This window comes from Borostomias antarcticus, assembly GCF_949987555.1.
Source record: "Borostomias antarcticus genome assembly, chromosome: 34".
Lineage (NCBI taxonomy): Eukaryota > Metazoa > Chordata > Actinopteri > Stomiiformes > Stomiidae > Borostomias > Borostomias antarcticus.
Window position 1 is genome coordinate 3,569,907 of NC_140267.1, and position 61,264 is coordinate 3,631,170.

The 61,264-nt window shown below is 45.6% G+C and overlaps 2 protein-coding genes across 2 annotated transcripts in view; one reads left to right on the top strand and one right to left on the bottom strand.

The window, feature by feature from the left end:
• The window catches only part of vax1 (ventral anterior homeobox 1), a gene marked incomplete at both ends in the record, with an annotated part of 5,964 nt that extends 1,605 nt beyond the window's left edge, over positions 1–4,359 (bottom strand). The window contains 2 exons of the mRNA XM_084460823.1: positions 1,955–2,142; positions 4,146–4,359. Coding sequence (XP_084316949.1) covers positions 1,955–2,142; positions 4,146–4,359 — 402 coding nt within the window. The remainder of the gene's footprint in view (positions 1–1,954; positions 2,143–4,145) is intronic.
• Positions 4,360–16,612: 12,253 nt separating this feature from the next.
• On the top strand, positions 16,613–57,046 carry hspa12a (heat shock protein 12A; the record flags this gene model as incomplete). The annotated part of the gene is made up of 13 exons (XM_084460839.1): positions 16,613–16,743; positions 16,856–16,922; positions 34,483–34,559; positions 34,785–34,915; positions 38,305–38,491; positions 40,007–40,111; positions 40,900–41,016; positions 44,725–44,896; positions 49,354–49,440; positions 50,435–50,539; positions 51,617–51,875; positions 54,566–54,669; positions 56,415–57,046. The coding sequence occupies exons 2-13, from the start codon at positions 16,883–16,885 to the stop codon at positions 57,044–57,046; spliced, it is 2,016 nt and encodes a 671-aa protein (XP_084316965.1). The 5' UTR covers positions 16,613–16,743; positions 16,856–16,882.
• Positions 57,047–61,264: the final 4,218 nt, after the last annotated feature.

Sequence of the window (61,264 nt, forward strand, 5' to 3'; positions counted from 1 at the left end):
TCACAATATGCAAATTTCAAATTGCCAATTTTCATTACGTATCAAATGGTAATAGGGCATTCGATTTGTCGCTGTTTATTTCACATATTTTTCATCTCTAACACGTCTTTGGCAATCATACCTGATTGGCTTCATACGACCCATGATTAGGGGGAATGTTGCCCAATCAGTAGTGGGCTTGTATTTCAGCACGGTAGCTACCTCAATCACACCTTAATATAGTTTCATCCTTGTTATTCGTGATACTACCCATAACATCTTCCTTTTAATCAGCAGCTCGATTCATTTATACGAGTCAGTCAATAGCAAAACTATTTGAAATTGAGGAAGCCGAAATCTCTTTGTTATACGTTTTTTTTTGCTGCTTTCAATGTGGAGAGAAATTAACAAGCAAGGAAATGTACATTAACCACAATTTTTAACATTGACTTATAAACATGTGTCGCCTTTAATAATATGAGCTGCTTTATATGTTGTGAAAAGATGTTCTGTAGCTAAAACCCCAAACAAGGCGATAAGCGGCGCACGCCTCCGCAAATGGCTGTCATTTCTTAATGTCACACCCCAGGAGTGTCCCCGAACAACATGATGCTGTCATTAGAAGCCACTTCATCAAGGCATGTAGGACACTTTCCAAGATTCAATGTAATTAAGGAGTACGGCTGCATGCAACATTCAATATTGCATGTGAAAGGACATTAAAAAAAATCCAAACTGCATTGTCCTCCATGAATGGGTACCCAAGACTGAAGGCTACACATCATTATATTCTTTAAAACCCGCAAATAATGTTCAACTTGTTTGTGAATATTGTAAACAAATAAAAGCCATATGTTTTGGGTTCCAGAGGGACGCAATCCTAATTAGAGTTTTCTAATAAATCATATTGTACGTAATAAACTAACTTTTGACTGATGTTTCATCGCTGTTTCCTGATCAAATGTGTGTGAGATACGTGGGTTCCTGATGTGTGAGGTATGTGGGCCCCTGTGCTGCGACCCCTGACCCCTGACTGCTGTCCAAAGACGAGCTTGTTTAATCTCACTGGAACATTAATGACACTACAAACGTGTACTGTACACAAGGCCAAAGTGCTTGACTGTGGCGGTAGCTACAGCAGCTTGCAAGACTAACTAAATAAATAAACAAATCCTGCTGCTAATCTATCTGCCCGGGCTTTGAGGCCGAGAGAAGGATTAACCCAAAGTGAAAATGAATACAGTGAAGTGTGACTAAGTTTCCAGACTGAGCAGACAAGTGCGTCGTTCACCCGCAGTGAGCGTAGCGTGACCTTTCACGGTGAGCGTAGCTTGACCTTTCACGGTGAGCGTAGCGTGACCTTTCGCTGAACCCACATTTCGGCGTGAGCTTTTCTTTATCGTCCACAAGGACTGCGGGACTATGATTTTTTTTTTTTCCATTGAGAAATTGAACTTCAGAATTTCACAATTATGGAATATATTAAGATGATTTTCAAATAATCTAAAGGAATCTTAGTTTGTAGCCTATATGATCCAAACCTACATGCTACTAAAATGCTACTGTATGCACTCATTGTTTTTTGTGAGTTGCGGTTCAATTCAATCTTCTTTCTAAATTACCGAAATGATACATTTCGACCCCAAAACCAATTAACATGGTCAATATAGAAAGCAAATAGTAACACAATGCAGCACCACATAATAAAATATATCGTAAGAAACTATTATATAACTAATTCTATGTGATCCAAGATATAACTAATTCCATGCCATCCTTGAATTAATTGTGCATTTTTTTTCCAGTCAAAATCAATTCCACATATCTTCCACATTTGTAATATGAAATTCACATATATTATCAGCCTACAAAAAAAACATCAAATTAAGTATGACACTGATCCTTTTGATCCACCTCGTTGGATCAAATAATACTGGATAATGACCCAGGCAGATGTATTGATAGGGGAGTTTACCTGGGTCTCCGACAGGTTGAGCTGGCGGGCCAGTTCTGTGCGTTCCCGCCCAACCACATACTGGCACCTCTGGAACTCCATCTCCAGCCGGTACAGCTGCTCGGCCGTGAACGAGGTCCGGGTCCGTTTGGGCCGGTCCAGATCCAGGCCCTTGGGTAGGATGATCTCCCGGATGGAGCCTTTAGCATCTGACACAAAGAACAAGAACACATTGTGTTAAAAGATTTACACAATACTAAGATTGGAAATATTTATCACTTCCATAACTGAAAAATATCAAAGTTATCCTCCATATTAAGTGCTCATTCAATCAAATAATAGCTATGATGGAAGGATGGTTGACTTGTCATCATGGTTTTACACAGAGACAGAGGCCCTGGTAACCTCTGGTTGTGTGGTTATAGAAACCAGCAACACGGCAACGCAACAAAATGGCATTGCGTGATCAAACGTTTTATCATAACCCCATTTGTGCAAATACCATCAATCAAATAATACTTTTAAATATGAGTCACCTACAATGATACTAAGAATTTAAACACGTTAACGGTTATATGCATTACTCTTTGTAATTAGAAATGAACCAAAGTATTTAGTTTTATGGTCAACATCAACCTCATCAAAGCAGATCAAAATAACGTTTAGGAATGACCTGAAACTCAGCAAGTTCACAAAGTTGTTCGAAACAGCAGTTCAAAACTAAATTTAAAATTAATTTAACTTATTTTAAAATAAGTTTATTTTAGATTATTTTTTATTTTATTTCCCCTTTACTTATATGCTTTTATCACTACTCATCATCATGCTCTATCAACATCACATGAAATCAAAAGCGTACATCTGGTAGAAATAGTCATAACACATTTGAGGTGTAATTAAAGTATTGTTCCTCATCTAATATGATGCCAAGAATGCTTTTCTTTTGCAATTATAATGAATCAGTATCTAGCTGTTCTTAAACATAAAACCATCTTTAAAATGTTTGAAATCAGTGTTCAGTTAGTGATGTTATACAGCCATGATTTCAGAAAATCTGCAAGTTAAATAATTAAAGTGTGCTCATTTGCTATAAATTTCCCTTGTGGCCAATTGTACTGAGTAATCAAATTAAATCCAATGTATTTCTAAATCACATTTAAAAACAACTCATGTTTACCAAAGTGCTGTACAAATACAATAAGAATACAATATAAATCACAATAAAAAGTCTAAAAACTAAAACCTCCAGCAGTAAGACAGCATTACAATTAACTATTTTCATAACTACACATCTTATATCAAATAATTGTGTCATATGTCATTTCAATCATATATAATATTGAATATTTGAGCACAACATTGCAATATTATACTGTACACCCATTGACATTTCTGATTCAAAGATTCTGTCTAAATGGGGTAAATTACTTATAGTCTAATGTAAAAGAATAATAATATTAACTATTACTAATATTAATAGTCCAGTAATGTGAATGTTGTTTTTTTAAACCATGTGTTTTCTTGTAGAAAATTAAATAGAACAAAACAAATCAAAAACAATTTCACATTTCATCAAATACTGTACACAGTACTGTTGCATGACAACAGATCACTGTATATAATTTCAATAAGGAAAAAAAAATCGGAGGGCAAGATTCATTTAAGAAAATACTATTTTTGTGGGTTGAATATCGAACAAAATGATCAACTATGCAATTAAAGTGTTAATGAGAATGTTTTCTTTTTTTTATTTATTTGGCATTTGTTGAACTCTCACCTTGGAAAGCCCCGGAAGCTTCCATGGAGACTAACGCACACAGACAACCTCGGACCAGAGACCCAACTAAACTGATTAATCAGGTCGTTCTGTGAGGATTTTACGTGAGGTTTCTCTCTAAGTCATTTAAACAAAAAATATAAAAGTAAGAATACAATACCAAAATGTGGATGGCCATCTTGATTGCTTAGATTTATAAAAATCTACATGATGTAAGACTGTAAAGTAGCTTTAATTCTAAATGTCAAATCACATAAAAATGCCTGTTTATATGCTTCTCTAAAAGTATTTACTTTTACAGAAGCGACTCCACCACCGCAAATTATTTACAAATTATTGATTATTCATATCGTATGTGTTCATACAGATATCCGGTCAAAAGTCATCGCACGAGCGGGGCCCCGGAAACGGACGCGAGCGCGATGCGCCCCTCACCTCGCACCAGTATCCTCCGGCAGTAGTCGGGGTCCCCGCCGCTCGCCCGCGTCTTCTCACAGCCGTCCCCCGGCCCGGCCGGGGACAGCGTCTCCTGCTGCCCCTTCAGGAACGCCTTGGACAGACTTCCTTGGGGGTCCTCTTTCCCCTCCTTAAGTCCGCTCTTCAGGAGCAACATCCCCGCGTCTGTCTCTTTGTTGTACCTGACTTCCATACTCACTTCTCCCTCTCCTTCTCTCTTTCTCCTTCTCTTTTTTTCTTGGTCAGGTGTTAAAAAAACGCAAGTATCGCACCTTGGGTTATCTCAACGGCGGCGTTTTGTTTCAAAACACCTTTTTAGACCCCAGTCAGCTACCTAATGTTCACTCGCCTCACCCGACCAAGACTTCCTATTATGGTTGTCGAGCCTCACTTGCCCAATGATCATGGACCTCTTGGCGAAGCGCAACAGTGGTCTAATGCCCCTCGTCTTCCTACACACGCATCCGCCTGATAGATGATCCCCGAATAATCGCGGGACGGACGCACGCTCGCCGTTTCAATTGATTACGGTGATTCGCGCAGCCTCCACGTTTGCGCCTCCTCATGAATACACTAAATAGTTTTGGGGGGGAAACCGATCAGGTCTTGAGGGATGGGTCCGCTCACGCCGTCCCCTCTGCCTGCTAGCTCTCAGCACGGGGAATCAAGACAAATGATTGGTCTCAAAAAAAGCCTCCCTGAACTGAACTCTCACACACACACACACACACACACACACACACACAAACACACACACAATCACAGTGATACAACACTTTCAGAGCAGAAAAACTTCTTTCTTTCTCATTCTTCCTTCCAAAGGACATGGTCAGCCATTTTCTCCCCCTACTTTTCACGCTAGACCCTGGTCCCCCCGGCCACGACGGATAACTTTAACCACGTTGACGTTTGGGTTTTCACCAATCACCAGTCCTCTACACTCTCACTGCTACAGTGCTAACATCAGCAAGTGGGGGGAGAGAGAGAGAGAGAGAGACAGAGGTAGAGAGAAAGAGAGTGTGAGAGAATATGGGACAGATGCAGAGAGAGAGAAGATATTTTTAAAAAGACAAAAATAATCCACCTGGTCGGAATTTGGAGTGCCAGCAATAACGCCCGATTCACTAAGAAAAAAACTCGCCTCTTCTCGACAGGAACTGCGTTAAAGTTTCCCGCGTCGTCCCAAGTCACCTGTTACCGCTAACGACGGCTACAACGAGCAACCCGGAGAGGCGCCGGCCATTAGAGGAGCATCCCCACTATTCACACACCCCCGGCACAGAGCCAGCCTGCGGCGCTCGCAATCTTAACCTGCACATCTGACAACCGCAAGAAAGGGGACAAAACTTGTCATTAGTCCCTGCACTTTCTCCGTCTCCCTCTCTCTCCCTCCCTCTCTCACACACACACACACACACACACCCCTCCCTCCTCCCGCGTACACCCCACCCACCAACTTGGCTATTTTCATTGTCGGCGCAACAATATCTCAAGCCCCAGCGGTGGCTAGTAATCCAATAAGACCATTGATCAGGCTACAATGATTCAATTCAAACCGGTGGCCTTGTGCGAAGAGCATTCCCCCCGGCCCTCCTGGTCACCTCGCCGGCCCAGAAGCCTCCTTGAGCCTGCCTCCCTCGCAAGGCCCCATTCACTCCTTTATGGGAAACAGAGAGGAAAAAGAGTGAAAGATGGCAATTATCTAATTGGACTATTAACAAACAATCCTGCGAGTGTGGCTGCCTGGCAGCGGTCTCGGGGTGGGTTTAAAAGCCCCACGTTGCACTAACTTTATTCACTAAGTGTGTGGGAAGGGGGGGGGGAGGGTAGTTGGTTCTCGAGGGAGGTAAAAAGACTGGTGAAGTGGACCCGAGCTTCTCAAGCTGTGTCGAGGAGCCCCCCAGCCTGGGAAACGGGCTGCGGATACGGCGTCGACGCCTCTCGGCGCTCAACAATGTCTTGGGTCTTGAGCAAACATCTTGAATCGCAACGTGTAGATCTGTGGTGATATTGCACACTGCGGTAAATGTTCTAAACGCATTCGTTATATTGACGATCGACAGAAATACACATTTTAAGGATTTGAAAAGAAATGTGTTGAATAGATTATTCAGAATGGTGCCTTTCTCCTAAGTATTTCCGTAGTAAACTACAAAAACGACATTGCATAGGCTACTATATACACATATGGTTTGTCAAAAGCTTCCTATAGCCTTGTTACAAATCAGTCCTCTGTTTAGTTCGATCTGCGATCTTCTTCCGACAAAACAAGTGTTTATATTGTTTATACCACTCAGCAAAGAGCAAGAGGAGCAACATCACAAGAGGAGCAGCTTGTGTGAACTAAATTCAAGCCTCACCAAAGTGTTTTCCTACTTGACTGTTGTTCTAACTTTGTAGTTCGTTCTCATAGATCAGTCTGTTAAAACTACAAACTCTTCCTGTGTGACATCACTTCCCTGTCCTCTTCGTCCTGAAACGACATAATTGTTACGATTGTTTTTTGCTACTAGACCCACGACTAGCGACAAGCACAAAGCTCCCAGAACAGCGACCTCCATGTTGTCGTCGCACAGAAGTGAGGTGTCGCGCGCAGATGTTCAAATGTCAGATGACGTCAGATGACGTTGGCGTAACGTTCCTATTGGCGGTGCGAAAGCAAACAGAAAAATTTAAAACTAAAACTAGAGTTCCGAGTTCCCCAGTCCCTAGAACTATTTGGTCCGAAAGCACCTAATAAGTTCACAGCTAGTACCCCAAAGGTTCCTAGTTCCTGGGTAATTGTACTGTGGTGTGAACAGGCCTAGTCTTGTCCCACTCATTCAGTTCACCTTAAAAGCACTTACCCATATCCACGTCCAAGGCAAGCAAGCACACACACACACACACACACACACACACAACCACGTACACAGACACAAACCAAATAACAGACAACTGAGTTTTAATCTCAGTCGTTTTCCCTCAGGGATTAATAAAGTACCTACTAACGAAGCAAGGAAGCAGAGACCAATAATATCATAAATATTCTGGTCACATGATCACCATCAGAGTCAACATGATTGTAGGGAACAGGACACGTCCACAACTACAACCCTCGTTCCGCAGTGTGATTGTGTTCTAGTGTTATTCTGCAGTGTGATAGCGGACATTTTATTGTGTCCACCAATCAAAGCAGGAAGAGTGGAGATCTCCTGTAAACACAATTGATGCATTCTTAGCAGCTATGTTTTGTGGACAGAGTTCAAAATGGCCATCTAACTAGCGAGCTAGATACTTCAATTTGAATACAACATATTCTACGCTCTCAAGATTATTTCAAGCACACACTGGTGGTTGTCATACAGTGGGCGGGGGTTCAAGGTATTTCAAAGATGGTCAAATTATAACCGTCACAAAAGAGATGACTATGAGCATGTGTCGCATATTTGCATGATGATTCCTTTACTGGTGAGGTAAAGGCAGGCCTGGTATTCATAAGGGCTTGCCACTCACAAGATATTGCGATATAAAAAATAATATACAATTTTGAAGAGAGAGTGAGGGAAAGAGAGGGAGTAAAAAAAGAGACAGGGAAGGAGAGAGATGGAGGGAAGAACAGAGAGGGAAAGAGAGAGAGACAGAGGGAATGAGAGAGAGACAGGGGGAAGGAGAGAGATGGAGGGAATGAGAGAGAGACAGGGGGAAGGAGAGAGATGGGGGGAAGGAGAGAGATGGAGGGAAGGAGAGAAAGATGGAGGGAAGGAGAGATGGAGGGAAAGAGAGATGGAGGGAAGGAGAGAGACAGAGGGAAGGAGAGAGATGGAGGGAAGGAGAGAGACAGAGGGAAGGAGAGAGATGGAGGGAAGGAGAGAGATGGAGGGAGAGAGATGGAGGGAAGGAGAGAGATGGAAGGAAGGAGAGAGATGGAGGGAAGGAGAGAGACAGAGGGAAGGAGAGAGATGGAGGGAAGGAGAGAGACAGAGGGAAGGAGAGAGATGGAGGGAAGGAGAGAGACAGAGGGAAGGAGAGAGATGGAGGGAAGGAGAGAGACAGAGGGAAGGAGAGAGATGGAGGGAAGGAGAGAGACAGAGGGAAGGAGAGAGACAGGGAAGGAGAGAGACAGAGTGAAGGAGAGAGATGGAGGGAAGGAGAGAGATGGAAGGAAGGAGAGAGATGGAGGGAAGGAGAGAGATGGAGGGAAGGAGAGAGACAGAGGGAAGGAAAGAGAGACAGAGGGAAGGAGAGAGACAGAGTGAAGGAGAGAGACAGAGTGAAGGAGAGAGATGGAGGGAAGGAGAGAGAGAGGGGGAAGGAGAGAGATGGAAGGAAGGAGAGAGATGGAGGGAAGGAGAGAGAGAGGGGGAAGGAGAGAGATGGAGGAAAGGAGAGTGAGGGAACGAGAGAGACAGAGGGAAGGAGAGAGACAGAGTGAAGGAGAGAGATGGAGGGAAGGAGAGATGGAAGGAAGGAGAGAGACAGTGGGAAGAAGAGAGATGGAAGGAAGGAGAGAGACAGAGGGAAGGAGAAAGAGAGAGACAGAGGGAGGGAGAGAGATGGAGGGAAGGAGAGAGATGGAGGGAAGGAGAGAGACAGAGGGAAGGAGAAAGAGAGAGACAGAGGGAGGGAGAGAGATGGAGGGAAGGAGAGAGATGGAGGGAAGGAGAGAGATGGAGGGAAGGAGAGAGATGGAGGGAAGGAGAGAGATGGAAGGAAGGAGAGAGACAGAGTGAAGGAGAGAGAGAGGGAAGGAGAGAGATGGAGGGAAGGAGAGAGACAGAGGGAAGGAGAGAGATGGAGGGAAGGAAAGAGAGACAGAGGGAAGAGAGATGGAGGGAAGGAGAGAGATGGAGGGAAGGAGAGAGAGACAGAGTGAAGGAGAGAGACAGAGGGAAGGAGAGAGATGGAGGGAAGGAGAGAGACAGAGGGAAGGAGAGAGAGAGGGAAGGAGAGAGATGGAAGGAAGGAGAGAGACAGAGTGAAGGAGAGAGACAGAGGGAGGAGAGAGAGAGTGAAGGAGAGAGATGGAGTGGACTATCTCCAGCAGGTAACCCTCCCATCACACACACTCTAGGGCCAGTCCCTCTGTAGTGATTGTTCAACTACTGTGATGGGAAAATCCCAGCCGGCGCAATCCTCCGTAATTCTCCATCACGCAATACAGTTAAGATGAGGTTAAACACAGACCACCAGTCTTCCAAAGCCAGGCCTCCCATTGGTCCAAACACTCAGCACAAAATCTATCGCTGCTCCAACAAACGACATGTTGCTCGGCGGCAGCAGACAAAATAAGATGATCTATTTCTAAAACCAGTATGCTGCTTTTCATCACTACCGTTGTGCTTTATAGGCATACATTATGATTGACAATGGCACAGCTGATTCACAGATGGACATATGCTGCTCAAATTACATCTGTGGCAATTACTGTGTTGCAGGGTTATAATAGTTTTGCTTTTTTCATTAGTTTTTATTTTTATATCGTTTTAACTTTTTGTGTTCAATTTCAGTTTAGTTTGAATTCGTTTTTAAAGCAGATTTGCTAGTTTATTTTTTATTTTTTGATAATGCTTTGTTTTAGTTTAGTTTTTATTAGTTTCAGTATTAGTTTTAGTTTTTTTTTTCTGCGCTAGCCTCATGAGACCATCCTGATCTTGTGAGCTCACGTTGTTTCACTCTGTGTGAAACAAACCATCTGGTGAACGTCAGGTTACTCCTGCGCAGGGACACAGCTAAAGAACATGGAGGATAGATTTAATATCCACCCAAAATACTAGGCGTATGTATGAAATGAAAAAGACTAAAACTAAGGACATTTTCTCTACAATTTTAGTTTATTTTAGTTAGTTTTGTAAACACACAATACAGTTTTAGTTAGTTATCGTTTTTTTGTAAACCCTAGTTTTTATTTTTATTTCAGTTAACTAAAAATGTTTTTTCACACCTAGTTTTCGTTTTTTAGTTAGTTTTCGTTAACTATAATAACCTTGGTGTGTTGTAAACAGAACAAACAAGTGTCATCTCAAACTATTCAGGAATACAGTCAGGAATGTGTGTTCTTCCTCCAGAGGTATAGTTTGCCTCGCAGTAGCTTTTAGGCTGGTTTATACTGTACAAACGTCACACAATCCGTGTATTGTACAGCACTCTCAAAATCAGAATACAATAACTTTGTTTTCTTAATTTTCAACGCCAACATCTAAGTTGGAATGCAAACATCGAGTGTTCAGTCATTCATGTTCTGTGAGCCGCTTGGTGACTCTGGAATATGTAGAGAGTGGGTCGTATGCCCACCTCCCTTGTTCTCTGTAAACCTCCCTTGTTCTCTGTAAAGCGCATTGTGTTGCCTCTGGGTATGAAATGCGCTATACAAATAAATCTTTGATTGATTGATTGATTGATTGATTGATTGATTGATTGATTGATTGATTGATTGACTTCACCAACACATTCTCTTCTGTACATTTCATGGTGATGAGACAACCTTCGGCATCAAATAGTCGTACCATCCAGAACTGATGTGACGCCCGACAATAGTCTCTGTGAATGGTCCCTGAAAACAAGGGCTTGTGTTCCCCAAACCATTCTACTGTGTGATCCATCACTATAGACACGTTTGATATGAGGTCGTTTGAAGAGCCTCCACCTGAACAAGCCAGGAAATGGTACTGTAACTATCATAAACAATTAGATATCAGATCATAAACACTGATCATTCACTGTAACCATCATAAACAATTAGATATCAGATCATAAACACTGATCATTCACTGTAACCATCATAAACAATTAGAGACATTTGATCATGAACACTGAGGAGATCAACGGTGGTCCATAATGGAGCACAGCCACACTCTTTCCTTCCCTCCATTTCTCTCTCCTTCCCTCTATCTCTCTCTTCTTCTCTCTATCTCTCTTCTTCCCTCGGTCTCTCTCCTTCCCTCTATCTCTCTCTCCTTCCCTCTGTCTCTCTCTCCTTCCCTCTGTCTCTCTCTCCTTCCCTCGGTCTCTCTCTCCTTCCCTCTATCTCTCTCTCCTTCCCTCTGTCTCTCTCTTCTTCTCTCTGTCTCTCTCTCCTTCCCTCGGTCTCTCTCTCCTTCCCTCTGTCTCTCTCTCCTTCCCTCTATCTCTCTCCTTCCCTCGGTCTCTCTCCTTCCCTCTATCTCTCTCTCCTTCCTTCTGTCTCTCTCTCCTTCCCTCTATCTCTCTCTCCTTCCCTGGGTCTCTCTCTCCTTCCCTCTATCTCTCTCTCCTTCCCTCTGTCTCTCTCTCCTTCCCTCTATCTCTCTCTCCTTCCCTGGGTCTCTCTCTCCTTCCCTCTGTCTCTCTCTCCTTCCCTCGGTCTCTCTCTCCTTCTCTCGGTCTCTCTCCTTCCCTCTGTCTCTCTCTCCTTCCCTCTGTCTCTCCTTCCCTCGGTCTCTCTCCTTCCCTCTGTCTCTCTCTCCTTCCCTCTGCCTCTCTCCTTCCCTCTGTCTCTCTCTCCTTCCCTCTGTCTCTCTCTCCTTCCCTCTATCTCTCTCCTTCCCTCCTCTCTCCTACCCTGTCTCTCTCCTTCCCTCCTCTCTCCTACCCTGTCTCTCTCCTTCCCTCCTCTCTCCTACCCTGCCTCTCTCCTTCCCTCCTCTCTCCTACCCTGCCTCTCTCCTTCCCTCCTCTCTCCTACCCTGCCTCCTTCCCTCTGCCTCTCTCTCCCTTCCTACTCTCTCTCCCTTCCTACTCTCTCCTTCCCTACTCTCTCTCCTTCCCTCTCTTTCTCCTTCTGTCTGGTCTGAGGTAAGGACGCCGTTTGAATAGTAATATTAGACTTTCATTCTGCCAGAAACTGTCAAGGGCATTTGACCTTAAAATGAGCTGCTGTATCCTCAGCAGGAACAGGCTTGGATATAAGGGTAAGAAGAACGAATCAATTCATTACCAGATTCAGACAGCTGGAGATGGACCATGAGCCTTAATGCTTCAGCGTATACAACCATCCAGCAGCTTTTGAGCACAATGACACACTAATACCGTCTCTACAACTATGACTTAACATCATGTTCTATTGCCGAAATGTAAAACGACACATGCATATTCGATTCGCTGTAGGCGTTATAATGACACAGAAATCTATAGATGAGTACACTATCCACGCCTCCCACCACACACACACACACACACACACACACACACACACACACACACACACACACACACACACACACGGTTTAACTTGGGGGATGATGGTTTGTTATTTTTATTTTAATCAGACTAATTTGGGGAATTAAAAAGGTCTTGATGAGGGCTTTTTTGAGATTAACATTTTGACAAACATGCCTATTTTTGGAAAGGGACCCATTAGTTTAAACGTGTGAGGTTAATGTGACTCCATGTAGCCTACAGCGTATAGGCTACGTAGCTGCAGCTGATCAGTAGAGAATTTGTAGGACAGGCATTACCACTGCGCATGCGCCAGGTGGCTGATGATGGCTGGGCCTCTGGCGCCCCCCTGTGGCCACATCAGGCATCACCCTGGGCCACAGCTTGTGCTGCCCATCGAGATAATGGTAAGGTTGCCTTTTAATTAATGTTGATGTGTGCACTTCTATAGATAGTAGGCCTAGGCTAGCACATTTCACGGTAAGCTACAGCTTACACAAGACCAAACCTGAATGGAAGGAGCAGGGGTGTTGTGCCAATGTTGATTGATTGATTGATTGATTGGGTGTTGTGCCATAAAATCGTTGCCGTGTAAACTGCATGGTTCACAGCATGGGAAGTCGTGGCCCCCAGGTCCCGGGCTCTGGAAGATAGAGCCAACCTGAAACCATGTCAAATGCATCATTAGGTTGTTTTCATTAGCATTAGGCTAGACTACTAGGTTGAAAATGTTCCATATTATTCGACCTCACATGATGTAGGCTACCCAGCAAACACGTAACGTCCCTCTGTCCTGAACCCCGTTTGTACATCTGCTGGACCCCTCAATATTCAAACGTCTGGCTTGGACCCCTCTAAGACGTCTGTGGACGTGCAGAACAGGTTAAATATCTGAACTTTAAAAAAACACATTCATTCTGGCCCCTAATTGGATGTCTTTGGACGTCCGAAAAAGACAAAAGAGACGTCTAAAAGACGTATTTTAGACGTGTCTTTGCTCAGTGGGTACTACTAAACCTAGAAGACAGTTTGACTGTAGTAGGCTCGTTTTTACAAAGTAGCCAACACTTGGGTGACAATACATAATTTTAATAGTAGCCCTATATACTAGGGGGGGGGAGTTAACTTGTCCTTTTGATTGCCAATTAATCAAACAATTTGATTGCCAATTAACAACGGATTTTTGCTGTAGGAACAGATAGTTACCATGGTGCTTTGGAAGTGCCACAGATTTCATTCACAGGTTGAATTAAAGTGCATTTAGCATCTCCGCCATTTGGTTCCGAGTTATAAATCTCTACGGTAAATTAATGGAATTCGTGAAAAATGCCGAAAATAAGGTTTAACCGAGACTCCCAGACTGGAATTATGTTTTGTTGTAAAAGTGTAATTATACAACGGTTAGTTCTGGTTCTTGATTCTGATTGGCTGGAAGCCGTGTTAAAATACTTAGTAACACACACCTGGGACCGCATATCATTCCATTTTCAGTATTAATGCGCCTCCCATTTGATCCAATGCATTCCATTTGTTAGGGGAACTATTTTGTTCGGCGGAATTGAGGGAATGATGCTTCGTTTTGAATAAATGTTAATATTTTACATTGCTGTGTGTCTATTTTACACTAATAGCTGTAGTAACCGTTGTATAAAAGCAATAAACCACTCGAGGCCGTGTGTTATAGTGATTTTATAACAGCTAGGGGGGTTTTAGGCAATTCGCGTCGTGCCTAACAACGCCCCCTAGCTGTTATAAAATCACTATAACACACGGCCTCTGGTTTATTGCTTAAATACATAATTAGGGCCCGAGCACTGTGAGGCCCTATTGAAATTGGAAGGATTACTAGGGCTGCGAGCAGCAGTGAGCGGGCCCTCGCACACCACGTGTCAAAAAAGGGTGTGTTTTGTGTCCAGTACTGAGAAAAACTTCCTGTCACCAATAGGTGGCGCTCTAAGCGTGACTCAATACCGACGCATAGACGTGTTCAGGACGGTACCTTGATGAAGCGTGAGAAATGTTGTGTAAATCGGACAATGTATGTAGGAGTTATGATGACTTCCTGCTTGACCTGTAGGTGGCGCTGTAGGTATGACTCAATACTGACTTACAGATGTGTTCAGGGTGCGAGCAATTTGGGGTAAATTGGATAATGTATGTAGGAGTTATGAGGACTTCCTGTAAGCAGTAGGTGGTGCTATAGTATGACTCAATGCTGACGCACAGATGTGTTCAGGATGCGACCTTTATCAACCCTGAGCAATTTGGAGTAAATCGGATAACGTATGTAGGAGTTATGAGGACTTCCTGTAAGCAGTAGGTGGCGCTATAAGTATGACTCAATGCTGATGCACAGATGTGTTCAGGATGCGACCTTCATCAACCCTGAGCAATTTGGAGTAAATCGGATAACGTATGTTGGAGTTATGAGGACTTCCTGTTTCACCAGTAGGTGGCGCTGTAAGTGTGACTCAATACCAACGCATAGACCAACGCATTAGCATTTGTCACAGTTTACACAACTATATTCTTATACCAGCAACAGCTAGGCTACAAGCTGTGTACAACCTGCTTTTGCTTGACTGCAAACTGTGATCAATGAAACGTTAGGCTATGCTCTGCAGTCATATGATTCTTTGTGCTTTAAAGGTATAACATGGTCATTTTCACTTTTTTTGAGTCTGTAAGTGCTATTTGCACAAGAGGACATTGAAGGAACACAATAAAAACATATATCCGTTTTGTAGTTTTGAAGAAACTCGAAGCTTAACATTTTCAGTCCAATTTGACCCGGCTTGAAAATGCTGACGTGACGTTTTTCCCATTGTTGACGTCACCCTAAAGTTTAGCACCATCTATCCAACATGGTAAGGCAGCTCTGAACCCTTTCTCATCTTGAGAATAATTGAATAGTTGCAGTCTCTTATTTTAATATAATTTGTATGTTTTATAGGCCTAATTGTATTTGTGGTTGTCATACATATTGGGAAGTTTTTACCATGATCTCCGTGTCTGATTAGCCAACCTAGATAATGTTAGATAAACGAACCATAACGTTAGCTGTAATTGGCAACCGTTTTTAAAAAGCTGTCTGATCCAGCTAGCTATGTCTTTATCCAGCATGTTGACGTTAGCTAGCCTAATGTTTGGAATGTCAGCTAGCTGTGTTAGTTATCCTAGCATGCTAACGTTAGCTCTCAATGCATTTGCTTTTGGTAACGTTAGCCCTCCAATGCAATGGCGCACCATACTGTACTCTTCCCTGGCATTAAACAGAATTAATCATGTGCAAACTGTGCTGTAAGGTTTCCGAAGCGATAGCCTACCAGAACTGTTGTGAGCGTGCTTTGTTATAGGCCAATACAATAGGCAACGTTACGAAGTCAAAGTTGGTTATAAGTCAGTTTGTCTCCCCAAGAATCTTCTGATTATCTCTCACTCAAACTTAATTCGATATAATGTAGACTTACTGATAAATAGCCTATTGTTGTAATTTATGCTGTTTTGCATATGCAAAATAACGATGCGATTACTAATCGCTTTTATAATTTTCCCCCTTTCTTGTTGCCCAATCACAAACTACATTCCCAATCGAGTGTGTAACATGTTTTTGAAAGATTTTTCACGGTGCCCACCCACATCCATTGTATGACCAAAACGGTGGTAGAGCAATTATCAGACTTTCTCAAAAGTGCTAGTTTTGTCAACGTTTTGATCTGAACCATTGTATATGATCACAAGTAACCTTAAAACAGGGCTAAACATGCATTTTCCCTTTACTACTCCTTTAACTGGCACAACACAGTAACCGATGGGGTGGGGTAAGGTCACTGTTGGCCACCCTTGACAACATCTCATGTTCCTAGATCATTAGAGCCCAGTCATACAGAACGTTCTAAATGAATCTGATCCAATATGGAACCAATTAATACAGAGTGGAACCCTCTGAAAAAAGATTGCACTGCTCTTAAAATCATCATAGGGCATAATTTGTTTTCTAATAGCGTATTTCAAAGAGCGTATAGTATAAAATGTACGTATACAATATTGTAACATAAATATTATAATGTACAGTTCATTATCACACAAAAAAAAGCAAAACCACTCAAAGTAGGCTGATTTATCACAGAAATATCTGGTGTTACATGGTGATTTATGTATTAAAAACATGCCTAAAAGCAGCCAGCATCCCTAGAGAACATACTGGGGACTCCAGTCGAGGAATGGGTCACATTCCTCCCCAGTTTGTGTGAGCTGAGAGGGGCGGGGCAGAGAGGGGCTACCCGACGACCAGAGAGTAACAGGCTGGGGTGCAGACTTCCTTTCCTCTGGAGGTGTGGAACCACAGCCCCAACTCGAACCCGAGCGGACGGTCGCGTCCTGAGCTGTTTAGCTGACCATCCGCAGACAGCAGAAAGGAAGTGAAGATAAAGGAGAGGATATTTAAGAGGATTCATCCCGAGTAAGTAGGGGCCTACGGGAGTGGGCTTTTGTTTTTATTTTACTGAATGGTAAATAAACAGGGGGAATTGCTGCTAAATGACTGTAATGTAATGTAAAATTGCATGTTTTAGCTGTGTCAGAGAGGGCCGTGGGAAGATATGACTGAAACAGAGCCGGCAACAGACAACATAATAGCAGGTAAAATGACTTCTTCTAATCCTCCCTTTACTTTGACTGGCCATCATCGTCGTGTCGATAATGAAACAGCGGTTATGTGAATGCGCTCAGTGCGCAAAACGTTATTTCATCCGCGGGATGCGATGCAGACCTGCAGGAACTTGGGCGCTAACCTTTAAGTTGGGTATAAATATTATATTCAGAGTAATTGCACACTTGATATTACATATTGAAGGGCTCTGTCGCAATGTGGAGGCATCGCCTAATTCCGAGAACCCACATCGACACCCAACACAACAGAAAACGCACAATCACCCTTCTAGCTCGGTTTATACTTCGTATCAAACGTTTGCTTGTGTGTTTAAGAAGTGATCGCAGGATAGTTTGGGGTTTTCCATCACGGTGCATGGTTTGGTCACATGGCCAGGCTCAATGCAGCAAAAGTCGAGTTGCCTACATCACCACCCCAGGTACCGCTGCAATGTGGCTGAGCCAACTGGTTCATACTGTGTGCTACAGGGTATGTGCACGTTGATAAACCCGGGTTATGTGGCCTCTATCACGGTCATGGGCTTTTTTATTACCCGTGTTTATTCTAGTGGTTGTTTTACGCGACATTTCCATCTAATACCGTTACGCAGAGTGGCTTTTTCAAAGAGGCGTCTCCTCTCTTCTGCGGCGCAGCGCATTATCCAGCTGTCAGACTGTGATGTAATCTAGTGTTCTCAAACCCGTGCACATTTTGTGCTTTTTTCGACCAGGAGTGATTGAATATCACCAGAATAAAACAGCCTATAACCTAACACGTCCATTCACATAGGATGCGGTTAGATTGCGCCATTGTCCCCTGATGTCCCGTTAGAAGTGTGATAATTAGATTGAACCCAAGACTGACGGTGTCAAAAGTAACACCTCGCCAGGCGGTGTTGCGACAAACCTGTTGGGTGTATTTGTCACATTTGATGACACCCTGTGGCCATTATGTTAAAAAAAAACACAAAAAAAAACAATTATCATACTCACTATTTGTCTAAGTGGACATCTGAATAGCTAGGCTATTCTGACTTGTCCACATAAGCTATAGGCCTATTATCATAAGGGTTGCTTGTTGTATATCTTGCCCATTCCCACGGTGACACCGTGAGGACCTTGATGAAGCAGCCATTGTGGGTTCTGTGGGCAGGACGCTCTCACTTGAGTGACCCTTGTCTCGGGAGACGCAATGCGGGGACGAAAATACTTGTGGCACCTTTCAACATCACCAGGGGTGAATGTAGCCTATAACCTATTGATATCAACATGGATATGCATGGGAAAAAGAAACGTTTTGGTGGCTTCTTGTGTTCCTGTAAGTTCCAACTGCAACTTGGAACAGTTGAGGCGTAATAGCTTTGTACCAAGTAGCCTAGGTCCATATGAACTCTTTGAGAAGGCCTAGCCCTACTTTAGTGCACTACCTAGCTATGTACTCTAAAGTATTCAACATTGACCTATATGCCTTAAGCAAAAGTTGAGTTTTGGGGCTGTGCCCAAGGAGATTTTAAAGGACAGATTCGGAATTTAGAAATATAAGCTGTTGTAAGGTTATTTACGATCATATACAACAGCCGATATCAAAATTTGGTCAAACGGTGCACTCTCTAGATATAGCCCATCGCCGCTAACACACTCAATGGATCCATAGGTGCATAGACAAAATCCCCTCAAAAACACTATAAACTCTCGTTTTCAAAAACTGCAAACTCACAAAGCGGTCCGTTGATGTTCTGACAAAAAAATCGCCACATATTACTACCTACTTTCGTCGGACTTCATACTTTGCGCGAATTTGATGTCAGAACACCAACGGACACCAATTACCCCCTAGGTGAGCTTCTTGTCTTTGTAATCGAGTGTGTAACATGTTTTTGAAAGATTTTTCAAGGTTCATTTGATCCATTGTCATCTTGCCATGCGCCAGCCTCCACTGTTGTTTTGTTTACCTACTATCCAGCCTTCCTTAACTGTTGTTTTGTTTACCTACTATCCAGCCTTCCTTAACCGTTGTTTTGTTTACCTACTATTCCGGTTTCCGAGCTAAACGACGACCCGCGCTCGCCGAGGCCGCCCTCTGGGGCGGGAATGTTGTTTGTTGTCGCGCGTGCTTGTAACAGGAAGTGCGAGGAGCCGGTGTACTTGGCCTTCCTCGGGCGAATCACTCTTCTGACTCTGAGCAACTTTTGTCAGGAGCACCGTGGGCTTGGCGTGTTCGTCTGGAGCAGTGGGCCAGCAGGGTGGGCCAGTCAAGTGTGTTCCAGGGTTATAGGGTGGGCCAGTCAAGTGTGTTCCAGGGTTATAGGGTGGGCCAGTCAAGTGTGTTCCAGGGTTATAGGGTGGGCCAGTCAAGTGTGTTCCAGGGTTATAGGGTGGGCCAGTCAAGTGTGTTCCAGGGTTATAGGGTGGGCCAGTCAAGTGTGTTCCAGGGTTATAGGGTGGGCCAGTCAAGTGTGTTCCAGGGTTATAGGGTGGGCCAGTCAAGTGTGTTCCAGGGTTATAGGGTGGGCCAGTCAAGTGTGTTCCAGGGTTATAGGGTGGGCCAGTCAAGTGTGTTCCAGGGTTATAGGGTGGGCCAGTCGAGTGTGTTCCAGGGTTATAGGGTGGGCCAGTCAAGTGTGTTCCAGGGTTATAGGGTGGGCCAGTCAAGTGTGTTCCAGGGTTATAGGGTGGGCCAGTCAAGTGTGTTCCAGGGTTATAGGGTGGGCCAGTCGAGTGTGTTCCAGGGTTATAGGGTGGGCCAGTCAAGTGTGTTCCAGGGTTATAGGGTGGGCCAGTCGAGTGTGTTCCAGGGTTATAGGGTGGGCCAGTCAAGTGTGTTCCAGGGTTATAGGGTGGGCCAGTCAAGTGTGTTCCAGGGTTATAGGGTGGGCCAGTCAAGTGTGTTCCAGGGTTATAGGGTGGGCCAGTCGAGTGTGTTCCAGGGTTATAGGGTGGGCCAGTCAAGTGTGTTCCAGGGTTATAGGGTGGGCCAGTCGAGTGTGTTCCAGGGTTATAGGGTGGGCCAGTCAAGTGTGTTCCAGGGTTATAGGGTGTTGCCCACCACGATCTGGGACTGGTTTTTGGTAGATGCTTCATGAGCAGTGAGAAGCATGAATATGACAGATGCAGTGTGACTGATTTATCATCCTGATCATCCTGATTTATCCATCCTGATTTATCCATCATCCTGATTTATCATCCTGATCTATCATCTATCATCCTGATCCATCATCCTGATCCATCATCCTGATCCATCATCCTGATTTATCATCCTGATTTATCATCCTGATCCATCATCCTTAAATATCATCCTGATCCATCATCCTGATCCATCATCCTTATCTATCATCCATCCTGATCTATTCATCCTGATCTATTAATCATGATCTATCATCCTGATCCATTATCCTCATCCATCATCCTGATCCATCATCCTGATCCATCATCCTTATCATCCTGATCTATCATCCTAATCTATTCATCCTGATCATCCTCATCCATCATCCTGATCCATCATCCTGATCTATCATCCTGATTTATCCATCCTGATTTATCATCCTGATTTATCCATCCTGATTTATCATCTATCATCCTGATCCATCATCCTGATCCATCATCCTGATCTATCCATCCTGATTTATCATCCTCATCCATCATCCTTAAATATCATCCTGATCCATCATCCTGATCCATCATCCTTATCTATCATCCATCCTGATCTATTCATCCTGATCTATTCATCCTGATCTATTAATCATGATCCATCATCCTTATCATCCTGATCCATCATCCTTATCATCCTGTTATCTGTGTCCACCCTTGAGGAGGGGGTGACCTAGCTGGTCATCACTACGGCCCTGTGAAGGAGGGACCCCCCCCTAGCTGTTCCAGTCACCGTGGGATCGATCCACATGTGAGCCGGTGCAGCGTATCTGGACCACACCCCCTGCAGCGTCCACCCAAGGCGTGGTCACCAGCTCCGAAGCACCCTGGCGTCTCTTAATACCACCCAGAGTCTCGGTTATCGACCGATTCGTTCGAGAGATCGAGCGCTATAATAGCGGGCGAGTGCGTGTACCCGACACGAGAAATCGACGTTAATTACGACGGCGCTCGGCTGATTACCTCGTCACGACAGGTCGTTAGTTCGCTGTGATTTAGACCTCGAGCGCCCGACAGGTTCTGTGTGGTTTAAACCCGGTCCAATCGGGATTGAGCTCATATACGTCAGACGCACGCGCGATGCTCGAATTATGACCACCTCTGATTGTTAAGGGCGGCTTCTGTTTATTGATTTCAAAGAGCAAAATGCAAAAGCCGATTTGCGTCCGTCCATCTTCATCCATCTTCATCCATCTTCATCCGCTTATCCGGGGGTCGGGTGGCGGAGGCAATAGTTCCAGCAGGGATTTGGGTGTGTGTTAAATTGTGTGTGTAAGCTTTGGGCCGAGGGGGGGCAGCCAGGGGCTCCAGAGACGGGGGGGGGGGAGGGGCAGCCAGGGGCCTCAGACGGAGGGGGGGACAGCCAGGGGCCTCAGACGGAGGGGAACAGCCAGGGGCCTCAGACGGAGGGGGGGACAGCCAGGGGCCTCAGAGACGGAGGGGGGACAGCCAGGGGCCTCAGAGACGGAGGGGGGGACAGCCAGGGGCTCCAGAGACGGGGGGGGGACAGCCAGGGGCTCCAGAGACGGGGGGGGGACAGCCAGGGGGCTCCAGGGACGGAGGGGGGACAGCCAGGGGGCTCCAGGGACGGAGGGGGGACAGCCAGGGGCTCCAGAGAGGGGGGGGGACAGCCAGGGGCTCCAGAGACGGGGGGGGGACAGCCAGGGGCCTCAGAGACGGAGGGGGGACAGCCAGGGGCCTCAGAGACGGGGGGGGGGACAGCCAGGGGCCTCAGAGACGGGGGGGGGGACAGCCAGGGGGTCCAGAGACGGGGGGGGGGACAGCCAGGGGCCTCAGAGACGGGGGGGGGGCAGCCAGGGGGTCCAGAGATGGGGGGGGGGGCAGCCAGGGGCTCCAGAGACGGGGGGGGGGGGGGGGGGGGCGTGTTCTCTCTTTTTCGGCCACATGTTCAGCCTGTCCCAGCCCCAGCTTAGGAGGAGAGACCAGCCGGGAGTCACGCCCTTAGGAGGAGAGACCAGTCGGGAGTCACGCCCTTAGGATGAGAGACCAGTCGGGAGTCACGCCCTTAGGATGAGAGACCAGCCGGGAGTCACGCCCTTAGGATGAGAGACCAGCCGGGGGTCACGCCCTTAGGAGGAGAGACCAGCCGGGGGTCACGCCCTTAGGAGGAGAGACCAGCCGGGAGTCACGCCCTTAGCAGGAGAGACCAGCCGGGAGTCACGCCCGGAGATTTACGTTGTTTTCACAAGAAAACATTCTTAGTTTGATACGCTGGTTCGTCAACCGCAAAACATCAAATCATCATCTCCACCATTTGCAAAGCTATTCAACCATATTCATAGTTTTTAAGGATATATATGTTTTAAAGAAATCAAATGTACAGTGCTGGTTGAGAGCTTAGCGTCTAGGCGTTCCCTGTAGAGCGCTGATCTGGACTGCGTGTACCTCACCGGCTGGCTATTCTCTGTCCAGCTGCGCTCAATCCAACTTATTCTTTCACTCCTACACGTGTGGCCGCGGTTAATTTGTGTGTGCGTGTGTGTGTGAGAGTGTGTGCGTGCGTGCGTATGTGAGTGTAGCTACACGTGTGGCTGCAGTTAATTTGTGTGTGTGTGCTAGTGTGTGTGTGTGTGTGTGTGTGTGTGTGTGTGTGAGAGTGTGTGTGTGCGTGCGTATGTGAGTGTAGCTACACGTGTGGCCGCAGTTAATTTGTGTGTGTGTGTGCTAGTGTGTGTGTGTGTGTGTGAGAGAGAGTGTGGGAGTGTGCGTGCGTGTGAGGGTGTGTGTGAGTGCATGCGTGTGTGTGAGCGTGGTGTGTGTGTGTGTGTGTGTGTGTAGAAGGAGTGTTAAGAGGAGAGAGATACAGGCCCAATGCTATGAGTCTATACATTAAAGCCCCTTCAACACCATTGAAATAAAGAGAACATTATTTTAAATACTTGCTGCACATTTCATACCAAAGAATCAATTAAGAAAGATCTTCCTCGTCAGGTTAGACTAGAAGACATTTCTGAGAGGTTTTTCGCGTTTCTGAGGTTGCATTTTTAATTGGACTAGCTTGAACAGTGAGTATGTGAGTCCGTTTGAAAATAAAAGTCCAGTTTAGCTCTGCGCGTCACAGAATGGGCTAGTTTGCCAGTGGAGACGGTCACAGCTGTGTGCTGTAATGCTCTGATTAGTACTGTAGTACACATATCTATATTCTCGGTCCCTACAGAACTGTCCCTACTGTCCTCTGTCCCTACAGAACTTACCACATTCTTACCCAGATAGCAAGCGGATCTGGGCCATATATGGGCCGGAACTAAACCACAAGGGCCAGATCTGGCGTGTATATGGCCCAGATCCGCTTGCTATCTGGGTATTGACTCCCTGACGAGAGGCAGTCTTGACAGCTCAGCACCCGTAGTGTTACAACGCAAGTGTAGAGAGCGATCGGCCTGCCGACAGTCCACAAGACAGCGAAGACACCAGTGCTTTATCACGCCACAGTTAGCTTTTTTCACTTAAGTGTATTCAAGCAAACTGCCCCCTGGTTGACGTCCATGTGTGAGGTGTGGGTGGTGGGCGTTGGGGCTGTAGACCGGTAGACGAAGGGTTTTGGGGTCTCATTCACAGTCGGAGGGGCTGATTTAAAGGACCATACCGGTGTAAATAGGATTTGATCTCCTAAAACTAGTCATCCAACTTATATCACATTACCGCAATCCATTTTCCACTCGGAGAGGTTCACTAGAGTGCCCAACCAAAACGCAGGTCTGTGCTGACTCAGCAGCATAATGCCACTGGCTGAATGAATGACATAGAGATCCCCTTTCTGTGTCATTGTCTTAGACAGAAATTACATTAGTAGAGCGGTGATCTAATATTCAAAAGTATTTTTAAGGGAGTCCAATCTAATGGAGCTGAACAGAATAGATGCTAAAAATGATATTTCAAACAGGCAGAAATTGAGTGAAGATAGACGAAAGACTTTCACACTGCCCGCCCTGCAGACGGATGGGTGGGGCTACTTACACGCCGTCACACCCCGAGACGTGAAGAGATTACCTCACACTCCGCGCGGCCAAAGAGCCGACTACAGCAGCTGTTGACCGTCAGCCATGTCCTAGATTACCCACGGAGCTCATCCTGGACATTCTGTAAACATGCCTGTCTTTTCACGCCCTGTCATAATAAACGTCTACAGTATGATATTTTCTCCTCGATGTTTTATTACGAGTGTAGAAAGGGATAAAGTAGGCCTATTCTCTTGATAAGTCTGCTGTATGAGTAGTAAGGTAGGACTATTCTCTTGATAAGGCTGCTGTATGAGTAGTAAGGTGGCCTATTCTCTTTATAAGCCTGTTGTATGAGTAATAAGGTAGGACTATTCTCTTGATAAGCCGGCTGTATGCCCCCTGTGATGAGAATTGGTTTCAGATGTTACCATGGTATTTGAGGCGTGGTAATGCTGTGTGTGTACACTCTGGTAATGCTATGTGTCTATATGTGTAGCCTACTCTGGTAATGCTATGTGTCTATGTGTGTAGCCTACTCTAGTAATGCTATGTGTATATATGTGTAGCCTACTTTGGTAATGCTATGTGTATACAGTATATGTGTAGCCTACTCTGGTAATGCTATGTATATATATGTGTAGCCTACTCTGGTAATGCTATGTGTATATATGTGTAGCCTACTCTGGTAATGCTATGTATATATATGTGTAGCCTACTCTGGTAATGCTATGTATATATATGTGTAGCCTACTCTGCTAATGCTATGTGTCTATGTGTGTGTATTCTGGTAATGCTATGTGTCTATGTGTGTGTATTCTGGTAATGCTATGTGTCTATATGTTGCTTTCAGTTTTAGTACCTCTCCTGCTGTAGACAGTAACCAGAGTCATAATGTTTACATCCTTGCATGTTAACGCCGGTGTGTTGTACAGACAGATTCACACGACAAGGATCATGAGGTGTTGTGGCAGTGCGATTCTTTAAACAGCCTAACGCAAGAGACCTGTCAAATATCAGAGCATGTATCAGTAGTTTTTGAACATTTTCAGTACATTTGAATAATAGTGTGATAATAGTGATAACCGTGATCATTTTGGTCACTATAATCGTGATATGAAATGTTCATACCGTTACATCTCTAATACACAAGGACTGATGCGACGGTTTGTGCATTTGATACGAGCTCGTCATGAATATAATTGATGTGCAAAGGATACTTTTGAGTAGACGTGTTGACAACGGGCTGCTATTTATATCTGTTTTGAGTCGAGGTGAATTGTTCTACTATCGGACAGTATTTCAGCGATATCTCTGTTGTTATTGGGGACTTTTGGCGCGTAGTCGCGCAGGAAGGAAGACCATTGTTCGTCTGAGAGGTTTGAGGAATTTCCTCAGAGTGACCAAAACATTCTGCCCACCCAGAGAACCTGCCTCACTCTTCCTTTCTTTCAAATGTCTTACTATTGTTCAGTCATAGTAGAAAGGCCACACACTATGAACTTTGCATTTCTCGTTTGTTTACCAAAGCTTGGTTCTTCATATTGACTCAGTCAGTTGCACTCACACGTTCGGGAAAGATGTACTCATATACGGGTGAACTTGACTCTAGATACTGTGGTTCAGTTTCAAAACCATTGTCACCTCAGACCACCACTTCAAAGATACCGTAGTCTCTCTCTCTCTTCAGGGTAACTGCAGGCGACAAAAGCAGCCATAGAAACATCCAAGGTTTCTTGCCCAATACTGACACCGATAGAAACCAGTTTTTTTTCATTGGCGGAGCATGTAAGGCTAAAAATAAGTTTATTTATATAGCACATTTCAGCCACAGGGCAATAGGCTCTGTGCACCAGCTCCACTACTTCCTGAAAGTCACTTGGCATCTTTATTTCCTGTCCAATATGATTGGATTAAGTGATTAATCAGGTGTGAGGCAGACCCAGCGCACACCTGATTAATCACTTAATCCAATTATATAGGACAGGAAATAAAGATGCCAAGTGACTTTCAGGAAGTAGTGGAGCTGGTGCACAGAGCCTATTCAAGGTGCTATACATGAGACATTAAAAGCATTAAAAAAAAAAGCAAGACGTTATAGACGTTTAAAACAAAAAGCAGGACAATGTACAGTACATAAAGAACAGCTAACGAGGGAGAGGAGGTGGGCTAAACACAACGAGGGACAGGTGAGGACAAGCATGTGGGGAAGAACCAGAAAACTGGTTAAAACTGGGTCTTGCTGAGCCTGAAGTGAGTATAGGGATGAGGGTATAGAGGGATGAGTGAAACTCTGCTATATAACTTTTTTGTATTCCTTCTATGTATGTAACTCTCCTACTGTATACTATTTGCCCCACTATTTTAAGACTGTATATTTATTTGCCCAGGGACTGCGGGTGGAAATGAGCTGTTTTAGCTATAACCTTGTACAGTGCATCTCTCCCTGTTCTATAGGGTAAATGTCTACTGTACCTTGTCCCTGTCTTAAAAATCAATAAAAATCAATCAATCAATCAAAAAGTGCCAGCTAGCGAGCCCATCCCTCTGGTACAGTGGCGGTACGCAGGCATCAAAAGCGAGTAGCAACTGTTGAAACAGTAGCGTTTTTTCTTTATAAACTAGCATAGTGTAGCGTAGCCTAGCTAGCCACCAACCAAATTCAAAAGCGGGTCGTCCATCGCCGCCGGAAAAAGGAGCGAGAGCCGGCATGTCTACGCGAGGGTCGTGTTCACGTCGCGGTCAATCTGCCCCTGCGGCCGATCGATACTGCCGAGTCAGCAGACACGGGGGCCGAATGCCGAGTCTACTCCTTCACACTGAAGACAAAAAGGCAGACGTTAGCGGGTGTTGGGGAGTTTGAAACGGGGGGTTTATAACAGCCCTGTCTTGAGCCCTGTCCAGGCGGGCAGCTGAGGCGGGGCTGTCAAAGTGTCACCCTGATTTATCTCCACGCCGACGTGAAACGAGGCCCCTCTCCTCTAAACAGCACAGCGGGGGTCCGGCTGCACTGGGGGGATGTTTATTTGACTTCACAACAGCTGAGCAGATGTCTGAACCACCCCCCTCCCCCCCGGTGTCTTCTTCTCTGTGCGGGACACTGATGTCCCAGCCCACGAGGACCGTCGCCGTCTCTGACAGGAGGACAGTCACAGGCTCACTCGGTCGCGGGAAACCAGATGGTTTTTTGCGTACCTTTGCATTCCCACGATCGGCAGAAGGTCGGCGACCTAAGTGGATTCGCCTCTCGCGTTCTTCACTCGCCGGTATTTATACATCTGTGTACCATAGATGGAGCTCTGTCAGGTCAAATGTCATCAAATCTGTCTTTGATACTGATGGAGAGCGCTAGCATCATTTCAAGACCGCTGATGTCTTGTAGAGGTTTGTGTTTGTATGTGTCAGACTCAGATCGGCCAGTAGGGGCAGCACCTCGCCACTTCAGACTCAGGCCTCGCTGGCTTCTAGGCCAATCAGGTTACTAAATGGTAAACGGACTGCACTTATATAGCGCTTTTCCACCTTAGCGGCACTCAAAGCGCTTTACAATGGCCTCTCATTCACCCATTCACACACACATTCACACACCAATGGCGGTAGCTGCCATGCAAGGTGCTAACCTGCTCACTGGGAGCAATTTGGGGTTAGGTGTCTTGCTCAAGGACACTTCGACATGTGGACAGTCGGAGCTGGGATTCGAACCGCTGACCGTTCGATCACTGAACGACCCACTCTACCAACTGAGCTACAGTCACCCCTACTACACTCAGTGCAGCAGAACGCGTGTTTCTGTCTGATCTGCACTTTCACCACAGGGAGGGGGGGGGGGGGGGGGGGGGACATCTGACCGCCAGCTGCAGGCATCGATCAATAGGTGAATGAATCGAGGAATGTGAGGTATCGCCGCGTCAGCGCCGGTCTCTCAACCCTGCGGTGTACTAACCCGACGCGCCAGACGGGCTCGTTACACAGAACCATCCGGAATGTCGTCTTTAGGAAACGTCTGGGGAAAGGGGCGGGCGCTTTCGAGAAATGCCTGTTGGGTGATTGTCTGAACCAGGTGTCCATCAACGTCTGTCACAGGCTATCGTCATAGGCTATCGTCACACCATAAGCTGCCAGTTTTATGTTTATTTAATGGTATTTTTACACACAAACTGCTCTCAGGATGACACGTGAGGGGAAGGGAAGAGGCACAATAGGAAGAGAGAGCGAACAGGAAATACGCCCCCCCCCCCTCACACACACACACCCTCGCTAATAGTTTTATCTGTCTGTTGAGCCTGGTCAGTGCCTGGTCAAACTGACCCAGAGTTTGGTCAAAATGACCCACAACCTGGTCAGACTGACCCAGAGTTTGGTCAAAATGACCCACAACCTGGTCAAACTGACCCAGAGTTTGGTCAAAATGACCCAGAACCTTCCCAGAATGACCCAGAATCCTGCTAGACTGACCCAGAGCCTGGTCAGAGTGACCCGTGTAGAGGAATAGTATGTGAACTCGCAAGATCAGGATGGCCAGTGGACAGATTTCATATTTTATCCGGGTATATGTTTCTTCACACATGCTTTGCATTCACTTTACTTACTGAGTGTGTACATTGAGGTTTTTGTGGATCTTATTGGCCCAAACTGACAAGTTGATATTGACAACTCTTCTGGAGTTTCATGCCAAATGTTTGTGCTGTCCCCAAATGTAAATCTCGTCAGGGACAATTATTACCCTCCTAGTCTGATTGAGAAGGTGTACTGGAGGTATTGGGAATAAGCCTCGTCATTTGCTTATTACTGCCCAATCAGTGGCGCCTGATTCATGTGGTCGGCCAATCGGATGACTGAAACAACAACCCAGCATGGCTCTGTAATAACAGCACAACTAGAGTTAATCATTTTCTGTCTTTGGCAGCATAGGTTTTTCATGGCATGCCAATACACTTAAATGTGAATTTGATTGGTTTAAAGAAATACAGCCCACCCCCGAATGGTAATGAGACCAGCCAGACCTTTCTCCAGCGCTGACACAGCGTTAGCGGAGTGTGGAGCTGGGTCTGAGTATTGCCCTCAAAGTCCAGTCAGATAGGAAGACTGTGCAGCCTGGATGGGGTAAGAAGGTGACATGCTCTTTGGGCTTTTTAGGTTTCATTCGGGGGGGCGACTGTAGCTCAGTTGGTAGAGCGGGTCGTTCAGTGATCGAAGGGTCAGCGGTTCGAATCCCAGCTCCGACTGTCCACATGTCGAAGTGTCCTCGAGCAAGACACCTAACCCCAAATTGCTCCCAATGAGCAGGTTAGCACCTTGCATGGCAGCTATCGCCATTGGTGTGTGAATGTGTGTGTGAATGGGTGAATGAGAGGCCATTGTAAAGCGCTTTGAGTGCCGCTAAGGTGGAAAAGCGCTATATAAGTGCAGTCCATTTCATTCCTGCTGACTAGGCAGTCCGTTCCACATTTTCAGCAGTCACATTGTGTCAAAAACCGTACCATACAGCACAAACTCATTCAGCGTAGCTTTTGTCCTCTTGTGTTTTTGTCAACCTCGTTCGCTTCTCTCATTCTTTTACATTTCAACCGCACGCTATTGAACTCAGGCCTAACCGCTTCACGCCGTCCTGTTTTGCGCTCGCCGACTTCGCCCTGCTATGCCGTGCCGCTCAAATTCACAGCTTTGAAGTCTTCTGCCGCATCGCGATGTCCTCATCCATCCAAGATGGCTGTTAGTCATCGTCAACGGACGATACTATCATCCTATCGCCCCAACCCCAGTGTGGGCATTACTATTACTATACAACACCACAGTGCTATAAGCCTGTATGTGCATATCTCTTCACCTGTGTGTGTGTGTGTGTGTTCGTGTGTGTCCCCACTCATGAGAGAATGTGTGTGTTTGTGCGCACACACACTGTGGAGGATGCTGTAAACTGGGCTGGCCTCATCTGCTGTCAGGCTGGTCTCTCTGGGCTGAGTGTCTGGGCTGAGGGCCAGCTGGACGCAGCTGAGATAGGGAGGAGAGAAAGAAAAGATGGCCCCTCTCACTCTCTGTCTGTCCGTTTGTCTCTCTCTCTCTCTCTCTCTCTCTTTCTCTCTCTCTCTTTCTCTCTCTCTGTCTCTCTCTGTCTCTTTCTCTCTCTGTCTCTCTCTCTCTCTCTTTCTCTCTTTCTCTCTCTCTCTCTCCCTCTCTCTCTCTCTCTGTCTCTCTCTCTCTCTTTCTCTCTCTCTCTGTCTCTTTCTCTCTCTCTCTCACTCTCTTTCTCTCTCTCTTTCTCTCTCTCTCTCTCTGTCTCTCTCTCTGTCTCTCTCTCTCTCTCTCTCTCTCTCTCTCTCTCTCTCTCTCTCCTCGGCCCCAGCTCCTCTCTATGCTGCAGCATGGCATGAATGGCACCTCAGATGGGGGTTGAAACGGGGCGTCCTCTCCTAACGAGAGCTGTCCAACTCATTCTGCCTTCATCTCATGAATGCAGCCCTTTGATTGGAGCATTTCTTTTCTTCTTTCTCGTGCCACCGAGTATTTTGTGTGGCAATGAATTCAGTGGAGCATCTCCTTCCCTTTGTAGGTGTCAATTGGTGCCATAAATGTGTGTGTGTGTGTGTGTGTGTGTGTGTGTGTGTGTGTGTGTGTGTGTGTGTGTGTGTGTGTGACTGTCCTCGCTCACACGGAGAAACTGGTGTTACCTCTGCCCTGGCGACAGCACAGTTTTTGGTGGCGTGTGTTTATTTATTTATCGGTTTATTTATTGGTTGGTTTTTTCGGTAGGTTACGCAAAAACGACCAGACCGATTTTCATGAAACTTGTTGGAGGGGTGTAGCGTGGGCCACCATAGAACCCATTAAGTTTTGGAGCGGATACGAATCATGGGACGGGTCCATGAGTGGTCCAAGCACGGTCGCCCATTCACTTCCATTCATTTTTTGGGGAAACGAAAATACCCCCCCTTCATTGTCAGTGGGGGGAACTGAAACGGCCATATCTCGACATAAGAAGGTCACAGAGACACAGGATCTGGCCTGGCATAAAGCTCTCGACCTAACCAATATCAAACATGTCCTGTGAGCCACGAAATGCATTCTGGGTGGAGGTCTGTGCATCCGAGGACCATTTCTAGTTCACTATCATCTGCTTCTTTATGTTGACATACTGTACGGCAACCTGGACTGATCATCTATTGTTCTGCCTCGTTGGTTGGACCTTACCCAGATAGCAAGCGGATCTGGGCCATATACAGGCCAGATCTGGCCCTTGTGGTTTAGTTCCGGCCCAAATATGGCCCAGATCCGCTTGCTATCTGGGTATCTAGTTGTGGTTCCGTAGTGTTAAGGCGTGCTTCTTGTTTGGGCTTCCTGTGCTCAAAGAAGAAGAATTGCCTTTTGCCTTGTTCCGGTTTGAACATATAAAGACTATAAAATGGGAGATCATTTGAAGGATATCATTTCATCCGTTTTCTTTCCATCGTCCTGCTCGTCAGTGCGTATGGGCGAGGTGATGCTGGCCAGCCCGTGTGGGAGGAGGCGATGGTGAGGTCATTTTTCCGCGGCGCATCACAGGGCTAGAGGTTAAAAGCTTGGATTAGATCAGCAGCTTTTCTCATCGTCCGCCAGGCTCTCCCACAGAGTGGAGCGACAGTGATTCGCTTCACAAGACTAAAATGTCATTTGGAGGAAGAATACCTAAAATGGCGCTACAGTCTCCATTCACGCACAGACTGCAACGATTCCACGCTTTACCACAAGGGCGTCGCTATAGAGTAATATACAGGGGATTGGAAATCAGAATATGCGCCTTAGATATGCTCTCATTAACATTTACTCCCACCTCAGGGTAATAAGAATATAGAGGGGATGTCATCTCCTCATGCCAAAGTAACTTCTGCACTTTGGGCCTGCTACAAGCTAGCTTCGAGCTAGCAGCCATGTCAGGGTAAATTCAGTCTGCTACAGGCTAGCTACGAGCTAGCAGTCATGTCAGGGTAAACCTGCTTCACCGTCATGGTTTGAGTACAGCCACACTCCCATGAGGCCCCAGCAGAATGCCTCACTGCTGATTTGAACCGAGCGTGACCACGCCTTTATCTGGCTTCCCAGATAGCAAGCGGATCAGGGCCATATACAGGCCAGATCTGGCCCTTGTGGCTTAGTTCCGGCCCATATATGCTTGCTATCTGGGTTAGGTCCAAGGTTGTTGCAGCAACAACTTTGAAGATCGAAGATGATTGTGATTCGTTTAAAGAAATACTTGCTTTATCATTTTCATCTGGATCTTCGAATGTTGACGATGTGGCATGTCTGGCTGGCATTGAATGGCATTGAAAGCCTTCTTGATATCAAAATGCACTTAGTATTTCCTCCCTATGGGTCACGTCCTTGTGTTTTGTAGTTGATTTAGTACTTTGGCTCACACTCAGAAGAACATTTGTGTCCTTATTTCATATCGTTGCCATGATTAGTTCACATTCCCAGATGCTGTATTATTTATTCACCCTGGCTTGTGCAGTTTAATATGGCCGCTAATTGTTCAGTTCTCCATGATTAGAATGATTTGATCGCTGGGGAACCCTCCATTATAAAGAAGAAGCCCGAGGCCTTTGGTTCTCTGTATAAACCTTCCTCAAACATTCTCGGTCATCTGGGGGAACGCAGGAATGTGAGAACTGGACGAAGAACTCCCTCCTGCAGAGAAACAGGCTCACAAATCTGAATCCTCACATCTGCCTGACTCTCGCTCACTTGTTCACTTAGGCAGCGTATCACAACATGGATACAGTCGTAGGCTAGTAATGCTAACACCCCGTCTGGTCTGCATCTTCTGCGCTGTCAGCGAGGGAGGTCAATGCAACATTTTTCTGACCCGGAGACACACAGTTCTGACAGGCCTGATGTCTGGACTATGTGGAGGAGCTGTGCCCTTTGAACCCCCCTGCTTCCTGTCAGAATGTGTAGAACATTCCAGGACCACTCCGCCCGCTCGATTGGTTGGAAGGAGGCAGGGGGAGGAGAGGAAACAGGATACTCTATCTGTGGTCTCATCGCTAAGCCGGGGTGGGGGGAGGGGGGGAGGTCAATGTTTATTTTTTGCGTTTTTATGATTGTAACCAAAATATGCAGCTGGAATGTACGTAGGCACCTCAATGGCCTACTATTTTGAATACTGTAGCCTAAATACACATACATTTCTATCCTTCAGAGTAAAATTGTTTTATTTAGCCTGAAGGGTATTAAAGACTACACGATTGTTGTCGTCATATTGTTGTCGTCATAATCAGTAGGGTACATGATTGTTGTTGTCATAATCATTAGGATACATGATTGTTGTCAAGGCTACTGTACATGATTGTTGTCATAATCAGTAGGCTACTTGACTGTTGTTGTCATAATCAGAAGGGTACATCATTGTTGTCGTCATAATCAGTAGGATATATGACTGTTGTCTTCATAATCAGTAGGCTACATGATTGGCTGCCTTGTGCTCATTCCTTGAACTGAACAGTATTACTTAAAATTGAGTTATTTTCTTTCATAGAAGTTCTTAAGGAAGTTCTCAACCATGCCTGCCAGTCAAATAAACCATTTCTATAGTCATTTCATATCTGGAACAAAATACTTCAACCAAACCTTGTTGTTACGAAACCTATTTGCCAGGCGACAACACAAAGGAGGACAATGTGTCACAACTACAGAATAACACTACACCTAAGAATAATCTCACTCCACCAGGACTTATATAAGATTTATTTTTTGGTGTTCTTTTGATATCAGAAGTGGAGGTTGCAGGGGCCATTTTAAATAGGGTGGGGTGGGTGGAAGATGGGAGGCTGTCCACAGGTGGTCCGGCGATTGAGCGGCATAATTGCCCGGCAAAGTGCATTGTGGGTCTTCAGACCACTCATCCGCTCCGTAGGGGACGGCGAGACGAACGGAGGAGCGATGTGGAAGACGTGATATCCCGCCGTGACACTGTCCTACCCGTCCACTTACAACAATACCTGGAGGAGCTGTTATTATTGCTGGCATTAAAGGAGCTTTTTTCCTCAAGCGCTATTAAGTCAAGCTGATGAAGACGCTGGCGAGTGGACAGATCCGATATTTAATTCAATTCAAATGTCATTGTGTTTAACGGCAGTTGCGTCAGACGTTTAGCTATAAATTAAAGATAAAAGATGTTTTTAACGTAAGGTTTTAAAGGTAATGCCTTTTTTTTTAGGTCTAGACACTAAAGCGTTTCCATCGGCTGGCTCACCATTCAAAGCCAGTCTCGGACGCCCAACTGAGGGATATTTTCATCTGTTTGTCGCACGTTGACTGCTGCGTATCGCTCTAACCGTTTCTTTGCCGTTTCTGAAGTCTATTCTACGAGTGTGTTTACAAAGTGAGCGTCTAATGAATCGGAGCGTTGACGGACGGTGACGCGCGTCACACGGCTCCTCGAGTTCACGTTTCTCCCCGTCTTTCTGCAGATGCGATGGCAACTCCGTCACCAGCCAAGAGCATGGGTGACCCCGGTATCACCCCGCTGTCCCCCACGCACATCCAGGTCAGAAAACACACCACACACACCTTCTTTAGCCAGTATACCTTCAGAGAACTGCCTCTGTAGCCACACGGTAGCAACGTGTTCCTTTTATTCCAGTTTATTTGTGTTAACAGTGTAACTCATGATGTTGTGCCACACCCCCGTCCAGAGCAGAGCGCACTATCGCATGTCCTCGTTCTGGTTTGACCTTTGACCTTTGCGTCCCACGTTCTCGACCCCCCGCAGCAGAACGACACAGCCCAGGACGCCCACACAGGACCCTCCTTCGTGGTTGTGGTGGCCATCGACTTCGGCACCACGTCCAGCGGCTACGCGTACGCCTTCACCAAGGAGCCAGAGTGCATCCACACCATGAGGTGAGGCCGGCGCCGCAGTGCATTCTGGGAGAGGGAGAGGGGGAGAGATGCAGGCTGCGTTCCGAATCGCATACTACCCTACTATATAGTATGCCAAAACGGGATGTAGTATGTCCCGATACATGGTATGCCACATGCAGTATGTCAAAAATACCAGGATGTCCTACTACATCCGGTCGTATTTCGCAGTATGCAAGCCAGCAGGCTTTTCTGGCTATTCTGACCCACAATCCTGTGCGCAGCGGAAATGTGCGTCACATGTGCGAGTCGTGACCATAGATATGGGTCATGACAATGTCGTGTTATGGACAGCGACGGATGTGGGCAAATTTCAAGGCGCAATGTTATGACAAGGTAGTATGTCCCAATTGGATGCCTACTGCTTGCAAAGTACGTACTTTCTAAGGGCAGCTGAAGTACGTACTGGTAGTAAGGAGTAGAAGTATGCGATTCGGAACGCAGAAGGAGAAGGGGAGAGAGAGTTAGGGGGAGGATGCAGATGTGCGTACTGTAGATCTCACTTGATTTATTTGACAGACAAATAGATAGGAATCCATGCTACATTCTGCTCCTGGCCCAGGCTAGCCTGACGCCATTTTGTTTCACTTCATTATTCAGTCTGAACAGGCTCCCGTTGCAACTGTTTTCTGAGACGCCGTCGCCGAAGGAGTCCTCAGCGATTAGTTCATCCCCCTAACCAATCACGTTGCGCCGTTTAATTCAACGGACGCATTTAAAGAGATCAGTCTGGACGAGAGCCTCCAGAGCTCGATAGAAGTGAGGTCCATTTACATTTGCCATATCTTTAGTGAGATGGCCTGCTCAATTAGCTGGGGTTTCATATTTTGCTGCAAAGCGGATCAATAAAACCCTACAGGATTCATACTTTGCGGCGAATTTGATGTCAGAACACCAACGGACACCAATTACCCCCTCGGTTGTGTACAGTGGAGTACAGTAGGCTCTGAACAGGCTTATTTGAACATCATCTGTACACGTGAAACTTGCGAGCCAGCATATTGGCCTGTGCATAAAGTTTTCAGCACTGGCGCTGCACATCATCATCATCACACATATCATCAATGATGATGTGACCCAAATAACGTACTCGCTTCACCACATCTAGAGCGCGATCAGACAATAAAAAAAGAGGGACATTTTTGCTCATTTGTTAAAATAAAAATAAGTCCAGCCGTCAGATAAAGGTCGAGGAAGGTGTTTTCACAAACGCTACCAGACATCCTAGTGAAAACACCCACAGAGCGCTGGGATTATTTAGTTTGGTTTGAGCCATCTGCCCTCCAAATCCTTACACAAATAGTGGCTTCCCGGGTCGGGCCCTCGTAGACCAGAGAACCCTGCCTTGTCGAGAGAGCACTTGTTAGTACGCTGTAACACAAGCGTTGACATACAGTATGAAGCTCTTTTTAAGATATTTTTTAGGGCTTTTCAGCTTTATTGTTATAGGACAGTGTAGAAAGACAGGAAATGTGGGAGAGAGAGAGAGGGGAGGACATGCGGCACAGGACCCGAGCCAGGAATCGAACCCTGGTCCGCCGTGCGAAGAACTAGTCTTCATATGGCGCACGCCTGGGGCGCCCCTATGAAGCTTACTTTTGAACCATCCTGTAGTCGTGTTGTGTGATACTGCCTCGCTCTCCTACTCTAGGGCCTCTTGTGAACACCTCCCCTGAATGGGAGGAGGAAAGCGTCGGGTGTATTGACGTGAACATGGACCGCTCTCGTCTCTATAGACGTGGACATTAGCATTCATCGGCTGTCCTCGCTGATGTGGGCCCACACAATGGCGTAGGAATCCATGGCGTCGCCGTAGCGTCTATAGAGTTGTGAACAGCTATTCACAAATGGAGGCAAGACTGCCAATGCAAGATTGACACAACATTCTTCAGAAGCTAGCATACTTAACCGGTTCAGAATGAAATATTCTTTAGCCGGACGTCACACACATCGCTAATAATACGTTCATGTATGGGAACCGAGGCTTTCAGACCGGGGTTGTCAGAAGTCTTGAGTGGAAGCAGCTTCCTACCCAGAATGCCTTTCAGCCTGTGCTCACAGTGGAAGGAAACGCGGGATTTAAAAGGTCTTTAGTGCAGAATTCAGTGAGCTTTTTCTGCAGAATTTGAATCTATTCTCAGCCCGTCTCGGACATGGAGACCGGTTTGTAAACAACTTAGTTCATTAGGTAGTAGTGTAGGAGTATTGATTCTCTATGCATCCATGGACATCAGAAAAAGGACTACTTCACCTGTGAGTAATGGAGGAGAATTCCATCGGACCGTAGCACACAGTATCCCTCCACCATGACGATGCACTGTAGTAGAGAACTATATCCTCATACAGTATCCCTCCGCCATGATGATGCACTGTAGAGAACTATATCCTCATACAGTATCCCTCCGCCATGATGATGCACTGTGGTAGAACTATATTATCATACAGTATCCCTCCACCATGATGGTGCACTGTAGTAGAGAACTATATCATCGTACAGTATCCCTCCACCATGAGGATGCACTGTGGTAGAACTATATCTTCATACAATATCCCTCCACCATGAAGATGCACTGTAGAAGAACTATATTATCATACAGTATCCCTCCGCCATGATGATGCACTGTAGGGAACTATATCATCATACAGTATCCCTCCGCCATGATGATGCACTGTAGTAGAGAACTATATCATCATACAGTATCCCTCCGCCATGAGGATGCACTGTGGTAGAACTATATTATCATACAGTATCCCTCCACCATGATGATGCACTGTAGTAGAGATCTATATCCTCATACATACAGTATGTCCAAGCATAAATGTAATATTAACATTATAATATTTGGTCTGTTTTAATTCGATAAATAGAATAATTGTAGAATAATTAATAAGTTACTAGGGATGTCACAACCGATACTTCGGTACCAAGTCGATGCCAAAATTCAATAAAGTACCATCTTATTTTATAGCTGACGCCAAATTAAGTATCTATCTATCTATCTATCTATCTATCTATCTATCTATCTATCTATCTATCTATCTATCTATCTATCTATCTATCTATCTATCTAGCTATCTATCTATCTATCTATCTATCTATCTGTCTGTCTGTCTGTCTGTCTGTCTGTCTATCTATCTATCTATCTATCTATCTATCTGTCTGTCTGTCTGTCTGTCTGTCTGTCTATCTATCTATCTATCTATCTACAGGTATCTATCTCTCTATCTCTCTCTCTCTCTCTCTATCTATCTATCTATCTATCTATCTATCTCTCTCTCTCTCTCTCTCTCTCTCTCTCTCTCTCTCTCTCTCTATCTATCTATGAACTGTTGCCTTAAAAAAAAAAAAAAAAATTACTTGTCCCTTCTAGGCGTTGGGAGGGCGGTGACCCGGGCGTGTCCAATCAGAAGACGCCCACCACCATCCTGCTCACCCCGGACAGGAAGTTCCACAGCTTCGGCTACGCGGCGCGAGACTTCTACCACGACCTGGACCCCACCGAGTCCAAACACTGGCTCTACCTGGAGAAGTTCAAGATGAAGCTCCACACCACGGCGGTAAGGACACACACACACACCGCAGGTGCACACACACACACACACACACACACAGCAACAGGGTATCACGGCTGAACGTGGAATAGACGAGTACTTGTGTGAAATGGCTCAGTGTCATATGTTAGCCATGCTTAAAGGTACCCAATGTAGTTTTTGACCACTAGTATGCGCTCTAGCGCAAATTTGAGAAGGTGGTCCCGGAAAAACGCGTACTACGTCATCGCGTCAATACGCGGAGCACATAATAGTGACGTTTCACACATCTTTGTTGTTTTCAAAACATTAGCTAAATATCATTTTGCGAAGACATTACAAGGTAGGAAAGACATTCAAGTGATTTAACATGTTTATTAGACTACAAGGAACCATATAATCGAGGAATTTCGAAAATAAACAAAGAACTGATTGTTTTGATTCACGTTTCGTTGGGTACCTTTAAACGTAGAATACACCGGTTGTAGACCCGTTGCTTAAAGGTTTAATAGAGCTGTTTCTCTTATATAATCTTAATCTTATATATATAGAATATTCAATAGTTTGGCAGTCAGGAGGCGCGCGGGCAGCGAACTTTGAGCAGTTCCCCTGCTCTCCCCCGAGCCCCCACGCCAGTGTGCCCGAGCAGGCGTATTGCGATACGCGGTGGCGCGCCCGCTCAGCGCCGTCCGAGTAGCTCCACCCCTGTGTCCAGTTTTGTAAATCAGCCTGACCCCTGTGTCCAGTCCTGCATCGTAAAACGGCTCTATTACACGGGTCTGTTATACGCTTTTAAACAACGGGTGTATTCTACGTTTAAGCGTGGCTAAAACATGATAGTCAGCCATTTCACACAAGCGACTTTACTCATCTATTACACGTTTAGCTGTGATACCGTGTACCGTTGTACACACACCACACACTCTCCTAATTGCTGAGTCACCCTAGTGTCAATACACACATTCTCCCCATGACTCAGCGACTGGCTGTCCTTGGGCAGGTCTGACACTCCGGCTGCTCTAAGATGACTTTGCAGCAAACCTGAACCAAGTAGGAAGCTAATACTACCAGCCACTGCTGACTCAAGCCATTTTTCCATCCACACGTTTTACGCGAATTATGTTATATCGAATTAAAAATGCCTTATGGAAACAGTAAAATTCGATAAAAAAATCATGAAAATCAACAAAAGGTTTGTACTGTCGATCTCGTCGGATTTTCTCTTGTTCAATAAAAGTATTTTGTGATAAATGCTTTATCCGATTTAAGCTCTAGATGGAAACGCACGTTCGCCGGCTTTATTCGCATTCATATTTTTAGCGATCCTCACACAATTCGATTGACAAGTGGATGGAAACATGGCTTCAGACAACCCCTCTGGCATATAGCTTCACCACAGGGCATGAAGAGGCAAAGGGACCTGATTTGGAGTTGCACTGTATTGACCAGGGCGTTCCTGTATATCTGTCCATGGGTCTATGTCTGTCCGGTGTTTGAACTTTGACTCGGTTTGACTGTTTTTTTGTTGTTGTTTTTGTTCAGAATCTCTCCATTGACACAGACCTCCACGCAGCCAATGGGAAGCGAGTAAAAGCTCTGGACATATTTGCGTACGCTCTGGCGTTCTTCAAGGAGCAAGCGCTGAAGGTAGTGTGTTTTTAACAGCTTCTCTATAGCACCAGAGATGACCGCGTCAATAGGGTCTCTATTCTAGGAATTCTAGGAATATTATAATATAACATCCCATGGGATTTAACAGGAATTGTTGGGAATTACTGGGAGCTAACAGGAATTACTGGGAATTACTGGGAGCTAACAGGAATTACTGGGAATTACTGGGAGATAACAGGAATTACTGGGAGATAACAGGAATTACTGGGAATTACTGGGAGATAACAGGAATTACTGGGAATTACTGGGAGCTAACAGGAATTACTGGGAGCTAACAGGAATTACTGGGAATTACTGGGAGCTAACAGGAATTACTGGGAATTACTGGGAGATAACAGGAATTACTGGGAGATAACAGGAATTACTGGGAATTACTGGGAGATAACAGGAATTACTGGGAATTACTGGGAGCTAACAGGAATTACTGGGAGCTAACAGGAATTACTGGGAATTACTGGGAGCTAAGAGGAATTACTGGGAGCTAACAGGAATAAACTAGAAAATAGAATGTATTCACATACATTTACGGTTTATTCACCTTAATTCCCATATATTCCCATAAATTCCCAATATTCCCAGAATTTTGCCCTAGTCTGGATACATCCAAGCTCATATCTGTCAGTGTTGCATCACTGATGACCCAATTGTTGACTGTTATCAATCATTGTACGATGAGTTCAGCGTTGTCGCTGATGGCGTGCTGTTGGAGGATGTGATGTGGGAGGAGCCAGAGAGCAGACGTGGTTGAATTTGATCCCCTGCAGGAGCTGAGTGACCAGTCGGGCGGAGATTTCGACAACAACCACGTGAGATGGGTGATCACGGTGCCGGCCATCTGGAAGATGCCAGCCAAGCAGTTCATGAGGGAGGCAGCGTATAAAGTAGGAGGACCACCGTCAATCATTACACACACACACACACACACACACACACACACACACACACACACACGCTTAACGGACACTATCATCTCCCCGTCCATAAACACATACACACACAAACACAAAGACACACACACACGCACAGACACACACAAAGACGCACACACACACAAACACACACACACAAAGACACACACACAAACACGCTTATACCAACACTCTAATCTCCCCACCCCTATACACATAGACGTGCGCGCGCACACACACACACACACACACATGCTTATATGGACACTCTCACGTCCCCGCCCCTATACACACACACACACACACACACACACACATGTGACATTGGGTCCCTTTTACATAATCTCAAGCTCATTTCCCTTTTTGTGTTGCACTGTGGTCCCATTTCAACATTGATTTATCACTTTCCCACCACGGCGCTAACCTGAACCCTGCTGGCGGACTGAGGAACTGCAGGTCCAGGGAGGGGAAGTGCTGACTGTGTGTGATGGGATGCGCCGCCATCGCTGCTGTGATGCGCTGGTTCTGCAGAGGAGAGGGAGGCGGGGCGATGTTCCGGGGCTGCAGTGCCACGCGCACACACACACACACACACATACATACACACAGGTGTGGACACATACGCACCCACGCATATACACACATACACGCACACACACACAGGCGTAGATACACACACACACACTCATACACACACACACACACACACAGGTGTGGACACATACGCACCCACGCATATACACACATACACGCACACACACACAGGCGTAGATACACACACATACACACACACACACACACACACACACACACACACAGGTGTGGACACATACGCACCCACACATATACACACATACACACACACACACACACACGCACTCACACACACACACACACACACACAAAGAGGCACGGACACATGAACATGCACCGTCACATATTGATTTCATAGCCTTTATTTAACCAGGAAGAGCCCACAGAGGCAGAGGGCCTGTTTATCTTTTACCTGTTTATCCGTGATAAAACAGATATCAAAACACAACAACACACCAGTAACAGCTGATACCAAAACACAACAATACACCAGTAACAGCAAATACCAAAACACAACAATACACCCCAAAACACAACAATACCAAGTAACAGCAGATCCAGACTAATAAAAAACATCTACACTCCTCCTCAACAGAGCGTTTAGCAAGAGCCTTAAACTCCCCAAGGGACTCCAAAACAACGCGAGTGAACTTTGTAGCACATTCCAGAAGACGCGCCTAGCTAGCTAGCTAGCGCATATTCCCCTCTCACACAGACGCATAGAAAACACACACACACACACACACACACGCACAGACCTCCCTCCTGCGCTAGGCAGAGACAGACTGACCTACACACTACTGTAGTGGACAGAGCAGTGGTTGATTGGACAGTGAGGGGAGAATGTTTGGAGATGGAACAGTGGAACAGAGCGATGCTGTTAGCAAGGAGTAAATAATAATAATAATAATAATAATTACTGGAGCATGTTAGGCATCGTGAAGGAGAGGAAATCGCGTCGATCACATAGTGAATAGCTGGTCTGTCCTGTACTGTAACAGCTGGTCTGTGATCTGTGCATCACGGAGAGCGGTGTTTTCTATTGGCTGTGGGGAGATAATATCTTATAGCTGCTGTTTGTCACTGAGCACATGGTGTAACGTATGTATGGGTGTGGTGCACTGAGGAGGAATGTCTGGGGAGAGGGCTTTCTGTGTGTGTGTGTGTGTGTGTGTGTGTGTGTGTGTGTGTGTGTGTGTGTGTGTGTGTGTGTGTTTGAGTGAGTGTGTGTGTGTGTGTGTCTTTGTGGGAGGACACAGTGCGTGTATGTGTGTGTGTTTGTGTGTGTATACTGTAGGTGTGTGTATGTGTGTGTGTGAGAGTGAGAGTGAGTGAGTGTATGTGTGTAGGACACAGTGCGTGTCTGTGTGTGTGTGTGTGTGAGTGAGTGTATGTGTGTAGGACACAGTGTGTGTGTGTGTGTGTGTGTGTGTGTGTGTGTGTGTGTGTCTGTGTGTGTGAGTGTGTGTGTGTGTGTGTGTGTGTGTGTGTGTGTGTGTGTGTAGGACACAGTGCGTGTCTGTGTGTGTGTGTGTGTGTGTGTGTGTGTGTGTGTGTGTGTGTGTGTGTGTGTGTGTGTGTGTGTGTGAGTGAGTGAGTGAGTGAGTGAGTGTGTGTGTGTGTGTGGGGGGAGGTTACATGGGTGTGGCCGTCTGTCTGAGTCTGCAGGATGACAGAAACACAACACTGCATGGAACAAAGAGAGAGAGAGAGGGAGAGAGACAGAGGGAGAGAATGAGAGGGAGAGAGACAGAGGGAGAGAATGAGAGGGAGAGATGGAGGGGGGGTGCGCACGCGTGTGTGTGTGTGTGTGTGCATGTGTGTGTCTGGAGACTTGGAGACAGGGAGTGAATGTGAGAAACAGAAGGAGACTGAGGAAGGAGAGAGAGAGAGAGAGAGAGGCCGAGAGAGAGAGAGAGAGAGACCGAGAGAGAGAGAGAGAGGAGAGACTCTAGTCTGCGTGATCACCTGATATCTGCAGTGGGGATTGACGCATGGGAGGGGGGGGAGAGGGAGGGGGGGGGGGGGGAGGAGAGGGGAGGGGGGAGGGGGGGGGGGGTGAGGGGGGGGGGGTGAGTCTGCGCATCTGCAGTGACTCAGCATCCTCTGGTTGGCGTCATTAATATTTGTGAAAGAGGAGAGGATGGGCGCCTCCCTCCCTCCCTCCCTCTCTCCCTCGGTCTCCTCAGCGCAGGCGCATCTCACCAGGCGCTCCGACGCAGTCGTCCGTCTGGTTGGTCTCTCCCCCGAACGGCCGCTGCTCTCTCACCCCTGCGGAGAGACAAGCCGGGGGGATCTACAGGAGTAGTTTCCATCGATGTCGCTAGAGATATTTAACATGATAGCCTTTGGAATGTACTTTAATGTTAGGATTGCATGATTTATTGGTCGTGTTATTCCCTGTTCGAAACCCTTTTTTTAAACACAGGTTGTATGTCATTTAATGGAAAGTTAGGAAATTCCTAGGATATGGAAATCTAGCCTGAAAGAAGTTTTTCACAATACACGGTTAGGATTAGGGTGGGGGGAAGTCATGAGGAAGTCTGGCTTTCAGGCTAATGGAAATCTGCTTTTGTTTTCCCTTTATTAAAAGGGGGTGATGTGTTTATTTTAAATTACTAGGTCAATTTGATTTATCAGTACTGCCTAAAAGTTGTGAAGCTCTGTGAGCGATCAACTAAAGGAGTTTTCATACACCAATGCTATTTTATCAACTTCAATCAGGCTTTATAAGAAAAAAAAAACATACTAGTTCCATCACAGGTGCACTGAAGGAGATTTTTATATATATATATATATATTGGAAATATATATTATAGTACAGTATTTTGGTCATATCTCTTCATTAAGAGTTAATCCCCCAGATTTAGAATTCCAATATGGTTTAGAATAAATTCATATTTTCCAGTGTTTGAAATGTTTCATTTGAAATGTTAAAATGTTTTAATTGTGTGGGTTTGGGCCTAACATGGCTGACATTCAAAATGGGGCTCTGTGTTCTCTTTGCGTGTTGAGGTACCCCTTATACCTGATGTCTAACCATTAAAGCTAATATATCTACTTCCTGTCGGCTCTGGTCTCCTCTAGTCTGGTCTGGTTTCCCGCGACAACCCCGAGCAGCTGATCATTGCCCTCGAACCCGAGGCGGCGTCGATCTACTGCCGCAAGCTCCGCCTCCATCAGATGGTCGACCTCAACGCCCGGACCACGCAGAACGGGCTCAGCCCCACTGAGAACGTGGGGGCGGCCATGACCCAGGGTAAACCCAACACCACACTGAACACCATGACCCAGGGTAAACCCAACACCACACTGAACACCATGACTCAGGGTAAACCCAACACCTCATCACACTGAACACCATGACCCAGGGTAAACCCAACACCACACTGAACACCATGACCCAGGGTAAACCCAACACCACACTGAACACCATGACCCAGGGTAAACCCAACACCTCAATACACTGAACACCATGACCCAGGGTAAACCCAACACCTCACTCAACACCATGACCCAGGGTAAACCCAACACCTCACTGAACACCATGACCCAGGGTAAACCCAACACCACACTGAACACCATGACCCAGGGTAAACCCCACACCTCATCACACTGAACACCATGACTCAGGGTAAACCCAACACCACACTGAACACCATGACCCAGGGTAAACCCAACACCTCATCACACTGAACACCATGACCCAGGGTAAACCCAACACCACACTGAACACCATGACCCAGGGTAAACCCAACACCACACTCAACACCATGACTCAGGGTAAACCCAACACCACACTGAACACCATGACCCAGGGTAAACCCAACACCTCATCACACTGAACACCATGACCCAGGGTAAACCCAACACCACACTGAACACCATGACCCAGGGTAAACCCAACACCTCATCACACTGAACACCATGACTCAGGGTAAACCCAACACCACACTGAACACCATGACCCAGGGTAAACCCAACACCACACTGAACACCATGAACCCAACACCACACTGAACACCATGACCCAGGGTAAACCCAACACCACACTGAACACCATGAACCCAACACCACACTGAACACCATGACCCAGGGTAAACCCAACACCACACTGAACACCATGACCCAGGGTAAACCCAACACCACACTGAACACCATGACCCAGGGTAAACCCAACACCTCACTGAACACCATGACCCAGGGTAAACCCCACACCACACTGAACACCATGACCCAGGGTAAACCCAACACCTCATCACACTGAACACCATGACTCAGGGTAAACCCAACACCTCATCACACTGAACACCATGACCCAGGGTAAACCCCACACCACACTGAACACCATGACCCAGGGTAAACCCAACACCACACTGAACACCATGACCCAGGGTAAACCCAACACCACACTGAACACCATGACCCAGGGTAAACCCCACACCACACTGAACACCATGACACAGGGTAAACCCAACACCACACTGAACACCATGACCCAGGGTAAACCCAACACCACACTGAACACCATGACCCAGGGTAAACCCAACACCTCACCACACTGAACACCATGACCCAGGGTAAACCCAACACCTCATCACACTGAACATCGCCACTGGGCCATAGCTGCATTGTTTACATTCCTGTTTCATACGCATCTTTCAAACTAATCTTTGTCTTAGTCGGTTACTTGGCAATGACCTTCAAATCACTCCAAAATCTACCCAATAGGTGTTTTTCTTCAAATAGATGAATTATTATTATTATTAAGTATTTGAATTGAAGGAGTAGTCGCTAGTCAGGTAACCCTCTGCAAAGGTTTTGTACCTGTAACATTACAGTATCAGTTATCAATCATTATCAGTCATGTGAGTTCATGTCTGTTTGCTACAGCCTTGTTTTAAGTTTCATTGTTTATCTATTGATATTTTATCAAATATATATTTTCCTTGCCAAATCAATATTATGTTATAGGTGCCAAGTTCTGGTAAACTTTCATTTCACGACACCAACTGCATAGATTAAATAGAGTTCACGCTTCTCACATCATATGCTACGTTTGTTCCCACACATCGTATGTTATCATCATGTTTTGTTTGTATGTTATCATGTTTTGTTTGTATGTCATCATGTTTTGTTTGTATGTTATCATGTTTTGTTTGTATGTTATCATGTTTTGTTTGTATGTTATCATGTTTTGTTTGTATGTCATCATGTTTTGTTTGTATGTTATCATGTTTTGTTTGTATGTTATCATGTTTCGTTTGTATGTTATCATGTTTTGTTTGTATGTTATCATGTTTTGTTTGTATGTTATCATGTTTCGTTTGTATGTTATCATGTTTTGTTTGTATGTTATCATGTTTTGTTTGTATGTCATCATGTTTTGTTTGTATGTCATCATGTTTTGTTTGTATGTTATCATGTTTTGTTTGTATGTTATCATGTTTTGTTTGTATGTTATCATGCTATTTTATGTTTGTATGTTATCATCGTACCCTTTACATATGCTAATTAATTCTTTATTGAAGATGTAATATTGCAAAAAACAGAATCGAATTGCATTTACAAAAGGTAATTAAATACATCAGCATGTGAAGCAGCATTAGCAAATTACCTCAGTATCTCACCCTTCCCTTTTCACAAACACCACTTTGTGTGGAGAAAGAGTTTGTTTGACATCAGTGATCTAAAGCAGAGCTTGAGAAGGCCACTATTCTGCAGTCTCTCGTCAACTCTGACCAGGAATGTGACCGCTACGCTTTCACACCGCGGTATTCACACGCACGCATGTGTTCGACGTTCGAGAGCCTTTTACCCGACTGCTTTTCAACACATCAGACTTCCACACAGTAAAGAAGGCCTTTGTCCTCGTCTTTGTCCGTCCAAGGCAGACAAATCAATTTCAAAGGCAATATTATCGTTCCTCCTCTATTGACGGAAGACGTGTAGATGTTATGCCGTGTCATTTCAACTTTCTATCACGTTGGAATGTGAGTGTTACCGTCTTTCAGAAGCACTTAATGGGGATGGCAGGATATGTGCTGAATGTACACAGATTCGATTAACATCACAAACACTTGGCAATGACGGTGTTGAAAGGGGTTATAGTTGATTTCGTGGAACGTAGAAACGTGAGTTACATCAATTGAAACCGGCTTCTTTGGTGAAAAGCCGACATTTACCGTATCCAAGGTGACCATTCACAGCCAAGCATGTAATGCCAGGGATTTTAAAATCTCACCCTGCAAATTTAAATTGTAGCGTACAGTATGTCTTTATAGCGGCTTTATTTCTTTAAACTGAATAACTTTATTGTTCACAGGCATATTGAAAAACAATCTGTTGTCAAAGTACATTAAGGAATTGCTAGGAAAATGTTAGGCCCTGTGGAGGGACATTCTCAAGGAAGTAGAAAATGTAAATTCATTTATTTAATCAATTATCTACCAGTTTCTTCATTTAATGAGTTTGTAGAAGCAAAATATGCGACGAACCAACTAGTGAATATTGAATACAGAGCATTTCCTGGTACTGACATCTCAGCCAATGGGATGACAGCAGACCACTGCAGTTCTGTATGGCTCACCACGCTATGGCTCACCAGGCTATGGCTCACCAGGCTATAGTTCACCAGCCTATCGCTCACGCTCTCTTCAGACCAGATGGACTCGTTAATGACCTGCTTAAGGCTGCTTCTTGACTGCGTAGGTCGAGGGCCCCGGGCCCCGGGCTGTGCTAACATGTGAGAGGTTTCCTGGGCCCCGCGCTGTGCTAACATGTGAGAGGTTTCCAGGGCCCCTGGCTGTGCCAACATGTGAGAGGTTTCCAGGGCCCCTGGGCCGTGCTAACATGTGAGAGGTTTCCAGGGCCCCTGGCTGTGCTAACATGTGAGAGGTGTTCAGTTGTTTGTGTGTTGCAGGTATTCCTACAAACCTACAGTGTTTCGTCCAAATTATCTGTATTTGCAGAACTGTGGGCCACAATCCAGGATTCATAAAGACCAGTCTTTCACCAAAATGATCTGTATATTTGTTATTAGTTATCAATTAGTTGATTAATTTGGCTGGTTTGGAGGGAGATTTGAGGAACAAAACCAGAGATTATACATCAGTTTTACTGGGGCTTTCAAACAGGATGTTACAAGACTTTTCCAAATGAGGCCATTCGGGAAGCTCACAGGAAGAGCCTACTTTCTACCCAGCTGCTTCAGTTTCCTCTACCCGTTAACTGTCCCATAAAGTCCCCCTCCTGTATTTAAACAGCACCAGCGCTCACCTTTGCACAATATTCGACAAACAATTTGACCTTTGACACCTTACCAGTGACACTTAATAAAATTATTACTCATCACTTAAAATGTCAAGTACAAAATTATGTTCAATCGAAGTTCTAACATTATGTTCAATCGAAGTTCAAAAGGTTTTTCTTGCATATCTCTAAAAAAGCTGAGAGGGAAAACGTAAGAATGTAATTTAGGGGTGCTATGGATGAAAAAAAATATGTATAGGGTTGACCCTTGAACCTGAAACGTTTGAGAACCACTGCTCTCTAGACCCCTGACCTCCAGACACCATGCGGTCACCCAGCGGCTTGCCTCACCCTGTTTGACCCCCAGCCTCCCGGGCCACCGGTGCTTCTTCCTGCCTGCTGTCACCCTGCTGTCACCTGCTGTCACCCTTCTCACCCGGTGCTTCTCTCTCTGTCGATAACCAGCCAAGGAGCATGTGCGTCGCAACCGGCAGAGCCGCACGTTTTTGGTGGAAAATGTCGTAGGGGAGCTCTGGTCGGAGCTGGAAGAAGGTAGGGTCTCTTTCTCTTCTTTTTTTACGGCCCCTTTTCCCCCTCCCTCCCTCTCTCTCTCTCTCTCTCTCTCTCTCTCTCTGTCTCTCCGTCTCTGTCTCTGTGTTAGCTTTGCTCTTGCTGTTTCTGATGCTGCTGACGCACCACAGAGTGGGCTGTATTCACAGGGTTAGGGTTAGGGTTAGAATCACACCTGTATTCAGACCAGTTATGCTGGCGCCCCCTAGCACCGTATTTGCTGATGATCTGATACTTTTTGACAGTCTTAATTAACTCTTTCTCCACATCATTTGCCTCAATTGCCTCTTATAGTTATTGTCGGGGCTTGTCGTGGACATTTTCTGATTAAATCCACATGATTCTGTTATCCCAGGTCATATGTATTTACCTTTTAATATTTAATTTAATATTTTAATATTTTTTGCTCGGGAAGTTGGCAGAAGCACCGGAAAACAGCGTAAACGGTATCACTGCATAACATGTCGCCACTGTTAGTGTCGTGGACTCTTCCAGAATGTTTTGATAGTTTGCTAACATCGCGGGCATGGATATAGTAGGATCTCTGAATATCTAACCTAATTCAAGCCTGACTCCATTTCCTGCGTTCCCGCCCCGCCCACCCCTCCTGCCCCTCCCTCCGTCTACATGCGGTGGATATCTAGGTCATCCAGACCCACTCGGGCGCAGACAAACCTCTTTTAGGGCATCGTGTCGCCTCGTCTGGCATTCAGCAGGTTCAGGGTCTATCCAGACGACAAGCCTTTAGAATGAAAATGCCCGAGGTCACTAGGTCACTCAGCTGTGTACTAGGTCACTACAGAGGTCAAGCTGTGTACTAGGTCACTACAGAGGTCAAGCTGTGTACTAGGTCACTACAGAGGTCAAGCTGTGTACTAGGTCACTACAGAGGCCAAACTGTATACTGGGTCTATTGGATAGCAGCTCTCTGTGACCCCTCCTCCTCATGTGACGGTGTATCCCCGCCTGTCCCCAGGTGACCGCTACGTCGTGGTGGACTGTGGGGGTGGAACGGTCGACCTCACTGTCCACCAGATACGTCTCCCCGAGGGACATCTCAAGGAGCTGTACAAGGCCTCAGGTAGAGGGTTTCCTCACTTCTGTGACGGCTTAGGCCTAATTCATAGTCGACGTAAACAACGCAAGCTACTTCACGCAAGCTATTTCATATCCACCCAAAATACTAGGCTTATGTATGAAATGAAAAAGACTCAAACTAAGGACATTTTCTCTACAATTTTAGTTTATTTTAGTTAGTTTTATAAACACACAATGCAGTTTTAGTTAGTCTAGTTTTAATTTTTATTTCAGTTAACTAAGTCACACCTAGTTTTCGTTTTTTAGTTAGTTTTCGTTAACTATAATAACCTTGGTCCACACACTATCCCGTTAGCTCACTTCACACACTATCCCGTTAGCTCAGTCCACACACTATCCCGTTAGCTCAGTCCACACACTATCCCGTTAGCTCAGTCCACACACTATCCCATTAGCTCAGTTCACACACTATCCCGTTAGCTCAGTTCACACACTATCCCCCGTTAGCTCAGTCCACACAAAATCGCGTTAGCTCAGTCCACACACTATCCCGTTAGCTCAGTCCACACACTATCCCGTTAGCTCAGCTCACACACTATCCCGTTAGCTCAGTTCACACACTATCCCGTTAGCTCAGTCCACACACTATCCCGTTAGCTCAGTTCACACACTATCCCGTTAGCTCAGTCCACACACTATCCCGTTAGCTCAGTCCACACACTATCCCGTTACCTCAGTCCACACACTATCCCGTTAGCTCAGTCCACACACTATCCCGTTAGCTCAGCTCACACACTATCCCGTTAGTTCAGCTCACACACTATCCCGTTAGCTCAGTCCACACACTATCCCGTTAGCTCAGTCCACACACTATCCCGTGAGCTCAGTCCACACACTATCCCGTTAGCTCAGTCCACACACTATCCCGTTAGCTCAGCTCACACACTATCCCGTTAGCTCAGTCCACACACTATCCCGTTAGCTCAGTCCACACACTATCCCGTTAGCTCAGTCCACACACTATCCCGTTAGCTCAGTTCACACACTATCCCCCGTTAGTCCTGTTGACACTTAACTAATGTGAGTTCTTATTGACCAACACTCATGTTCTCCTCCACAGGTGGTCCATATGGCTCCATCGGTATCGACTATGAGTTTGAGAAGCTGCTGTGTAAGATCTTCGGTCAGGACTTCATTGACCAGTTCAAGGTGAAGCGCCCGGCCGCCTGGGTCGACCTGATGATCGCGTTCGAGTCGCGGAAACGGGCGGCGGCGCCGGACAGGACCAACCCCCTCAACATCAACCTGCCCTTCTCCTTCATAGACTACTACAAGAAGTTCAGGGGTCACAGTGTGGAGCACGCCCTGCGCAAGAGCAAGTGAGTGTGTGTGTGTGTGTGTGTGTGTGTGTGCGTGCGTAATTGTGTGTATGTATATATACGATATGCATTTCATGGCTGGCAGAATACTTCAGCAATAACAAGAAGTGCATCCCACGTGCCGACAATCATTTAAGATCTGGTCATGTAGAAAAATGCCGCTATTCTCAGGGGGAGCTGTTATGTGTCGTCGGGGCTAGCATGAAGGATTGGTCATATCATGCTACGGTGAGTTAGCATCATAAGTGAGCCTATTACGGTTAGGGGTTAAAGGTTAGAGTTGCGGACCAGTAAGAATAGCCAGAGGCACCTACGGATCAGACTAGCTAAGACCAGTCTGACCAGCTAATACCATCCTAACCAGCTCACGTTAATAGGAGGCTTTGGTTATGACGTTTCACAACGTAGCACTGTCCATTTGCAATTCAAATCAACTTATTATTCGTATCCATCTTTCCAACTCTTTGGGATCTCTTGGAAATTAGAATTTGCAACCATTCGTCTCATACCGATGGGAGCAATCTGGCGCAAAGCACAGCATTTTTCTCATGAGTGACGTATATAAGCGCGCCCGGCTTTGTAGTCCATTTATGAAACGAACGGAGCAATTTCAAAAATGTGAAAGAAGGCGAAATACTCCTCACAGTTAGTAGGTTATTACTGTAAAGACACTCAACTGTTTGTTTTGATAACTTCACCGAAATGTCTTCGTAGTAATTATTCGAAAATCCGGTCTTTGGGAGTTTACGTTGAAACTCCTCTCCGATAGGAACAACTCGAATGTTTTCACTTTCCCTCCCTATATATGGACCGCAGCCTCCAACCAGAGGGCAGAGCTTCAAAGAGTCCGTGACCAGAATGTGGTCACGACCCTCTGAATACGCTGCATGGTGATGAAAAGGCCCTTTTGCTTCTTTTGTACTGAGTGAAATGGACATCGGGGATAGGAAATCCATGAGCCGTGTCTTTCCTAGAAACAGGAAGCGGCTCAAGCCCTGAGGGAACACACCACCGCTCCCCACCGCACAGAACCAGGCGGTCAGCTCGTTAAGAGACAGCCGTCCACCTGCTCGCGCTTTTAGGCGACTATAGCTGTGTTCGGAATCGCTCCCTCGTTCCCTCACTCCCTATTCCCTATATAGGGTTCACCATGTAGTGAACTACCTAGGGAACGGAGAACATATAGGGTACATGCACTGTTCCCTTCAAATCAAGGTGAATTGTGGGTAATATAAAGTGGACTATATAGGGAACGAAAATTCCGTGGAGAATTCGGACACTACAAACAAAATGGCTGACGCCCTATATAGTGCACTATATAGTGAATAGGGAGCGATTCCGAACACAGCTTATGTTTTCCTCCTTCTGGCTGATTCAGAAAAACGTTAGCCAGAAACCGTCCATGTTGGGTTTTTGTCAGTATTGTATTTGATGAATAAGTCCCAGAGGTTTCCTGACCGCACGATACAGACAGGAGAAAACACACGCCTCCTATTACGAAGTTTAAAGAGTTCGTGTACTCCTCTAGACCCCTGCTCTCTTCCATATGACCCTGTAGTCTAGCTGTTAATGGCACCGTCATGTATCTGCATGGATTTTTATCAACTCTGGGGACACTTACAAGACATTCACACTGTGGAAACCTGACCCTCCGGTGGTCCTTGGGGTCCTCTGACTCATAACTGTAAATGTCCTTGTGTACGTGTGCTGGGAAACGGTGTGTATGAGAAGGATCACTGACACACACACACACACACACACACACACACACACACACACACACACACACTCTCTCTTCTGAGAATACTCTACAGTTAACAGATGGTGCTATAGATTATTACAGAATTTACAGTGAAATCTTCTTAAACCCACTGAAGCTGTTGTCACAAGGATTCTGTTTTCTTATTTGGGATTTGTTCATAGCTAAGAACATAATCTACGAACACTGAAGAGCAGCCGTACTGTACACACGTTTGAGTGTTGACATGTTTGTGAAAAAATAATTGCTGATTGCGTTTACTTAAATTATACAGGTGTATAATATTATTGGATTTAATTTGACTAATATTTGTATCATTTATTATCTTTTTTTAAATACTAATTCCCCTAATTTTACAATTTTCTTACTTTCTTAGTTCTCTGACTTTTCTTAGGACTGCTCTTAGATAGGGCTGGGTATCGAGTCGAATTTCAAGAATCGATTCGATTCCGATTCACAAGGTTCAGAATCGATTATCATGATTCAATATCGATTCGGTTAGTGTTACTAAAACCTGTTTTTTTTTAGCTGTCACCTTAATTACATGACTGCCAAGTAATGCAACACATCAGTACTAGGGCTGGGTATCGATACTGATTTCCAAAAATGTATGAATGAATGAATCATTGAATGAATGAATTAACTATTCATTCCTTCATTTATTCATTCATTCATTAAATAAAAGATCGATTTTGGGATTCACAAATCGATTCAGAATCAATGAATCGATTTTTTAAACCCAGCCCTACTCTTAGAGGTTTCTTAAGAACAAATTTAAGAAAAAACGTAAGATAAGATATACTGGATATTAGTGAATGTCCATGACATCAGTGATTTTAAAGTATGGTGCTGTCATTTCATAATGGTGATCATCATTCCAGTGATGAGTAGATTGTGTGCTGGTTCTGATGTCAGTCTCTCCTGTGGACAGTGTGGACTTTGTCAAGTGGTCCTCACAGGGAATGCTGAGGATGAACCCGGACGCCATGAACGCCCTGTTCAAACCCACCATCGACCACATCATCCAGCACCTCAGTGAGTAGCAGCTAGCTCTGGGTAGTGGGCCGCGGCGTGCTAACGTAATACAATATGGGGCCCAATGGTGCGTGGCTCTGATCTGATCAGAAACTGTTTCAGCATACTGTAATATACTAATTATAATAATAATAATAATAACAACAACAGTCTGTGGTCTCTGGAGAAAGTCAAGAACTTGTATTAAAAAAAAAGCATCTTTGTTTGGGGAAACACACACACACACACACACACACACACACACACCTGAAGATGGTCACAGGTGGTGATTAGTAGAGGAAGCCGTCCAGGTGTTTGCCTGCGAGGGCTGAAAACTCAAAATGACAGATGGAGCAGAGACCAGACAGCGTGTGAACTTGAAAGCCTTTCATTCACACATAGTTCTCACCTTACGGTTCGTCTCAACCTGAGTTCACAATGTTTCAGTTTGATATTGCTGACTGTAGCTTTCTGGCAGCATTTTAAAAAAAAAAAAACTGTTAAATTAGCTAGGTTAGCTACAGTAGGTAATATTGTTAGATTAGCTAGGTTAGCTAGGTAATAATGTTAGATAGGTTAGCTACTGAGGGTAATACTGATAGATTAGCGAGAGAGAGAGAGAGAGAGAGAGAGAGAGAGAGAGAGAGAGAGAGATGAAACCAACAAAGGGAGAAGTAGGTCACATTTCTGCGACTCGGTCTGCTTCCTGGTAACACTGGAGCTGAAGGACTGAGTGGATCTGGAGATGTGTTGTTGAGAAGGCTGCTTATGGGCTAAAATACATTTTAATAGTGTGACCAACCGGGCAAAGACATGAGTACTGCAGTTTCATCTCACCAAAATGAGTTGAGAGAAATAAAATGAGTCTGTCTAGCCCCTACACAAACACCAGAATGTTCTCCAGAATAATATGTCTATTTGCGAGTGCTTTTTATAGACCAAAAGCTTTCAAGCCCTTCAGCTTATCATACTTGTGGTATATGGCCAATATGCCACGGGTTCGACTGGTGCCTATCACCGCAGCACAACCCGTGGTATATTGGCCATATACCATAATCCTTGAGTGAGTTATTGCTTCAATATACCATGGCCTGGGTTATTACTCTTTTCTCATTGGCCAGCAGACGTGCGTTAAAACCGTGTATAGGCACACGTAGTTCGGCTGAAGTTTAATTACCGATCTAAATTAAATGTTTGACAGCAACCCAAATGAGCTCATCCCATAGCCTGCTGTACCATTGCTAGCTAGCCATGAACGAAGTGTTGAAGAGTTTGTTGGCAAATAGATTTGACAACTGGACAATGGATGCGTTGCACAGCAAATGCAGTAGCCTACACTTCGCTCATTGCTATCTAGCAATATCAGGTAGCTACAGTCATAGATATAGCTATGGGTACAGTAGGTTATGGAATTAGCTAGTTTGGGTTGCTAGGCTCATTGTTTGGTTGCTAGGTCGTATCGTATTAGCAGTTAGGGACTATAATGAAACTCAGCAATGAGCAACACATAAATAACATTTCTTTATATTTTAATGTAGAAAATGCGAGTAAATGGCGCATATTTATTTGTCTTTGTCATGTGGGGCCATGGTATAAGCGGGATAATCAACTCATAGGTGTGCGTTAAACGGTTTTAAGGCACTCCGTGGAGGCTGCGCGTTGGTTGGTTCTTCGCCTCCACGTCGTGCCTTAAAACCATTTAACGCACACCTACTCGTTGATTATCCCTTACATAAACAAACCCCCCCCCCCCTCGTCCTTTCCAGCCGAACTGTTTGACAAGCCGGAGGTGTGCGACATCAAGTTCCTGTTCCTGGTGGGCGGGTTCGCCGAGTCGCCCCTCCTCCAGCAGGCGGTCCAGAACATGCTGCAGGGGCGCAGCCGCATCGTCATCCCGCACGACGTGGGCCTCACCATCCTCAAGGGGGCGGTGCTCTTCGGCCTGGACCCCGGCATCATCAAGGTGCGCCGCTCGCCGCTCACCTACGGCGTGGGCGTCCTCAACCGCTTCGTGGAGGGCAAGCACCCGCCGGACAAGATGCTACTGAAGGACGGCACGCGCTGGTGCACCGACGTCTTCGACACCTTCATCGCGGCCGACCAGTCGGTGGCGCTGGGCGAGACGGTGAAGCGCAGCTACACGCCGGCGAGGCCGTCGCAGCAGGTCATCGTCATCCACGTGTACTGCGCCGACCGCGAGGCCGTGGGCTTCATCAGCGAGCCGGGCGTGCGGAAGTGCGGCACGCTGCGCCTGGACGTCAGCGGCACGGAGTGCGCCGCCGCCCGCCGCGAGATCCAGACGCACATGCAGTTCGGCGACACGGAGATCCGCGCCATGGCTGTGGACGTGGCCACCGCGCGCAGCGTCAAGGCCAGCATCGACTTCCTCAGCCAGTAGACCGGGGGTGGGGGCGGGGCGGGGGGGGCGGCGCTACAGAACCGCCGTGGGGGGGGAGGGATCAGACGGCGCACGCAAACGGAAGTCTCAGCACAGCACACAGTGGACCAGGGACAGCCGCTTGAACGCAGCGGGCAGCGGTCAATGATGGTTTCCTGGCCTGATCATATGACCATTATTGAATGCTATTCCCTGTACAGCATCTCTGTAACTAACGCAGATGCTGGCTAGCTGCTCGTTATCTTCCCTAGCTGGGTGTGCAGAGATGCTAGCTGCACGCCAACAAGAGACGTGACACGCTGTGTGTGGCTACAGGCAGATCCCACCCCTGCCGCGGCGTGGTGGCATGGTTCCGGGTCCGCTGTGTGTTCCTGGTTCCGGATCCGCTGTGTGTTCCTGGTTCCGGGGCCGCTGTGTGTTCCTGGTTCCGGGTTCCGCCGTGTGTTCCTGGTTCCGGCGTCTGCTGTGTGTTCCTGGTTCCGGGTCCGCTGTGTGTTAGCTGCTGTCACTGCGGTTATGTGCTGTAGCCGCGGTCATTCAAGAGGCGGACACAAGTCTGGTACAGCGACGTTACACACAACACCACAGAATATCGCCGTCTTCTCTAGGGTTGCAAAGTTCTGGGAAAATTCACAAACTTCCCAAAATGGGAATTTCTTCCCAAAATGGGAATTACTTCCCAAAATTTGAATTACTTCCCAAAATGGGAATTTCTTCCCAAAATGGGAATTTATGGGCATTAATAGGAATGTACTGGAATAAACTGGAAATATATGTGAATTAACGAGAATGAATCGTGTTTTCCAGTATATTCCTATTAATTCCCATAAATTCCTGTTAATTCCCATGGGAGGTTTGTGAATATTAATGAATTTTGCAACCCTAGTCCTCTCTAATCCTGGCTCGGAGGGACACAGAAATGCTATGACTATTAAAGGTGCTCAAGTACATGTCCTAGGTTTTTTCTTCATAATACGTACGTTAGCAAATGAACCAGGTTAAAACGGCAGGGTTGTTGAAGTGAATATGTATTAACTTACTGCAGCCTGCGTTGGGGTTTGTAATGATATTGCATGTTAGCTGTTCTGGCCGGTCTGCACTTGTTTACAACATGGCGCAGTGCCCGTTCGTTACACCTGTGGTACTCACACTTTTCTGGGCCTCGTTGATAATAGAAAACATTTCAGCCCCCACACACACACACACACACACACACACACACACACACTTTCTCCCCCCTAATTCAGTTATCTCGGCACCTGTCTAAGTCTTTTTCCAGTACATGCATATCTAGGTTACCAATTACATGTCATCTCTCAGCTGCTTGCCGTCACACGCTTGTGTCTCAAACGAGGCAGGAAGGACACATGCCGGTATTTATGCTTTGCTGTTATTCTACTGTACAGCGCGGCCTCAGAGATTTATGCGATAGATGTGCGAAATATGAGCTAATATTCAAACGGAGAATATCTTAAGTGATAGGAGAATGTCTCTGCTCATGGAATCGAACGTAACTGCCAGTATTAGCTTGCATCCTACTGTACGAACACTTTCAACTGTTTGCTTGGCCTCTCTCGGACATACAGTATCGTAGAGTTTGCATTGCTAAATGCAGACTTATTAACCTGGTTAATTTGCAAGAATTGCTATGAAGAAAAAACATAAATATTACATTTAACGGTCGTAGCATTCATGAACGTACCTCCCATGTAGCGTCACGATAACCTTGGGCTTCCACCAACTACAATCTCAGAAACTGTCCTACCCATAAGGCCACAGCTTTGCTGAGTCAGGGTTTAGGGTTCAAACGAAGGGATAGCGGTGGTTTTCTTCTGTATCACGCTTGATACATTTCGGCTGTAAAAATTTGTCGGAGCGCTTTTAAATCTGTGTTGCCTTTCCTCACTGCTCTTGTAAGGCACAAGATGCCATAGAGAGGAGACATATTATCGTACAAAACAAACTAGCCCACACATTAAAAATATAATAATTCTGTTCATATTTGATCACATTAAAGCAGACAGCCCTATATTATTGATATGTGTTCAAGGCAATGGCTGTCTGCTAAATGTGATATACAATACTGTGCACTGCAAACGGTTCTATGTGATACTGTAGATTTAACAAAGGACCGACTAACACACCATGTACAGTACGGTACTGTGTGTAGGCTACTGTAACACACAAGTAAATCATTTCTCACCAACAATAATGTGAAAAAAATAAATAAAAAAAATATGTGTGTGTTCCACAGAAGAGTATGAATCCTAGAATGTGAAGTATTTCCTAAGGAGTCTACATTCAAGTGGCGGAGTCAAACTGGCTGCTAGTTGATTTCTGATATACCGTAGCCATGGCGATGCGCTTAACCGCCGGCTTTGTTTGTTTAAACGCTTCTTATAACAACCAAGGACAAGACACTCAATATCCCGCTTTGAATTCACTCGCATTTGAATTTCAAATCCAAGCGCAGGCCCCTTTGGGGGAAGCTGGAATTGAACATGTTTATTTCTGTAAATACAATATTTAAATATTGTACAGATTTTTAGCGTTATTGTTTTGAGCAGCTTCAGAGCGGAGTGTGTGTGTTGTCACGCCGACACCTTGTATCTAGTCATCTCACCAGCCTGAGCGTCAGAGCAGAACCGATTCTGAACGCTGCGTTCGACTGTGTGAGATGCTGCTCTGCAGTTATAGAATAAGAAACTTGAATACCTTTGCCGTTAAAGCAGGACTCATTTTTTACGGTTGAAAAATATTGGATCATGATTGTTTTGATTGGAAAAGGTCAATTGTACAGTATGTTGAAAATGGGGTGGTATTGATTGTACTGACTTGGTGTCTTGAATGAAAGAACTTAAATGATCAATTCAGATCTCAAATCTTTATTCATCTCGAATCTTATCGAGTCAGAAGAACATTGAACACAAAGGTGAATTCTTTCCTTTTAAGACACCTCGAACAACACATTGACAGTTTTGTAAAAGCCTGCATTTAGCGCTATTTGCAAACGATGGCTCATTTAGCTTGGTTTACCAGACCTCTGGCTCTGTGCTTCCAACAAAGATCTCAACTGCTCTGTTGGCATCATAACCGCAGTGTTACACCCCTAATGAAGTATGATGAGAGACGATAGAAAAAGAGTGTGTTGTTGTGATATAAAATTGAAAATAGCGTTGTGATCGAAAAATAACATTCAACCCCAGAGCAACATTTAAAAAAATATATCAAAATATCTCGGAAAGTGGCTTTACGTAAAAGCAATGTTAAACAAAGGTGTGCCTAATACAAGATGAGATGTCAAACTGATTCACCTCAGGTCACGAACGCAAACATTCATTCATGTACAAACAATGGCCAAAGAAAGGCAAATACGTGTTGTTCACCTGTAATCAAGAATAACATTTCTCTCGACAGATTGAAGCAACGTTCAGACATTTACAATCCCTTATACCCGTCCTCACACTCCTGCAATGCATGTTCAGCATGAAGCACTAAGGAATGATTCAGAGATTATCGAGAACCACACTTGTTTCACTCTCGGCTGTCGGACGTTCAGGTTAGCATTGACGATGATAATAACGATGTTAATGGCGTCGCATTGAAAGGGCGACCTCTCCAACTCCTCTACCGTGACAAATATTTACCGCCAAGGAAAGTGTTTTTGATCGTGAGCGATACAGCCGTCGTTGTGCCCTGAAGTAGACCTGAACAGTCGTATTCAAAGCTTGTCATTGTTGGCCCATCTGGAAGGAAGGAAGTGTGTAGCAGCCTACACAACAGACAGGGTCGGTGTGAGACGAGTCCATTCAGGACGCATCCTGGACGTACAGTAACCCGCTGGATATTTACAGTCGGCTCACGCCCTAAAGACACGGTCCTTCCAGCTACGCCACCGCCTCAAACCCCCCTCAGACCCGGTCCTCCTCACCGACCACGGGTCACCCCCCTGGATGTTGAGCTGAAACTTCAAAAACAGGGATTGTATCTTCTCAGTATACTGTATTCTCCTGCTCACGCTCCTTTAATTAGAGACCATGTGTTTTGCGCAGCATCCACCATAAAAAATGCACACATGATATTCTATGTAGCTGCTTACTCTTCGAAGCTATGTCGAAACTGTATGAAGATGTGTTAGCTAAAGTTTGCGTTGTATTCTCTTTTTTTTTTCCAGGCAGCATATAAAGATGATAATTGGTACTCTAACCCGGAGTAAAC